The sequence below is a fragment of the Oncorhynchus keta genome, chromosome 12 (genome assembly GCF_023373465.1).
Source record: "Oncorhynchus keta strain PuntledgeMale-10-30-2019 chromosome 12, Oket_V2, whole genome shotgun sequence".
In the NCBI taxonomy this organism is placed as follows: Eukaryota; Metazoa; Chordata; class Actinopteri; order Salmoniformes; family Salmonidae; genus Oncorhynchus; species Oncorhynchus keta.
In genome coordinates, this window is record NC_068432.1 from 32,754,835 (window position 1) to 32,826,923 (window position 72,089).

At 42.9% G+C, this 72,089-nt stretch overlaps 3 protein-coding genes and 1 pseudogene across 7 annotated transcripts in view; 3 read left to right on the forward strand and 1 right to left on the reverse strand.

Annotated features, from left to right (window-relative positions):
- Positions 1-18,644: 18,644 nt before the first annotated feature.
- On the reverse strand, positions 18,645-19,933 carry LOC118391809 (avidin-related protein 3-like). Its single transcript, XM_052458028.1, has 4 exons — positions 19,790-19,933; positions 19,391-19,604; positions 19,085-19,205; positions 18,645-18,884 (listed from the first exon to the last, which is right to left on the reverse strand). Exons 1-4 carry the CDS (start codon positions 19,853-19,855, stop codon positions 18,851-18,853), a joined length of 435 nt encoding a protein of 144 aa, XP_052313988.1. The 5' UTR covers positions 19,856-19,933; the 3' UTR covers positions 18,645-18,850.
- An 8,905-nt stretch (positions 19,934-28,838) lies between these two features.
- Positions 28,839-36,393, forward strand: LOC118391371 (short transient receptor potential channel 7-like; annotated as a pseudogene).
- A 10,696-nt stretch (positions 36,394-47,089) lies between these two features.
- Positions 47,090-54,999, forward strand: LOC118391372 (eukaryotic peptide chain release factor subunit 1-like). 3 transcript variants are annotated; one of them, XM_035782723.2, is made up of 11 exons: positions 47,090-47,267; positions 47,600-47,708; positions 50,458-50,633; positions 50,844-50,983; positions 51,261-51,399; positions 51,484-51,674; positions 51,803-51,932; positions 52,030-52,212; positions 52,327-52,391; positions 52,624-52,771; positions 53,559-54,999. In XM_035782723.2, exons 2-11 carry the CDS (start codon positions 47,623-47,625, stop codon positions 53,639-53,641), a joined length of 1,341 nt encoding a protein of 446 aa, XP_035638616.1. In that variant the 5' UTR covers positions 47,090-47,267; positions 47,600-47,622; the 3' UTR covers positions 53,642-54,999. The 3 variants fall into 3 exon arrangements, with proteins under 3 accessions (XP_035638616.1, XP_035638618.1, XP_035638617.1); XM_035782725.2 differs by having other exon boundaries at positions 47,090-47,258; XM_035782724.2 differs by lacking the exon at positions 47,090-47,267 and adding an exon at positions 47,368-47,501.
- Positions 55,000-57,724: 2,725 nt separating this feature from the next.
- Positions 57,725-72,089, forward strand: part of LOC118391373 (F-box and WD repeat domain-containing 11-B) — a 33,854-nt gene continuing 19,489 nt past the window's right edge. For 2 of the 3 annotated variants that reach the window (XM_035782726.2, XM_052458025.1), the window contains exons 1-3: positions 57,725-57,878; positions 69,172-69,231; positions 69,734-69,956. In XM_035782726.2, the coding sequence (XP_035638619.1) occupies positions 57,840-57,878; positions 69,172-69,231; positions 69,734-69,956 (322 nt within the window). In that variant the 5' untranslated portion in view covers positions 57,725-57,839. Of the gene's footprint in view, positions 57,879-58,043; positions 58,067-69,171; positions 69,232-69,733; positions 69,957-72,089 lie in introns of those variants that run through there. The other variant, XM_052458026.1, reaches the window with a different exon arrangement.

The window sequence follows — 72,089 nt, forward strand, 5'->3', positions numbered from 1 at the left end:
CGGCAGTCCTACAATCTATGCTAGATGCCCTCACACAAATCATCAAGGAACCCACCAGGTACAACCCTAAATCTGTAAACAAGGGCACCCTCATAGACGTCATCCTGACCAACTGGCCCTCCAAATACACCTCCCCTGTCTTCAACCAGGATCTCAGCGATCACTGCCTCATTGCCTGTATCCGCTACGGATCCGCAGTCAAACGACCACCCCTCATCACTGTCAAACGCTCCCTAAAACACTTCTGCGAGCAGGCCTTTCTAATCGACCTGGCCCGGGTATCCTGGAAGGATATTGACATCATCCCGTCAGTTGAGGATGCCTGGTCATTCTTTAAAAGTAACTTCCTCACCATTTTAGATAAGCATGCTCCGTTCAAAAAATGCAGAACTAAGAACAGATATAGCCCTTGGTTCACTCCAGACCTGACTGCCCTCGACCAGCACAAAAACATCCTGTGGAGGACTACAAGAGCATAGAATAGTCCCCGCGATATGCAACTGTTCAGGGAAGTCAGGAACCAATACACGCAGTCAGTCCTGAAAGCCAAGGCCAGCTTCTTCAGGCAGAAATTTGCATCCTGTAGCTCTAACTCCAAAACGTTCTGGGACACTGTAAAGTCCATGGAGAACAAGAGCACCTCCTCCCAGCTGCCCACTGCACTGAGGCTAGGTAACACGGTCAACACAGATAAATCCATGATTATCGAAAACTTCAACAAGCATTTCTCAACGGCTGGCCATGCCTTCCTCCTGGCTACTCCAACCTCGGCCAACAGCTCCGTCCCCCCCGCAGCTACTCGCCCAAGCCTCTCCAGGTTCTCCTCTACCCAAATCCAGATAGCAGATGTTCTGAAAGAGCTGCAAAACCTGGACCCGTACAAATCAGCTGGGCTTGACAATCTGGACCCTCTATTTCTGAAACTATCCGACGCCATTGTCGCAACCCCTATTACCAGCCTGTTCAACCTCTCTTTCATATCGTCTGAGATCCCCAAGGATTGGAAAGCTGCCGCAGTCATCCCCCTCTTCAAAGGGGGAGACACCCTGGACCCAAACTGTTACAGACCTATATCCATCCTGCCCTGCCTATCTAAGGTCTTTGAAAGCCAAGTCAACAAACAGGTCACTGACCATCTCGAATCCCGCCGTACCTTCTCTGCTGTGCAATCTGGTTTCCGAGCCGGTCACGGGTGCACCACGGCCACGCTCAATGTACTAAACGATATCATAACCGCAATCGATAAAAGACAGTACTGTGCAGCCGTCTTCATCGACCTGGCCAAGGCTTTCGACTCTGTCAATCACCATATTCTTATTGGCAGACTCAGTAGCCTCGGTTTTCTAATGACTGCCTTGCCTGGGTCACCAACTACTTTGTAGACAGAGTTCAGTGTGTCAAATCGGAGGGAATGTTGTCCGGTCCTCTGGCAGTCTCTATGGGGGTGCCACAGGGTTCAATTCTCGGGCCAACTCTTTTCTCTGTTATATCAATGATGTTGCTCTTGCTGCGGGCGATTCCCTGATCCACCTCTACGCAGACGACACCATTCTGTATACTTCCGGCCCTTCCTTGGACACTGTGCTATCTAACCTTCAAACGAGCTTCAATGCCATACAACACTCCTTCCGTGGCCTCCAACTACTTTTAAACTCTAGTAAAACCAAATGCATATTCTTCAACCGTTCGCTGCCTGCACGCACACGCCCGACTTGCATCATCACCCTGGATGTAAAACTGACTATCCTACCGATCCTCGACTTCGGCGACGTCATCTACAAAATAGCTTCCAAATTATTCCAAGAACACAGGATGAGATGTTACTATCCTTTGTGTAAGCACTTCCAAGAGTTAATGAACAGTAGTGTAACTTTGGTTCCTAGGGTGTTTCGGCCTTTCACACTATACACCCTCCCCAAAGGCGGCCAGCGACAGGGTGATCAATCCTACGCTTGCGTCCCATTCCCAATTAGTCATAGGAGTTGCCTTGTTGTTGATAGCCAACATCCCATGGGACTATGCATGGCAGGGGCGTCCTCCTCCCTGAGTCAAGCATTGTTGACCGCATACCTCCTGGCCCTCTCACTTCGGGGCCCAGCTGGGGTCTTTCCTCTTCATCCAGAGCCACTGACTGCTGCCTTTTGCAGCATTTGATACAGCTTTGATTGCCGAACGCTGGCTCTGGCCCTTAATTCCCAGGTCTCTAAGCAGTCTGGTTGTAGATGTTGCCACAAAACCTCTGCAGCCCACCTCCACTGGTCGGACTTCTGTGTTCCAGCCATGATGCCGTGCTTCGGCAGCTAGATCAGCATAGCGCAGATGTTTTCGCTCATAAGCCTCATCTACTGAGTTTTCCCAGGGTACTGTGAGCTCAATGATGAAGACCTTATTGAGTGAACGGGACCAGAGCACCATGTCAGGTCTTAGGGTGGTTGCGATCTCCGGAGGAAACACAAGTTGCCGGCCAATGTCAGCTAGCATTTTCCAGTCGCGGGCCAAGCGCAGCTGGTCTCGCTCTAATGGTGTAGAGCCGCTCTTCGGTTGTTTAGCCCCTTCGCGGACAAAGTTTGTCCGTAAGGAGTGTGATGTTGCTGTGGGTGGTAGGGAGTTGGTGGCAGCTCGCTTGTCCTACAGGACGGACGCAAGGTTTTTAAGGACTTGGTTGTGACGCCAAGTGTAGCGTCCTTGGGTGAGGCTTGTTTTACACCCTGTGAGAATGTGCCTGAGGTTGGCTGGCATGGAACAGAGGGCACAGTCCGAATCTTCACCATACCATTGGTGAAGATTAACTGGTGTTGGAAGGACGTCATATGTTGCTCTGATGGAAAAGCTCAACCGCCTCGCTTCCATGGCCCACAGATCCTTCCAGCTGATCTTCCTCTTCTCCACACTGTCCCATCGGGTCCACTGTCCCTGTTTGGCAAGAGAGACTGGCTTGGCCCACCTTGCAGCCTCCTCCTTATGGCGTACTTCCTGCACTACCATCTTCCGCCGCTCTGGTGCAGTGGCCTTACTCCAAGCAGCACGGCTAGTTAGCCCAAGGCCTCCCCTCCCTTGCTGAACATGACCCACAATGTCAGCATGTCTGAGGGCTGCTGTTGCCTCCTGGACTGCTTTTCCTGGCCTCCATTTGCGCCCAGTTGCCAAGGTCGGCGCGTTGTTGCTCACCACTGGGTCTCGAGATTCATTCAGTGTCATCTGGAGCCTGGTTTTTGCACACTTGAATTCCTCTGTTAGACTGGTGAGGGGCAGCTTGAGGACACCATCTCCATAGAGGCCTATGGTGGTAAGGCATCATGGAACTCCGAGCCACTTCTTTAAGTAGCCTGTGACTCCTCTTTCCATCTTCTCCACTGTTGAGATTGGAACCTCATACAGTGCTAAGGGCCACAACACCCGGGGTAGGAGACCAAACTGCAGACACCAGGCCTTTAACTCTCCAAATCAAATCAAATCAAATCAAATTTGATTTGTCACATACACATGGTTAGCAGATGTTAATGCGAGTGTAGCGAAATGCTTGTCCTTCTAGTTCCGACAATGCAGTGATAACCAACAAGTAATCTAACTAACAATAAGGGGATAAAGAATATGTACATAAGTATATATGAATGAGTGATGGTACAGGGCAGCATACAGTAGATGGTATCGAGTACAGTATATACATATGAGATGAGTATGTAGACAAAGTAAACAAAGTGGCATAGTTAAAGTGGCTAGTGATAAATGTATTACATAAGGATGCAGTCGATGATATAGAGTACAGTATATACGTATGCATATGAGATGAATAATGTAGGGTAAGTAACATTATATAAGGTAGCATTGTTTAAAGTGGCTAGTGATATATTTACATCATTTCCCATTATTAAAGTGGCTGGAGTTGGGTCAGTGTCAATGACAGTGTGTTGGCAGCAGCCACTCAATGTTAGTGGTGGCTGTTTAACAGTCTGATGGCCTTGAGATAGAAGCTGTTTTTCAGTCTCTCGGTCCCAGCTTTGATGCATGCACCTGTACTGACCTCGCCTTCTGGATGATAGCGGGGTGAACAGGCAGTGGCTCGGGTGGTTGATGTCCTTGATGATCTTTATGGCCTTCCTGTAACATCGGGTGGTGTAGGTGTACTGGAGGGCAGGTAGTTTGCCCCCGGTGATGCGTTGTGCAGACCTCACTACCCTCTGGAGAGCCTTACGGTTGAGGGCGGAGCAGTTGCCGGACCAGGCGGTGATACAGCCCGCCAGGATGCTCTCGATTGTGCATCTGTAGAAGTTTGTGAGTGCTTTTGGTGACAAGCCAAATTTCTTCAGCCTCCTGAGGTTGAAGAGGCGCTGCTGCGCCTTCTTCACGACGCTGTCAGTGTGAGTGGACCAATTCAGTTTGTCTGTGATGTGTATGCCGAGGAACTTAAAACTTGCTACCCTCTCCACTACTGTTCCATTGATATGGATAGGGGGGTGTTCCCTCTGCTGTTTCCTGACGTCCACAATCATCTCCTTAGTTTTGTTGACGTTGAGTGTGAGGTTATTTTCCTGACACCACACTCCGAGGGCCCTCACCTCCTCCCTGTAGGCCGTCTCGTCGTTGTTGGTAATCAAGCCTACCACTGTTGTGTCGTCCGCAAACTTGATGATTGAGTTGGAGGCGTGCGTGGCCACGCAGTCGTGGGTGAACAGGGAGTACAGGAGAGGGCTCAGAACGCACCCTTGTGGGGCCCCGTGTTGAGGATCAGCGGGAGGAGATGTTGTTGCCTACCCTCACCACCTGGGGGCGGCCCGTCAGGAAGTCCAGTACCCAATTGCACAGGGCGGGGTCGAGACCCAGGGTCTCGAGCTTGATGACGAGCTTGGAGGGTACTATGGTGTTGAATGCCGAGCTGTAGTCGATGAACAGCATTCTCACATAGGTATTCCTCTTGTCCAGGTGGGTTAGGGCAGTGTGCAGTGTGGTTGAGATTGCATCGTCTGTGGACCTATTTGGGCGGTAAGCAAATTGAAGTGGGTCTAGGGTGTCAGGTAGGGTGGAGGTGATATGGTCCTTGACTAGTCTCTCAAAGCACTTCATGATGACGGAAGTGAGTGCTACGGGGGCGGTAGTCGTTTAGCTCAGTTACCGTAGCTTTCTTGGGAACAGGAACAATGGTGGCCCTCTTGAAGCATGTGGGAACAGCAGACTGGTATAGGGATTGATTGAATATGTCCGTAAACACACCGGCCAGCTGGTCTGCGCATGCTCTGAGGGCGCGGCTGGGGATGCCGTCTGGGCCTGCAGCCTTGCGAGGGTTAACACGTTTAAATGTCTTACTCACCTCGGCTGCAGTGAAGGAGAGACCGCATGTTTTCGTTGCAGGTCGTGTCAGTGGCACTGTATTGTCCTCAAAGCGGGCAAAAAAGTTATTTAGTCTGCCTGGGAGCAAGACATCCTGGTCCGTGACTGGGCTGGGTTTCTTCTTGTAGTCCGTGATTGACTGTAGACCCTGCCACATGCCTCTTGTGTCTGAGCCGTTGAATTGAGATTCTACTTTGTCACTGTACTGACGCTTAGCTTGTTTAATAGCCTTGCGGAGGGAATAGCTGCACTGTTTGTATTCGGTCATGTTACCAGACACCTTGCCCTGATTAAAAGCAATGGTTCGCGCTTTCAGTTTCACGCGAATGCTGCCATCAATCCACGGTTTCTGGTTAGGGAATGTTTTTATCGTTGCTATGGGAACGACATCTTCAACGCACGTTCTAATGAACTCGCACACCGAAGGTAGCTGGGTGTTGACGATGGACTGTAGGCTACTACTGATGTCTTTGCGCAGCTGTTGCACCTGGTCTTTGTCCTTCAGGCTTGCATCATACCACCTTCCAAGGCTTTTTACCGGCTGTTCAGACACTGTTTGGATTTGGTCATCTCCGATGAAGAATTTCAGGTCAGAGAGTACTCCCTTCACAATCGAGATGCTGCGTGACTTGGATGGTTTAATCTTCATACGGGCCCAGCTGATGTTCTCCATGAGTTTTCTGAGCAGTCTCCTGGTGCATGGGACAGTGGTGGTCAATGTTGTAATGTCGTCCATGTAGGCTCTGAGTGGAGGGAGGCGGAAACCAGAGTCGACTCGCTGTCCACCAGCAACCCATTTCGAGGATCTGATGATAACCTCCATTGCCATTGTGAATGCCAACGGAGAAATGGTACATCCCGCCATTATACCTACATTCAGGCACTGCCATGAGGTGGTGAACTCTGAGGTGGTGAAGCAGAACTGCAGATCCTGGAAGTACGACTTCACCAGGTTTGTGATGGTGTCCGGTATGTGGAAAAATCTGAAGGCAGAACACAGGAGTTCATGGGGCACAGAGCCAAATGCATTGGCGAGGTCGAGGAAGACTAGATGGAGGTCCCTTTTCTCCACCTTGGCCATTTGGATCTGGTGCCAGATCATGCTGGAATGTTCCAAGCAGCCAGAGAACCCTGATATTCCTGCCTTCTGTACAGATGTATCGACGTACGCATTCCTTTGCAGATACTCGGCCATCCTCTGGGCAATGACCCTAAAGAAGATTTTACCCTCGACATTCAGTAAGGAGATTGGGCGGAATTGGCTGATGTTCACTGCATCCTTCTCCTTAGGGATCAGGACCCCCGCCTGCCCTACGCCACACTTTGGGTATTATCTTCTTCTGCCAAGCTGTTCTCATAAGCCTCCAGAGGAACCTCAGGACGTCTGGTGCGTTCTTATACACTTTGTACGGGACTCCATTTGGCCCCGGGGCTGATGCTGTTCTTGCCCGACGAACTGTGTTTTCCACCTCTTTCCATGTCGGAGGGCTGGTCTCAATATGATGTTCCGGGGGTTCAATGGGTGGGATATCTGATGGGATGGCCAGATGTTCATGTCGCTTTGAGTCTAAGTTTGTTGTTCTCAGGTGCTCCTCTAGGTCTTTCTTTGTTGTTTTTTAGAGCTCCACTTTTTTCCTTTGTGAAGAGACTTTTAAGGAACTTGAAGGGATCTTTATAGAAGCGAGTTCGAGTTTGTTCTTTCTTCCTTCTGCGTTTCCGTAGGTTCTCTGCTCTACGGAGGGATGCCAACCGGGTTTTGATGTCAGCCTGAAGTGCCTCTATGCCCTCCTTTTTCACTTCCGAGGCCTTCTTCCACTGTTTCTTAAGCTGCCACCTTTCTTGAACGAAGCGCTTAATTTCTTGTTGCCTCCTGGTGGGGTTGGAACCTTTCTCCCGCCTTTTGCCTCTTCCACTCCAAATCTTTCTGTCCCGTACTCATAGATGATGTCCCCCATCCTCTCCAACTTCTTCTCCACTGTGCCTCGAAGTTTCTCGAGGGTCAAGGTAAGGTCAGTATTCACTGTTTCCCACAACTTCTTGTCACTGGCGCCAGGCCACTTCACATACGGTCTGTGCCCTGGTAGTCTCCTCTCGACTGCAGGTCTGGGAGGCTGGGTGAGTTCCACTCCTGTTGTTGGTTCCACCTCAGTTGCTACTTCGGTGCTTGAGTTTACGTCCTCCATGACAGTGGTACTGATGCACTGCAAACTATGGTTTGCGTCCAGTTGCTGTGCTTCATTCGACTGATTTGATCGCTTTCGCAGAAAGTAATCAATGCGAGTTCTCTGTCTCTCTTTACCCAAACACCCCTTCTTCCCCTGGTGGATCCTCAACCCATGGTGTGATGTAACTTTTCTCCAACCACAGACACATACCTGCATCTGTCTGTGGCCCACTGTTGCAGCAGAACTTGTGACAGTTGCTGTGGTGTTCTCTTGTGCTGTGCTCTCATTACTCGTAGTCGTTTCCAGTCCAGTCGTTACCATGTTGTCAGCCGATGAGTCATCTTCCGCCCCCGCTCTCGCAGACTCTAGGGGTATTCTCGTATGTTGACTTTCTGTAGCTAAAGCGGGTGTTTCCAACATACTGCGAAGCATGGGAAACTACAGAAATGGGAAGCTACCCCATGACTGTCCCAGTGGGGTCTATTCCCTCCTGTCAGCCGTCTCTCCGTGCCGCCACAAGGACTTTCCCCTGTTGTCAGCTGATCTTTCTCAGCAGTCACTGGACAAGTCCAGATATTCAGATTCCAAGAACACCGGATGAGATGTTACTATCCTTTGTGCAAGCACTTCCAAGAGTTAATGAACAGTGAGCGTGGTGAAATTTGGGGAGCGCATCGTCAGTAGTGTACCTTTGGTTCCTAGGGTGTTTCGGCCTTTCACACTATACACCCTCCCCAAAGGCGGCCAGCGACAGGGTGATCAATCCTATGCTTGCGTCCCATTCCCGATTAGTCATAGGAGTTGCCTTGTTGTTGATAGCCAACATCCCATGGGACTATGCAGGGCAGGGGCGTCCTCCTCCGTGAGTCAAGCATTGTTGACCGCATACCTCCTGGCCCTCTCACTTCGGGGCCCAGCTGGGGTCAATACTCTACTCAGCAAACTGGATGCAGTTTATCACAGTGCCATCCGTTTTGTTACTAAAGCACCTTATACCACCCACCACTGCGACCTGTATGCTCTAGTCGGCTGGCCCTCGCTACATATTCGTCGCCAGACCCACTGGCTCCAGGTCATCGACAAGTCCATGCTAGGTAAAGCTCCGCCTTATCTCAGTTCACTGGTCACAATGGCAACACCCACCCGTAGCACGCGCTCCAGCAGGTGTATCTCACTGATCATCCCTAAAGCCAACACCTCATTTGGCCGCCTTTCGTTCCAGTTCTCTGCTGCCTGTGACTGGAACGAATTGCAAAAATCACTGAAGCTGGAGACTTCCTTACTGCATCCTTTGACTCTCTATGTCCCCTATCCTCCAGGCCGGCTCGGTCCTCCCCTCCCGCTCCGTGGCTCGACGACTCATTGCGAGCTCACAGAACAGGGCTCCGGGCAGCCGAGCGGAAATGGAGGAAAACTCGCCTCCCTGCGGACCTGGCATCCTTTCACTCCCTCCTCTCTACATTTTCCTCCTCTGTCTCTGCTGCTAAAGCCACTTTCTACCATTCTAAATTCCAAGCATCTGCCTCTAACCCTAGGAAGCTCTTTGCCACCTTCTCCTCCCTCCTGAATCCTCCCCCCACCTCCTCCCTCTCTGCAGATGACTTCGTCAACCATTTTGAAAAGAAGGTCGACGACATCCGATCCTCGTTTGCTAAGTCAAACGACACCGCTGGTTCTGCTCACACTGCCCTACCCTATGCTCTGACCTCTTTCTCCCTCTCTCTCCAGATGAAATCTCGCGTCTTGTGACGGCCGGCCGCCCAACAACCTGCCCGCTTGACCCTATCCCCTCCTCTCTTCTCCAGACCATTTCCGGAGACCTTCTCCCTTACCTCACCTCGCTCATCAACTCATCCCTGACCGCTGGCTACGTCCCTCCCGTCTTCAAGAGAGCGAGAGTTGCACCCCTTCTGAAAAAACCTACACTCGATCCCTCCGATGTCAACAACTACAGACCAGTATCCCTTCTCTCTTTTCTCTCCAAAACTCTTGAGCGTGCCGTCCTTGGCCAGCTCTACCGCTATCTCTCTCAGAATGACCTTCTTGATCCAAATCAGTCAGGTTTCAAGACTAGTCATTCAACTGAGACTGCTCTTCTCTGTATCACGGAGGCGCTCCGCACTGCTAAAGCTAACTCTCTCTCCTCTGCTCTCATCCTTCTAGACCTATCGGCTGCCTTCGATACTGTGAACCATCAGATCCTCCTCTCCACCCTCTCCGAGTTGGGCATCTCCGGCGCGGCCCACGCTTGGATTGCGTCCTACCTGACAGGTCGCTCCTACCAGGTGGCGTGGCGAGAATCTGTCTCCTCACCACGCGCTCTCACCACTGGTGTCCCCAGGGCTCTGTTCTAGGCCCTCTCTTATTCTCGCTATACACCAAGTCACTTGGCTCTGTCATAACCTCACATGGTCTCTCCTATCATTGCTATGCAGACGACACACAATTAATCTTCTCCTTTCCCCCTTCTGATGACCAGGTGGCGAATCGCATCTCTGCATGTCTGGCAGACATATCAGTGTGGATGACGGATCACCACCTCAAGCTGAACCTCAGCAAGACGGAGCTCCTCTTCCTCCCGGGGAAGGACTGCCCGTTCCATGATCTCGCCATCACGGTTGACAACTCCATTGTGTCCTCCTCCCAGAGCGCTAAGAACCTTGGCGTGATCCTGGACAACACCCTGTCGTTCTCAACTAACATCAAGGCGGTGTCCCGTTCCTGTAGGTTCACGCTCTACAACATCCGCAGAGTACGACCCTGCCTCACACAGGAAGCGGCGCAGGTCCTAATCCAGGCACTTGTCATCTCCCGTCTTGATTACTGCAACTCGCTGTTGGCTGGGCTCCCTGCCTGTGCCATTAAACCCCTACAACTCATCCAGAACGCCGCAGCCCGTCTGGTGTTCAACCTTCCCAAGTTCTCTCACGTCACCCCGCTCCTCCGCTCTCTCCACTGGCTTCCAGTTGAAGCTCGCATCCGCTACAAGACCATGGTGCTTGCCTACGGAGCTGTGAGGGGAACGGCACCTCAGTACCTCCAGGCTCTGATCAGGCCCTACACCCAAACAAGGGCACTGCGTTCATCCACCTCTGGCCTGCTCGCCTCCCTACCACTGAGGAAGTACAGTTCCCGCTCAGCCCAGTCAAAACTGTTCGCTGCTCTGGCCCCCAATGGTGGAACAAACTCCCTCACGACGCCAGGACAGCGGAGTCAATCACCACCTTCCGGAGACACCTGAAACCCCACCTCTTCAAGGAATACCTAGGATAGGGTAAGTAAGGGTAAGTAATCCTTCTCACCCCCCTTCTCCCCCAAAAAAAAAAAATTTAGATGCAAGTGGCTGTTCCACTGGATGTCATAAGGTGTATGCACCAATTTGTAAGTCGCTCTGGATAAGAGCGTCTACTAAATGACTTAAATGTCAAATGTAAATGTTTTATCTCCCTCACCAACTTCAAACATCTGCTATCTGAGCAGCTAACCGATCGCTGCAGCTGTACATAGTCTAGCGGTAAATTGCCCACCCAATTTACCTACGTCATCCCCATACTGTTTATGTTTATTTACTTTTCTGCTCTTTTGCACACCAGTATCTCTACATATACATGACCATCCGATCATTTATCACTCCAGTTGTAATTATTTGCCTACCTCCTCATGCCTTTTGTACACAATGTATATAGGCTCTCTTTTTTTCTTCTTTTTTCTACTGTGTTACTGAATTGTTAATTGTTTACTCCATGTGTAACTCTGTGTTGTCTGTTCACACTGCTATGCTTTATCTTGGCCAGGTCGCAGTTGTAAATGAGAACTTGTTCTCAACTAGCCTACCTGGTTAAATAAAGGTGAAATAAATAAAAATAAAAAATTTAAAAAAATAATTTTTAATTACTGGCTTTAAAAAAAACATAGCTAATATGGCTGACTTGCTTAAACAAATGGGGTTTCTACTGACAATTGAGATATACAAACTATGGCATAAGGGGACGGTGAGCGGATAATAGGCAATCCGTAATTTCAATGACAACATTAATTAGCGGGCTAGGATGGACGTAGTCAGTATAACTATTTGTTCAGCAATTTTGAAATCTACAGCGACAGAATTCAGAGCATTGGCCGTTCTTACAGCATTCTTCTGTACACCAAGTCAGAAACATGGGATAAACAAAGGGGGCATATGAACAGACAATGAAAGCTCTGACAATTTTCAATGATTACATTTCTCTAAAACAGGCTATAGGCTACATGTGCACCACCAAATGACTATGGTGAGGCACATGGGCTACTAACAGCTTACTACACAACATATACTTAGTATTACTTTCTTAGCTACACTATACATATCTCCCTGGCATATTATATAATTTATGCAACAGCATACAAGACATTTTTGGACTCACCTTGTTGTGCTGTGCTCTCTTGAACAGGAAAGTGGTGCTGAGGTCTTTGGGGGCAAATTTTGTCATCAAAGTGTGGCATTCTCTGGATTCATGGTGCGTTCAAAACAACTGGGAACTCTGGAAAGAAAACAAGGTCAAATCATGACGTCAGTGATCTTCAGGTTGGAGCTCTAGAGTTCACAACTTGGAATTCTGAGTCAAAACATATTTTCCAAGTCAGAGCTAGTTGTATCAGAGTTCCCAGTTGTCTTGGACTCACTGAAGTCTGAGATTTCCCAGTTCCGAGTTTCCAGTTGTTTTGAACGCTGCAGAAGTCATGCTGGATTGACAGCATGGCCAATGTATTCAACTTTTTCTGGCCCATGGTGTTGAATGTTTATCCTTTTTTAAACCTGGAAAAGAGACCCTTAAAACCCAGACTTGGACTGCACACACACTCCACTGAAATGGCAAGCTAGTGATTGCTTTGCAATGCTTGCAGTTAGACACTGATTCACTTTCAACCCACTCATTGTTGAATTTGCGATTTCCAACTTGTTGTGTAATATTTACGTCAAATGGCCGATTAGCACCGATACGTTTTATCTATCATTTCTCTTCATATGACAAGGATTGAAAAGGATTTGCCAGTAGATTGTCAACTTGATGCATGACGATGACTGCTTGACTAGCTTGCTAGCTCAGATATTGAAAGTATAATGTTGACATGATCAGCACAATCAAAGATACCCGTAGATATAACCATCATTTTATCTGTGGCCAATGACCTTGAGCCTTCTTGGATGGGCACTTCTAATGTAAATCTATGGCAGCACCCAAGGGGCTTGAATTTTCGAGCTCTCCCATAGATTTTGTGGTGACATAGTGTCCCCATGAGTGACAGAACACTGAGCCAATCACGGCGGAACTAAAGAACATTACCAACTTCTATGCTCCGTATTTTATGTTGGCTGCACCACCACCACAGAAAGCTAGGTTGAAACACCTGTATTGTGGAGCTGCCTTAATCAAGAAATCAAAAAAATCGTTTGTATGCGGCTTTATTAACTCAATTATCTTTTTTTTTACATTGTTTGCAAACTGGTATGTGACACGTATCAATTCCAAAATAACATTCAAAACAGAAAAAAAAAAATATATATATATATACAGTGCCTTCGGAAAGTATTCAGACCCCTTAACTTTTTCCACATTGTGTTACGTTACAGCCTTATTCTAAAATGCATTAAATAAATAAAAAATCCTCAGCAATCAGCACACAATACCCCATAATGACAAAGTGAAAACTGTTTTTTTTTATTCAAAATAAAAACTGATGACATTTACATAAGTATTCAGACACTTTGCTATGAGACTCAATTGAGCTCAGGTGCATCTTGTTTCCATCGATCATCCTTGAGATGTTTCGACAACTTGATTGGAGTCCACCTGTGGTAGATTCAAATGATTGGACATGATTTGGAAAGGCACAAACCTGTCTATATCAGGTCCCACAGTTGATAGTGCATGTCAGAGCAAAAAAACAAGCCACGAGGTCAAAGGAATTGTTCGTAAAGCTCCGAAACAGGATTATGTCTGGGGAAGGATACCAAAAAATGTCTGCAGCATTGAAAGTACCAATGAACACGGTAGTCTCTTGCATTTTTTGGTAATGCTGTAATTAGTTGGTTGTAATTTTGGGTAGAGCAGACATTTGTCGTGACACCTTTTCCGGTCACAACTTGCAGACTTTTTTACATGTCGCTGTGCGTTTTGTTCCCAACCTTACTTTGCTACCTGACAACTTTACGGTTTTTACTTTTTAATTACCGTTTCTATTTTTGTTTTTTCCCTCACTCAACTTTTTTTTCATTAAACTTTTTCACTCCGGGCGCTTTTTCTGGACGTGGATCTTCAGGACCTCCAACAGCCGAAGCTAAGTAGTAACATGATGCCTTCTAATTGCAGTCTCTGTACTCATAACTTTCAGGAGAACTATCGACTTACGGCAAGGATAGCTGTGCTACAAGCCCAGCTTCAGACGCAATCGTTAGGCAAGGGTAATTTCAGTGTAGGAAAGGATGAAACAGCGTCTGTGCCACCAGCAAGTACAGATAGTAACGTTATTATAAATCCCCTCGCACGGTCCCCGCAGCCGGACATCTTTCTCACGGTTTCTGGAGGGAAATGCTGCAGGAATGCTCAAACAGTGTTGCTCATTGAGCCGACAGAAACTTTCAACCGGTTTTCCTCAACGAGTCGAGTCGGAGTCAGAGGCCGAACCTCTTGTCACTACTCCTCCCATTACGGGGTCTGAGACGCCGAAGCTTCCCACCATTAGCTCTGACAAATTGAAAACCCTAGTCATTGGCGACTCCATTACCCGCAGTATTAGACTGAAAACAAATCCTCCCCAGATATCCTTCTAGTGGTGTGGGGGCTGTGCTTTGACAAAGTGGGTGGGATTATATCCTTCCTGTTTGGCCCTGTCCGGGGGTATCATCAGATGGGGCCACAGTGTCTCTTGACCCCTACTGTCTCAGCCTCCAGTATTTATGCTGCAGTAGTTTGTGTCAGGGGGCTAGGGTCAGTTTGTTATATCTGGAGAACGTCTCCTGTCTTATCCGGTGTCCTGTGTGAATTTAAGTATGCTCTCTCTAATTCTCTCTTTCTCTCTTTCTTTCTCTCTCTCGTAGGACCTGAGCCCTAGGAACATGCCTCAGAACTACCTGGCATGATGACTCCTTGCTGTCCCCAGTCCACCTGGCCGTGCTGCTGCTCCAGTTTCAACTGTTCTGCCTGTGACTATTATTAATTGACCATGCTGGTCATTTATGAACATTTTAAGATATTGGCCATGTTCTGTTATAATCTCCACCTGGCACAGCCAGAAGAGGACTGGCCACCCCTCATAGCCTAGTTCCTCTCTAGGTTACTTCCTAGGTTTTGGCCTTTCTAGAGAGTTTTTCCTAGGCACCGAGGTTCTACACTTGCATTGCTTGCTGTTTGGGGTTTTAGGCTGGGTTTCTATACAGCACTTTGAGATATCAGCTGATGTACGAAGGGCTATATAAATACATGTGATTTGATTTTTTATTTGAAGTCGCCATCATTCTTAAATGGAAGAGGTTTTGAAGAAGACTCCTCCTAGAGCTCCTCGCCCAGCTAAACTGAGCAATCAGGGGAGAAGTTCCTTGGGCTGGGAGGTGACCAAGAACCCGATGGTCACTCTGGCATTGCTCTAGAGTTCCTCTGTAGAGATAGGAGAACCTTCCAGAAGAACAACCATCTCTGCAGCACTCTACCAATCAGATTTTTATGGTAGAGTGGCCAGACAGAAGCCACTCCTCAGTAAAAGGCACATGACAGCCCCCTTGGAGTTTGCCATAAGGCATCTAAAGGACTCTCAGACCATGAGAAACAATTCTCTAGTCTGATGAAACCAAGATTGAACTCTTTGTCCTGAATGCCAAGTGTCAAATCTATAGGAAACCTGGCACCATGCCTACAGTGACGCATGGTGGTGGCAGCATCATGCTGTTTTTTTAAAGTCAGGATTGAGACGAAGATGCACAGAGCAAGGTACAGATAGATCCTTGATGAAAACCTGCTCCAGAGCGCTCAGGACCTCAGACTGGGGCGGTGGTTCAACTTCCAACAGGTCAACGACGATAAACACACAGACAAGACAACGCAAGAGTGGCTTCAAAACAAGTCTCTGAATGTCCTTGAGTGGCCCAGCCAGGGCCCGGACATGAACCCGATAGAACATCTCTGGAGTGACTTGAAAATAGCTGTGCAGCAATGCTCCCCATCCAACCTGACAGAGCTTGAGGATCTGCAGAGAAGAATGGAAGAAACTGACCAAATACAGGTGTGCGAAGCTTGCAGCGTCATACCCAAGACGACTCAAGGCTGTAATTGCTGCCAAAGGTTCTTCAACAAAGTACTGAGTTGTGTCTAAATAATTATGTAAATGTGAAATGAGTTTTTATAAATTTGTAAATATTTCTAAAAAATATTTGTTTTTGCTTTGTCATTATGGGGTATTGTGTGTAGATTTATAAGGGTGAATTCTTTTATAAATCAATTTTAGAATAAGGCTGTAATGTAACAAAATGTGGAAAAAGTCAAGGGGTCTGAATACTTTCCAAAAGCGCTGTACAGTTGAAGTCGAAAGTTTACATACACTTAGGTTGGAGTCATTAAAACTCGTTTTTCAACCACTCCACAAGATTCTTGTTAACAAACTATAGTTTTGGCAAGTCCGTTAGGATATCTACTTTGTGCATGACACAAGTAAATTTTCCAACAATTGTTTACAGACAGATTATTTAAGTTATAATTCACTGTATCGCAATTCCAGTGGGTCAGAAGTTGACGTTCACTAAGTTGACTGTGCCTTTAAACAGCTTGGAAAATTCCAGAAAATGATGTCATGACTTTAGAAGCTTCTGATAGGCTAATTGACATCATTTGAGTCAATTAGAGGTGTACGTGTGGATGTATTTCAAGGCCTACCTTCAAACTCAGTGCCTCTTTGCTTGACATCATGGGAAAATCAAAATAAATCAGTCAATTTTATTTTTAGACCTCTACAAGTCTGGTTCATCCATGGGAGCAATTTCCAAATGCCTGAAGGTACCAAGTTCAGCTTGTGGAAGTCTGACCCAAGTCAAACAATTTAAAGGCAATGCTACCAAATACTAATTGAGTGTATGTAAACTTCTGACCCACTGGGAATGTGATGAAAGAAATGTAATCTCAAATAAATAATTTTCTCTACTATTATTCTGACATTTCACATTGTAAAAATGAAGTGGTGATCCTAACTGGTCTAAAACAGGGGATTTTTACTAGGATTAAATGTCAGGAATTGTGAAATCCTGAGTTTAAATGTATTTGGCTAAGGTGTATGTAAACTTCCAACTTCAACTGTGTATATATTTCTTGGAGCCCCACCTACCGTGAATGACGTGTCGGCACTGCTCATGAGTCCAGTACAACTATCTTCCTACACCTGTTTTACCTTTATATAATCCAAATTATGAGTAGGCCTGTTTATGATATATTATTTATAACGCTCCCATTTCGAGCATTTGCAAACAAACATAATATAGCCAAATATGTGTAAAACTATTGCATCCTGTTAATCACATGGACTGTCAGGCCTTGCATTCATAGCCATTTATGAATTGGGGCTATGAATGGTGGTAACATATCCCCGGGCCCATCCTGCCGCTTCATTTTACAAGTAGCTGGGCCGCTGTCATTGGACTGAACAGATTGTACAGCTTTCTGAGTGTAGGTTACTTAAACACCATGAGGCTGCATTTATTTAACTGGGCATATGAACTCTATATAGAGAGGACTGGATTGAGACAGAAGTCCCCACCATTTGCTTAGCTAGTACTGTACAGCAAACATTTGGCTTTCAATCAAAGTCATCAGAATTCAACAGATGGCAATCACACCTCTCTCCATAGAGACTAACACCTGTCATCCAGTTGCTCAATAAAAAAAAACTCAGACCAAGGATATTGTGTATTATAAACAGGATGGTTCAAGCAATGAATGCTGATTGGCTGACAGCCGTGGTAAATCAGACCGTTTTCCACAGGCACGACAAAACATTTATTTTTACTACTAATTACGTTGGTAACCGGTGTATAATAGTAATAAGGCACATCAGGGATGGTAGTATGTGTCAAGGCACGTTGTGTAGTGCATAAGAACAGCTCTTAGCCGGGGTTTATTGGCCATATACCACATCTTCGAGTCTCATTGCTTAATCATCCTTTATATATTGGGAACTAATGCTGCGATCAATACTTAATGTTATTTTGGTTTTGGAGCGGTGGTTCTATACAACCAACCATTACTCTGAAACACGCATGCTTTTTTCCTGTTGTCAACCTGTCTGCAATTGCATTAAAGGTTTTTGATTTACTTAAATATGCTCAGGTCACAAATGACAAGGAATGCAAATGAAAATACAAATGCATGTGTAATGTGTTGACACTTATGCAGACAGTATCTCAACCACAAAATACCCACCCAAGTCACGTTAATTCACTTAACCAGTCAGATGATTTGGACATTTTGCACAAGACATAATTCCACTGTTTGGGTTGTGTTCTTCCCGGTGCCGAAAGGAAACTTCACTGGTGATTAATGTATTATCAATGAAATGGTGAGTTGTCATTCCATCTACTGGGGCAACAAGTTGACAAGCTAAATGTAGGCCTAATTAAAAATTGACAAATGTACAAAATATGGCCTACCTAAAATGTCAATAAGTAGAAAGTTCTCTAAATTAGGGGTTAAGGTAGCCACTAAGCTACAGTCCAATACAGAGTATCAACAAAAGTGGATTGATCTGCACAGGGAGCCTACTTTTTGAAGTGATTTGTTTGACCATCACATGAAATCATACAGCACCTATGATATGCAGTACTGGGCCTGCACACTCTGCAAAAAAACTGCAAACTGGATAAGATGCCACAGTAGCCCATCAAAAAAAAAAAAAAAAAAAAACACCAGGATACAAGCTTTTTCCGGTCATTGTAAACAGGATGTTTACATGCAACAACTCAAGTAGACTACCCAACTACCCTGACCAGTACAAGAAGTTGGTGCACATGTAGTGGTCAATAGGTGTATTACCTTGGCATAGAAACCTAAAGCTCTGTAATGTCTGATACAGTAGTTTATCCCACCCATGTTCATTTCACAGACAGTGTTGGAGAATAAACCCAAACATATCCCCATCTGAGTTTAAACTTTTATTTATGTCAGGCAAGACAAGGTAAATAACACATTTGTATTCATGAATTGAACAAGTTTCATAATTTATTGCATGGATGAGAAAGCAGCCCAGGGAGTTTAAAACAGATGATTTCTACAGAGAGAATTCAAAGAAAATTCAGTAGAGGGCAGCAAACCAAATGCAGCAGTCATGATCAGTACATTCTGCTTTCAGGAAATGAAGACGAACGCATCCTCTCCCATCCTAATGATAAAAATAATGTCTAAAACACAAGTGGAATACAAATATGCTCAATATCCATATAGGAATATATAGGAATTAGCACTAAAAACATCTGTAGCTCTCATGTCAGTAGGCTTTTAGTGAAGGGCAATATTGTGTTCTACAGTAATATCCATGCAACGCCACCCCCCCATGCTAAGTAGTGAGGAGCTGTAGGCGACCTGGTACTCTTCCAATTGTCTGCAGGGCATGAAGCCACAGAGCGCAGCATCCACAGGGTCTTCAGCACTCGCTTCCCATCAGGCAGTTGGAAACATTGACCAACCCAAGAGCTACAGGAACCTGGGGGGGGTTCATCATAACATTGGCATTTGACCAGTCACATCTATTGTTACAGTCAAGGTAATTCAGATTGAAACAAGGGCCACATTGTGGAAGGTTGGAGAGAAGTGGTGCAAGAAGTAACAAATAATTCTAAATATTACACAACATTAGACCTTGCTGAACACATCCCAGGGTTTACACACCTGCCTCCCATAACACAGAGAAAGCCACAGAGGTTTGCAGACCCCGATTACTAGTCACACCCAGTAGCTTGGCCTGTTGTTCTGGACCCGTGACTCCTGGAGCAGTCTCCACTGCACTCTGATAACGGCCTCGGAGCTCAGAACCGACCGCCTCAATATCAAGCACAGAGCCCAGCTCATTTCGCCACACTCCCGTCACATTGCATGGGATTGCCTGGAAGAACACATGCAAAATAAGGTCACCACTACTGTGTCAATAACAGCAGATATACTATGTAATGAAATGTATCTAAAACAGGAAGTAAAAGCAAGTCTCTGATTTCTACCTACTACTTGATCTGTATTTGTTACAGTGCTCAAATTGTAATAGTGGAACCCACTGACTAATTATATTTTTACCTGAGGTAGCAGCAGTCCCAAAATCACAGCATGGACACTGATATACTTTGCAATGAAACTCATCATGTTTGATTATTTCAAGTTGCTTTACTGAACAGCTCATTCCCTTCTTATACTGATTTATCAAGTTACTATACACTCCCCCAAACCAATCAGCACCTGCCCTTTCTAACAAGAATTAATTGATGAACACGGTGTAGATCTCAATAGTCTAGCTGTCACTTCTTACCAGCAATTACAAGTAAATGCAGATTGAGGAAAAGAGGACTATTGAAATGCACCCCTAATTTGAACATTTGCAGCAGGTGTTTCTTCTTTATCAACACAAGTCCTTTCACAAGAGTTTCTGGTTTATTGGCTGTACGTTAACCGATTGGCCAATGAAATGTACACCCGTCTCGACAATTCTCAAATATGAACCAGGTTTCCATCCAAACTTTTTATGTGAGTTAAGTCAGAAATATCAAAGAGTTATCCAATATCAAAATTATGATAAATGGATTTTCACTTTTTCATTAATATACCCCATACCAGACACTCTCCTATGGTTATATTCTACTGAAGGCTTGATGGGTAAATGTGTCAGTCAGAGTAGAGCATTGAGCACATTGTGAAAGCAATAAAGTTTTGCCAGTCACCTTATGCAATCAACACCATGAGAGAATCTCAATTGCATTCTCCTAGCGTCCTCTCGCCTCGCCTCATTCTCAAAACCCATTGGATGAGAAAGCCAGAGGTCCCGCCCCTCTGACCTTATCCTTCAATTGGCTTTGAGCAGTAGCAGTGGCTATGCCGGATTAAAATGATATGACATTCTATTCTATAAAATCATTTCCCGGTAATGAATATTACCTGATTGAGCTAATCATGTAAATGTAATTAACTAGAGAGTCGGGGTACCACATAAGAATATTTATAGAGCTGTTATCTTCCGAATAAACTCTTAAAGACCTAGTAATATTTTACATCAATAGCAGTCAATATTAATCCTCACCTTAATTCAGTCTCATCTGAAAGTTGTACATTCTTGGTTATCTGCACGATCCCTGGCGAGCAAGTTGAATCAGCAATACAAAATTGGGTTTAATTAATTTTTTGCTAAATACCTAACTAATCACACAGAATTACACATACACATAATTAATCATACCTTGATTACAAATTACGTCATAAAGGAAAACGTCCCTGGCTGGCGGAACAGATATGACAGCTGGTTACACCAACGAAAAGGGGCTGGGTTTGTGTGAAAGAGCGGGAAGACGGAGGGACACAAATACAGTATCTTATGCATTCTAAATTACCGCCCATTTGGAAAAGGAAAATGCAATAAATATTTACTCTGAGCTGCGCTTCAGTAGGTAGGTGGTAGATGGAAGGCCGTGTTGCCCAACCGAGTCCTTTGAAGATTATCTCTGCTGGTAAATTGGATACGTTGTAGTAACGTTGTTGTGTAGTACACGGAATACTCTGTCTGTTCCTTCCGAACCTGCGTTTGCAGCTGCTGTTGCTAAATCAACGGCTAGGAGGAATCACTTCTGTAGTGAATAAGAGTTCAAAGTTCATACCATTCCCAACCAAAGCTCACGCTGATGTTGGCTTCGTTCTGTAGTTATTATCTGAACCATTCTGACATCGGACCGTCGTCCTCATATCCTCGGAACAGGAGGTTATATTGTCGTCAAGGCTTTATATAGGAAGGGAGAGGAGGGAGTATTTGAAAAGTTTTATAGCCCATGTCCCTTCACCAGGGGTGGGCCACTGATTGAGCATAGCCATAACCTTATGAAAACCCAAATCTCACAGTTTAGAAGCTAAAATCACATTTCATCCCATCAAGAATAATTTCATACTCAAACATTTAAATTGAACAACAATTCCATGTGAATCCGATAACTCTGATGTGTAGACTTTACACTTTAGAGTTTATGTCATCGTATCATTGATGAGAATGTCTCAGATGACATCCGAACTGACATCATATTCATTAAGTACCACCGCATATGTTCAATTGGTCGGTGATAGAGGAAAATATGTTTGAAATGACTAATTATGTATACATTCCAATCAGAAACTGACTAGTCCAAATGCTATAATGTACTGTCCCTCTTGCTCCCTTTCACATTAGATTTAATGTAGTCAGGAAGTTTAGTAACAATGAAGGTCTGTTCTTTAAGTTCATTCAGTTGTACAAATCTCCAGGTGGTGGGAACGGGCCATCTCCAAAATGGTCGGGAATGTTGATTTATGCTGACTGGCCTTGACTTCGTGCTGATAACGCGGAGGCTTGAGAATTAGAGGGGCCCTCTGTTTGTGAAACGGAACGTTTGGAAAACGCTGACGTCATTTTCAGTTTATAACCTGTGGTAATGTGTGTGAGCATTTAGTACTCTCTGGAATTAAACGCTCTTTACCTGACTTTTAAGACTGGTCTCGATCTACTTCATGCATAATTAATGAACTTACACCTCATTAATGAATAGAAACGAGTGTGAAATTGGTTTTGGCAATTAAAGCATAGAGTAATTTAGAATTTCCCTATCAGAAGGATTACCAGAATATAGTTAATTTCCCCCCACCTTCTGATGTTCCCAGAATCTCTATGTTAACCAAAGGGGTTTGCAAATATATCAGTAGGGTAGAGAGAGGGAAAAGGGGGGAAAAGGTATTTATGACTGTCATAAACTTACCCCCAGGCCAACTTCATGACAAATGAGTATGATATTTAGATTTTCCCATGACTTGGCATATTCTACCCCACCAAGAACTGTGACTTTTGAAATAGATGGTGGTTCTTTTGGGATTGATGGGTTGTAATTGGATATTTACACTAACATTCAATATCCTGTAATTTAACTGGCAGAAATTACACACTATGGTTTTATGGTCTTGCGTAAAAAAATCTATATTTTAATGAGTGAAACACACTAGACTGGCCTCACATGGGGTAAATAATTTAATTAGGATGATCAAACTGTATTGCTTTAGGTGTGTGTGTGTGTGTGTGTGTGTCCGCCCGTCCGAGCGAGTACCAGACAGGTTCCTCTCAGAAACAAATTACTATCAGTGATGGAGTTACAGAATCGTGTGAAGCTGGAATAAGGAGAATTTTGTTTATTTTTATGTGGTAGTTTAGTTACATTGTCTTTCGATACTCAAAGACGATCTTCAACAGATTCATTATGCAGATTAGTTTATTTGAACTATCAGGCATTCTGTGTCTATCCATGTTTACAGCAGGTAGGCCTATACCTGTCACGTTCTTTCAAAAATCGAACCCAGAAGCAGACCAGGACAAGGAGAGTAGGAAGAAGGTGAGTATTTATTTACAAGTGAATGTGAATGGGTAGATATATCCAAGTGGCGTAGCGGGCAGCGGTGGTGAGTTGATGGGAGTAAATAGGTGGATCCAATGGGGTAGCGGAATCCTCCGACGACCAGGCGGGAATAGGGTAACTGATCCAGGTGAGTGACTGAAGACAGAACAAACGGAGGTAAGTTTAAGGCAAGCAATACGTAAAAAACAACAAAACAAATTCTAACCAACTTGAGGCTGATACTATGGCACAACATACTGTTCATGGCTAACGATCCGGCAGGGAATGGATGTCAGGTCCGGGCTTATGAAGAGGAGAGATGATGATCAGGACCAGGTGTGCAGATAGCTGATGGGATACAGGTGCGGGTAATCAGAACTCCCAACTGGCTACATTGCCCGGCAACCAGACAGGGTGCGTTCCAGGACGCCGGAAAAAACACTCCAGGACAGAACACAGGCAAAAAACAGACTCAGGAAACGGGATTCGTGACAATACCACCATTACTCATGATACATTTTCGCATACCTCAGTGATATAACATATTTATATTATGATTCTTGTTTCATAAACTTCAAATTTTAACTCTAATTGAGCAGTGTGGGCGTTCGAAACACATTACAGAGGTGTTCCTCCAATAATCAAAGCCATTGATCCTGGCATCTAAGGGTCATACAAGGCCATTGAGGGATCCCATAATAACCTGGACTCTGAACTCTTGTTGTTTGTCACTGATTTGCCAAGCACACTATTCTGTACTTTTCCTATTTTCTTTGTCAACTTCAATGATTTTTATTTGTTAATAAAGCTGCATATACGACCCATAAAGGCACATATGTGTTATTGTAATCTAATCCACTGGAAATAATGACATGAATGGGTGCCACTGACGTACCACTAATACTATAAATATATATATTAGTTGTTTTTTTGTTAGGGTCTGAACGTCGGGCCCCCTCCCCAATATGAACACGTCATAAACCATGGCAAAATGTTTAGATTTACAGGAAATTAGCTTTACAACAGCAACATTTTCTCTCAGCCTCATGGCAAAATGTATAGATTAGCAGGAAATTAGCTTTACAACAGCAACATTTTCTCTCAGCCTCATGGCAAAATGTATAGATTAGCAGGAAATTAGCTATACATCTCAATATTTTCTCTCTGCCCCATGGCAAAATGTGTATAATTGTAGGCAGTTAGCTGTTTTCCACAAAAACAACAAATTACAAAAACCTTGCGGGGGCCTTGCGAAACTGTTTGATATGCCACCGATGGGTGTAAGCAGGATTGCATACATATTATGATTTGTTATCAATTCTCACACAAGACAAGATCAGTGCCCAAGCACATAACATTCAAGAAATAAATTGAAATACAACCTTCGGTAATGAAATATCTCTCATTGCTCAATGCTGAAATGAGAAAGCTGTCGGGCCAAATGAGTTACGTTCTCTGGCATAGACAAAATTGTGTTTGCGTGCATAGTGTGTCACATTAGATTAGCATAATGCGATACCTGCTGCACTACAGAACACACCAGTCTTGATAGCCCTGTTTGCTTTTGAAGTGGACCAAAGCCCCAAAGTAGGATGTTGGGATTCAACAGACAGCCCCAATTCATCATGAAAGATTTGGCAGTTCACAGACGCCAATTATTGCACCTGACATGTTATAAATGGGTCCCTGCTCCACTAGATCACACAACAGGGATTGAGTCTGACATGTTAAAAGAGCCTCCTCCATTATACATCACACAGTAGTTGAGTTTATGTCAACCTTTTTGGAGATGAGTTGATGAAAAATGACCACTTGCTGACAGACAAAAGTATCTCAATTGATGTGGATTTCAGTTTACATCAGTTTACATCTGATTTGCTCCCCATAATTTATTGTGACTGCTCAAGAGTGATGTATTGGTAGCTATTTGTTGCATCTTTTTGTTTCAGAACCAGGACTAGACTAGGGAAAGACTGTTGGAACCACCCTGAAGCCACACACGCATGATGAGAGCAGCCGCGGATTCCTCTCCACCCAATAGAGACGAAGGTCATGAGAGCGCACCTCAGCAGTGGGAGGTTGATCCCCAACCGTTGCCATCAACTGTTGTCGATGATACTCCGCTTTTAAATCCCCCATCTTTATCCCGATGTATGACTCTTCTTCCAGATGCTTTGTACAGACGACGAAAGAATCCGAGAGGAGTGTGGTATGATAACACGGTGTACAGCAAGGCCGACCATCACGACCAACAAATCGTTTCGATGAGGACCACAACGGTGTATATCAGACTCAAGTAGAAGAAATCCCTAGGAATTCAGATTTCAAGGCGCACGATTTCGAAAGTCAGTGGGATCATTCTGAGTTCGATCACAGAAACTTCACTCAGAAAACGTAAGTGCGAAACTTGGGAGATAAATCACCATCATCATAGTACCAGGACATTATGTCCTATTAGCAAGAGTGTCCCTTATACTTCAGGTTGAGTTAGTGGAGAAGTCACTTTGATTTTTGTTCGACATTTGATATCAAATCAAAGGAACAAGCTTGCCTTTTATAATGTGCAAAATGTCAATATTTACAGCTGCAAGATGTATTTTTTTTGGACGACCCAACGAAATTCACATAGACATTTTTGTTATAGATCTGTCATTCTCATTGAAAGTCTAAGAAGGGGTATATGTGTTCCATGTGATGTGCGCTTTTTCAATGCTTCCGGTTGTTAAATTTAGTTTTTGTGTCTTTTGCTTTCAGTTTTGTATGCCAGCTCCAAACAGCTGAAAATATATTTTTAGTTATGGAAAGACATTTCACAGCGGTTTAGATGGTACAATGATTCTCTGCACTATACTTGCTTATTTTGTCACATAATCTGAAATTAAGCAAAACATTCAAATTTTAGTAACCAGGAAATGGTGAAGCGATTTCTACACCGTGCATCTTTAATTGAAAACGTTTTCTTGGTTGTTTTACATGGCAGGCGACACAGCCTTCTTGAAATTATGAATATTAATAAATGGCACAATCTGGGATATGTCATGCTGTTCAATTGTCTTATAATGTAATATAGTATAGACATATATTCCTGAATAATAACATATACATTTATGAAGAGAAGTGACCATTTTAGTATGTAAATTCTGGTGGGGCAAACCAAAAAATATATTTTAAATGCATGCCAGCAAAGCCACGACACAACACAACACTGAACAATACATTAATTGCACTATAACGTGACTAACGGTGCCCACAAACTGTTAGGGCTTACATAAAGCTGTCCCAACAGCAGAGCGTTCTTTTCAGCACCATGGAGTGAATCTTTATCATTGCTACACCTGGCTATCAGCGGAGCCTTGTCTGTCAGGAGGAGTGGGCCACAATTCACCCAACTTATTGTGGGAAGCTTGTGAAGTCTTCCCTGAAACGTTTGACCCAAGTCAAACAATTTCAAGGCAATGCTACCAAATATTAATTGAGTGTATGTAAACTTCTGACCCACTGGGAATGTGATGAAAGAAATATAAGCTCAAATAAATCATTCTCTCTACAATTATTCTGACATTTCACATTCTAAATAATATATATATATGCCATTTAGCTGACGCTTTTATCCAAAGCGACTTACAGTCATGTGTGCATACATTCTACGTATGGGTGATCCCGGGAATCGAACCCACTACCCTGGCGTTACAAGCGCCATGCTCTACCAACTGAGCCACAGAAGGACCAGTGTTGATCCTAACTGGCCTCACGCAGGGAATTATTTACGCGGATTAAATGTCAGGAATTGTGAAATCCTGAGTTTAAATGTAGTTGGCTAAGGTGTATGTAAACTTCCGACTTCAACTGTGTTTATATTTCTTGGAGCCCCACCTACCGTGAATGACGTGTCGGCACTGCTCATGAGTCCAGTACAACTATCTTCCTACACCTGTTTTACCTTTATATAATCCAAATTATGAGTAGGCCTGTTTATGATATATTATTTGTAACGCTCCCATTTCGAGCATTTGCAAACAAACATAATATAGCCAAATATGTGTAAAACTATTGCATCCTGTTAATCACATGGACTGTCAGGCCTTGCATTCATAGTCCACCTGGCCATGCTGCTGCTCCAGTTTCAACTGGCCTGGGCCCTAGGACCATGTCCCAGGACTACCTGACATGAGGACTCCTTGCTGTCCCCAGTCCACCTGGCCATGCTCCTGCTCCAGTTTCAACTGTTCTGCCTTACTATTATTCAACCATGCTGGTCATTTATGAACATTTGAACATCTTGGCCACGTTCTGTTATAATCTCCACCCGGCACAGCCAGAAGAGGACTGGCCACCCCACATATGCTCTCTCTAATTCTCTCTTTCTTTCTCTCTCTCGGAGGATCTGAGCCCTAGGACCGTGCCCCAGGACTACCTGACATGATGGCTCCTTGCTGTCCCCAGTCCACCTGACTGTGCTGCTGCTCCAGTTTCAACTGTTCTGCCTTATTATTATTCGACCATGCTGGTCATTTATGAACATTTGAACATCTTGGTCATGTTCTGTTATAATCTCTACCCGGCACAGCCAGAAGAGGACTGGCCACCCCACATAGCCCGGTTCCTCTCTAGGTTTCTTCCTAGGTTTTGGCCTTTCTAGGGAGTTTTTCCTAGCCACCGTGCTTTTACACCTGCATTGTTTGCTGTTTGGGGTTTTAGGCTGGGTTTCTGTACAGCACTTTGAGATATCAGCTGATGTACGAAGGGCTATATAAATAAATGATTTGATTTGATTTGATTTGATAGCCATTTATGAATTGGGGCTATGAATGGTGGTAACATATCCCGGGCCCATCCTGCCGCTTCATTTTACAAGTAGCTGGGCCGCTGTCTTTGGACTGAACAGATTGTACAGCTTTCTGAGTGTAGGTTACTTAAACACCATGAGGCTGCATTTATTTAACTGGGCATATGAACTCTATATAGAGAGGACTGGATTGAGACAGAAGTCCCCACCATTTGCTTAGCTAGTACTGTACAGCAAACGTTTGGCTTTCAATCAAAGTCATCAGAATTCAACAGATGGCGATCACACCTCTCTCCATAGAGACTAACACCTGTCATCCAGTTGCTCAATAAAAAAACTCAGCAGACCAAGGATGTTGTGTATTATAAACTGAGTGGTTCAAGCACTGAATGCTGATTGGCTGACAGCAGTGGTATATCAGACCGTATACCGCAGGTACGACAAAACATTTATTTTTACTAATAATTACGTTGGTAACCGGTGTATAATAGTAATAAGGCACATCAGGGATGGTAGTATGTGTCCAGGCACGTTGTGTAGTGCATAAGAACAGCTCTTAGCCGGGGTTTATTGGCCATGTACCACATCTCCTCGAGTCTCATTTCTTAATTAAGGGGTGGCAGGGTAGCCTAGTGGTTAGAGTGTTGGACTAGTAACCGGAAGGCAGTTAACCCACTGTTCCTAGGCCGTCATTAAAAATAAGAATTTGTTCTTAACTGACTTGCCTAGTAAAATAAAGGTTAAAAAATATACATGCTGAAATTCCATAATCATGCCATTGTAGAAAACAAAAAGTATCCAAGCACTCCTTGACTATCATTTTGGAAACAACATTCTGCTCTGAATGTTGTGTTTTTTTCTACTCACTTTTCTCTTCAAATCCTGTGATCTTCCTTCTGGTCTGAATAGTTTTTTTTGTCACCGTCTTTCTCCATTCAGATTTGAGACCATGCACCATTGAAAAACTACTGTGCGAGAGAAGGGTCGTCGGCAGGCTATCCGTGGACCAGCCTACATGTTCAGTGAGTGGGGCACCAGTCTCACTTCAGAGGAGGAGCGCTTCCTAGACTGCTGAGTATGGGAAAGTCCCAGTGGTGCGTAAGATGCTGGAAGAGTCCAAGACCCTTAACGTCAACTGTGTGGCCTACATGGGCCAGAATGCACTGCAGTTGGCCGTGGGTAATGAGCACTTGGAAGTGACAGAACTACTGCTGAAGAAGGAGGGTCTAGCTCGTGTGGTTGATGGCCTCCTCTTGGCCATCAGTAAGGGCTATGTGCGTATCGTAGAGGCTATCTTGGCCCACCCTGCATTCGGAGGTGGGCTTCGCCTCACTTTAAGCCCCCTGGAGCAGGAGCTACGAGATGATGACTTGTATGCCTACGACGAAGACGGCACTCGTTTCTCCCATGACGTGTCCCCGGTCATCCTGGCTGCACACTGCCAGGAGTACGAGATAGTGCACACTCTGTTGATGAAGGGAGCCCGTATCGAGAAGCCCCATGACTACTTCTGTAAGTGTAGCGAGTGTCATGACAAGCAGTGCCGTGACTCGTTCAGCCACTCCCGCTCCAGGATGAATGCTTATAAAGGGCTAGCCAGCGCTGCCTACCTGTCCCTGTCTAGTGAGGACCCTGTATTCACCGCTCTGGAGCTCAGCAACGAGCTGGCTCGCCTCGCCTAATCGAGACTGAGTGCAAGGTGAGAAACACAAAGACCAAGCTTGCGGATTAGAAGAAGGGGGTTCACAGTTAAATAATATTTTAATCTGTGTAATGTATTGGCTTGCTTTCTCTCTCATATGCTCTCCACCCTCTCACTAATTTAACAATATGGGCTCAAAGCTTTGTGCAGATATTTCTGAAAGAGCTGATTTCAGTCTTTTGATCACACAGACATGATTAATTGGGTAGATATCAAATCAGGTAATACACGTCCGTGCACTACACTCAAATATTATTGGAGTGATGACACACTTATATTATTGGAACCGCTTTGAGAAAATTAAGATTGGGAACACACTCAAATGAGTCATTGACCTTGTGACATGTTTAGAAATTATTGCAATATCTGAGTGTACTGTATGTCAGGCTTTGCAACATATTACCCACCCTCAACATACAACGTATTCATGTAGCTTTTTCAAGATAAGTCTAATCAGGGATTTTCATATCCAGCCTGTTGACTCCTGGTATTGCTGGAGCTGTTCATAAAAAAATACTCCACAGGTCTGTCTAATCTATTTTATCCTGATTACTGACCTCTCCAAATATTGTGTTGAGGTTTAAAATTGATGGGAATGAATATAGACACACACAAATACAGTATCTCCTCATACATTTTAATAATTTATCAGACACTTTTATCCAGAGTGACTTAGAGCTGTGAGTGCGTATGTTTGAATACATTTTTTATTTTTGTACTGGTCCCCTGTGGGATTTGAACCCACAACCCTGGTGTTGCATGCTCCAAGCTCTACCAACTGAGCCACACAGAACACGTAGACGCACGCCAACACACACACAGTTCATGCTCATTATAAAGCACATTGGCATGTAAACTCGTACTGGAGAAATGGTTGATCTTTGGTGTTCCAGGTTTCTATTCGAATATTTTACATGCAGACCAAAAAGTGAGACACTGACACTAGCAATCCATCAAAAGTTGTGACCCCTGGAGTTTGCATCATTTTCAATCATTCTTACATACAGTAATTCTCTCTCTCTCTCTTCTCTCTGTGTAGAATGACTACAGGAAGCTATCCATGCAGTGTAAGGAATTTGTGGTGGGAGTGCTTGACTTATAAAGAGACACGGAGAAGGTGGAGGCCATTTTGAATGGGGATGGGGACCAAGCTCTGCCCGGCGATCACAGTTGACCCTGCCTCAGTCGGGTCAAACTGGCCATTAAGTACGAGGTCAAGAAGGTTAGCTGATTCACTCAAGCTGAATCAAACACATTTTTTTCAAACGGCCATTTTAAATGTTAATCTCTCTCTGGTGTTTGTGCGTGTCTGTAATTGTCTTTAACAACACTCAGTAGTCTTAATTTGAAAAGCAATCAATCTCAAGGGCACAATGAGAAACACACTTTTGAGTACATTTTCCCATTCTACCCATCCCCTATAAAGGGTTTATTATTATTTTTTTATTAAATGGGGCCTAAATGAAATAGGTGTTTTACAGCTGTTTAACAACCATCAATGTAGGAATTCTACAACGCAATAATATGCAAGGTATGACAAAACAGACTACCTCTGCCTCTGGTTATCAATGTTGTAGTATGTCAAAGTTATTTTTCATTATGTCTCTAGTTTGTGGCCCATCCTAACTGCCAGCAGCAGCTCCTGACCCTGTGGTATGAGAACCTAGCTGGACTTAGGCAGCAGTCTGCTGGGGTGAAATGCTGGATAGTCCTGGGAGTGGCTATTGGCCTTCCTTTCCTGTCAATCGCATACTGGATAGTGCCCTGCAGTAAGGTACATACACAATCCCCTTTCTATTATCTTCTCAGAATCACTCATTAACACATGATCCAGGCTGCATCACATCCATCCGTGATTGGGAGTCCCACAGGGCGACGCACAATTGTCCCAGCGTCGTCCGGGTTTGGCCGTCATTGTAAAATAAGAATTTGTTCTTAACTGACTTGCCTAGTTAAATAAAGGTTAAATAAAAACAAAACAAAATATAATACTATTAAAAATATATATGTTTTACCTCTACCTCTACCTACATATTACCTCAATTACCTATACTAACCTGTGCCCCCGCACATTGACTCTGTACCCGTACCCCCTGTATATCCACTCTCTACAGTTATTTTACTGCTGCTCTTTAATTATATAATTTTTCTATTTTTTTCTTAACACTTATTTTTCTTAACTGCATTGTTGGTTAGGGGCTTGTAAATTAAGCATTTCACTGTAAGGTCTACAGCTTTTGTATTCGGTGCATCTGACAATTAAAATTTGATTTGATTTTGGTATATATCATGAGTTTGAGGGTTGCTGTTTATGTGGTTGATTTCCTCTGTATCAGTTTGGTCAGATTCTCCCGGTCAGATAGCCCCGTCATGAAGTTTGTGGCCCATGCTGTTTCATTCACCATCTTTTTTGGACTGCTGGTAATCAATGCCTCGGACCGCTTCGAGGGAGTAAAGAACCTTCCCAATGAGACTATAGCAGACCACCCTCTTCAGGTGTTCAGGGTCAAAACCAGTCAATTCTCCTGGACTGAGATGCTCATCATGAATTGGGTGATTGGTTAAATTACTCAGATTTACAAACAGCTGCTTTTTGGGGGAGAGACATTATTATCCAGTCTATTCATATCTCCTTGTTCATATCTCTTTACCATGGTATAATCTGAACGAAATCTGAATGTACTGAAATAATTTAACTCGTATGCTCCAAACAGATGGCTTTTGCACTGAAAAGCACTCTTCTCTTTGTTAGGGATGATCTGGTCGGAGTGTAAGGAGATCTGGGATGATGTGCCATGGGAGTACATCATGCACCTGTGGAACGTGCTAGACTTTGGCATGCTGTCCATCTTCATGGCATCCTTCACAGCTCGGCTCATGGCCTTCCTGAGGGCCTCTGAGGCCCAGTTATATGTGGACATGTATGTTCCCAACATAGACCTGAGCAACGCCTCACTGCCTCCAAATGTAGCATATGACACTCATGGTCAGTGCAAGTGATACGTTATTATTAAAAGATGATTATAATAATAGCATAGGTCCAACTCTGTCTACAGGCTAACAGGGTGTGTATGTAGCATTACAGTAACCTTTGTGTCATAAAACGAACAAGTGCTGCCTCCGTTTCTCTCTCGCTCTCTCAGCAAGGAACAGGTGGTTACCCTCCGGCCCTCAGCTCATCTCCGAAGGTTTGTACTACATTGCAGTGGTGCTCAGTTTCTCCCGCTTTGCCTACATCTTGCCGGCCAAAGAGAGCTTTGGCCCACTTCAAATCTCCCTCGGCTGGACAGTCAAGGACATCGTCAAGTTCATGGTCATTTTCATAATGGTCTTCTTGGCTTTCATGATTGGCATGTTCAATCTATATTCTTATTTCCTTGGTGCCAAGTACAACCCTGCCTTCACGTAAGTACCCTCCTGCCTATTCTTGTAAATTAAATGCTTTAAGTAGAGATGTATTCATTTATTATTATTATTAATTTGTGTTATTTGTTCATGTCTGTGTCCACACGTATACCGCTCGTGTGTGTGCGTGAGTGTGTGCGTTGTTTGATTATTTATGTGTATGTGTTCACAGAGTGGAGGAGAGCTTTAAGACTCTATTTTGGTCCATCTTCGGCTTGTCTGAAGTTCTCTGTGGTCTTGAAGTTCATAGAGAACATTGGTTATGTTCTCTTTGGCTTCTACAATGTAACCATGGTAACCGTACTGCTCAACATGCTGATTGCAATGATCAATCACTCCTATCAGGAGATTGCTTCCAAGTCTCACCTCAATAGGCCTAAACACCACTAGGGAATTCACAGGAAATCAAATGTCAATAATCACTGTTTTGAGTTCAAAGGGGAATAATGTCCATTTAGAGTATGTGTGAGTATTATACTGTTATGTTCATGTTGTATTCATGTACCATTTTATGAGTGTAATGTTGCGAGCAATTTTGGTAAAATTATCAGACCATACTAGATTACTTAAAATAAATTAGTCATTGCCTCTTTCCTATCACTCTCCAATTATGCTCTCACTGGTGGTCTGTCTCAATCTCAATAGGAGGATGCTGATGTGGAGTGGAAGTTTGCCCGTGCTAAACTCTGGCTGTCCTACTTTGACGAGGAGCATACTCTTCCCCCACCATTTAACCTGGTTCCCAGCCCCAAGTCCTTCTATTACCTAGTCCTGCGCACAAGGGCTTGTCTAGTGAGGCTGTGCAAAGGCCACAGCCTGTCTCCAAGACAACCAGCGGGAGACGGCCATGACCAATTTGCGATTTAAGGTCAGAAGTCGGATTTGAGGGAGTGGCTAGAGCCAGTTTGGAAATCTGCCTCGTTAGATGTTGTCAGTCTTTAATGGATTTTTTAAATAGGTGTGTGGTTTCTGTTCTGTTTCAGAACAATCAGTACAGACCTCAAACAAAGACACCAGGGCAGGATGACTTCACCATTAAACATCCTACTCAATACCAGGTACTACCTCCATACCAGTCAATTTGATTAATTAGCAAGATCAGACAATACTCAGAAGTGCTACATTTTGAACCGTTGTCTCTTAAGATTCTCTCTTTTCTTGACAGAAACTGATGAAGAGGCTCATTAAGCGATATGTGTTAAAGGCTCAGGTTGACAGTGAAAATGACGAAATCAACAAAGGTGATTTATGATTCATATCCATACGTAAGATCAGAAAGCTGTTACGCCCTCTTAACGGAAGACTGATCATTCTTACAACTGCAAGACCGTGACATGGAGCTGTAGTGGATTGAGTGATTAATAACCTGCCGTGCATCCCTTACAGGGGAGCTGAAGGAGATCAAGCAAGACATCTCCAGCCTGAGATATGAGCTTCTGGAAGAGAAGTCTCAGGCCACAGAGGAACTAGCTGACTTGATCCAACAGCTTGGTGACAAGCTTAGCAAGAACGGCAAGAAACCTTGCTGGAAGTTGAGGGGTGTCCTCTGTATAAGAGCTTTGTATAAAACTTTCAAACGTACGTTTGTCAAAAGAGAGTTCAGGGTCCAGAGTAACGCGGAGGTTCTTCACAGTTTTAATTGAGATGACTGTAAAACCATCAAGATTAATGGTCAGATTTAACAGAAGATCTCTGTGTTTCTTGGGACCTAAAACAAGCATCTCTGTTTTGTCCGAGTTTAAAAGTAGAAAATATGCTGCCATCCACTTCCTTATGTCGGAAACACAGGCTTCCAGGGAGGGCAATTTTGGGGCTTCACATATTTCATTGAAATGTACAGCTGGGTGTCATCTGCATAGCTGTAAAAGTTAACATTATGTTTCCGAATGACATCATCAAGAGGTAAAATAAAACAGAGCCCTGATGAACACTGAAATTTACAGTTGATTTGTCAGAGGACAAACCATTCAGAGACAAACTGATATCTCTCCGACAGACAAGATCTAAACGAGGCCAGAACTTGTCCGTGTAGACCAATTTGGGTTTCCAATCTCTCCAAAAGAATGTGGTGATTGATGGTATCAAAAGCACCGCTAAGGTCTAGGAGCACGAGGACAGATGCAGAGTGTCACGTTCTGACCTTAGTTCCTTTGTTTTGTCTTTGTTTTAGTATGGTCAGGGCGTGAGTTGGGTGGGCAGTCTGTTTGTTTTTCTATGTTGGTTTTTGTGTTCGGCCTAGTATGGTTCTCAGAGGCAGGTGTCGTTAGTTGTCTCTGATTGAGAATCATACTTAGGTAGCCTTTTTCCACCTGGGTTTCATGGGTGTTTATTTCCTGTTTAGTGTTTTGTCATTCACCTTATGGGACTGTTCATTTGTTGTTTATTGTTTTTGTTCAGTGTTCATTTGTCTCATTAAATTATGGACACTTACCATGCTGCGTTTTGGTTCTCCAATCCTTCTCGCTACTCCTCCTCAGAAGAGGAGGACGAGATCCCTTACAGAAACACCCACCACAAAAGGACCAAGCAGCGTGGTAACGGGCAGCAGCGGCAGCGATACTTGGAGACTGGACTTGGGAGGAGATTCCGGACGGCAAGGGACCATGGGCACAGGCTGGAGAATATCGCCGCCCCAAGGCTGAGCTGGAGGCAGCGAAAGCGGAGAGGCGGCGCAATGAGGAGGCAGTACGGCAGCGCGGCTGGAAGCCCAAGAGGCAGCCCCACAAATTGCTTGGGCGGCGGCACACGGGGAGTGTGGCGAAGTTAGGTAGGAGACCTGCACCAAACTTCCCATGCTTACCGGAGAGAGAGAGAGAGAGAGGGACTGGGCAGGCACAGTGTTTATGCCGTGAGGCGCACGGTGTCCCCGATGTATGTGCATAGCCCGGTGCGGTACATCCCAGTGCCTCGTATCGGCCGGGCTAGAGTGGGCATCGAGCCAGGTGCCATGAAGCCGACTCTACGCATCTGGTCTCCAGTGCGTCTCCTTGGGCTGGTGTACATGGCACCAGCCTTACGCATGGTGTCCCTGGTTCGCCAGCACAGCCCAGTGTGGGCTATTCCACCTCGCGGCACTGGCCTGACTACGGGGAGCATTCAACCAGGTAAGGTTGGGCAGGCTCGGTGCTCACGAGCTCCAGTGCGCCTTCACGGTCCGGTCTATCCGGTGTCTCCCGTCTGTCCCGAGCCGCCGGTGTCTCCCGTCTGTCCCGAGCCGCCAGAGTCTCCCGTCTGTCCCGAGCCGCCAGAGTCTCCCGTCTGTCCCGAGCCGCCAGAGTCTCCCGTCTGTCCCGAGCCGCCAGAGTCTCCCGTCTGTCCCGAGCCGCCAGAGTCTCCCGTCTGTCCCGAGCCGCCAGAGTCTCCCGTCTGTCCCGAGCCGCCAGAGTCTCCCGTCTGTCCCGAGCCGCCAGAGTCTCCCCGTCTGTCCCGAGCGCCAGAGTCTCCCGTCTGTCCCGAGACGCCAGAGTCTCCCGTCTGTCCCGAGACGCCAGAGTCTCCCGTCTGTCCCGAGCCGCCAGAGTCTCCCGTCTGTCCCGAGCCGCCAGAGTCTCCCGTCTGTCCCGAGCCGCCAGAGTCTCCCGTCTGTCCCGAGCAGCCAGAGTCTCCCGTCTGTCCCGAGCCGCCAGAGTCTCCCGTCTGTCCCGAGCCGCCAGAGTCTCCCGTCTGTCCCGAGCCGCCAGTCAGCCAGGAGCTGCCAGAGCCGTCAGTCAGCCAGGAGCTGCCAGAGCCGTCAGTCAGCCAGGAGCTGCCTGAGCCGCCTGTCACGCCGGCAATGCCGGAATCGCCCTTCACTCCGGAGCTGCCGGAGTCTCTCGCCTGTCCGGCGCTGCAGGAGGCTCCCGTCCATTCGGGACCCATGGCGAGGGTCCTCAGTCCGAGGTCAGCGGCAAGGTTTTGTCCGAGTTCAAAAGTAGAAAATATGCCGCCATCCACTTCCTTATGTCAGAAACACAGGCTTCCAGGGAGGGCAATTTTGGGGCTTCACCATATTTCATCGAAATGTACAGCTGGGTGTCATCTGTATTGCAGTAAAAGTTAACATTATGTTTCCGAATGACATCACCAAGAGGTAAAATAAAACAGTCCTGATGAACACCGAAATTTACAGTTGATTTGTCAGAGGACAAACCATTCAGAGACAAACTGATATCTCTCCGACAGACAAGATCTAAACCAGGCCAGAACTTGTCCATGTAGACCAATTTGGGTTACCAATCTCTCCAAAAGAATGTGGTGATTGATGGTATCAAAAGCACCGCTAAGGTCTAGGAGCACGAGGACCGATGCAGAGTGTCACGTTCTGACCTTAGTTCCTTTGTTTTGTCCTTGTTTTAGTATGGTCAGGGCGTGAGTTGGGGTGGGCAGTCTGTTTGTTTTTCTATGTTGGTTTTTGTGTTCGGCCTAGTATGGTTCTCAATCAGAGGCAGGTGTCGTTAGTTGTCTCTGATTGAGAATCATACTTAGGTGATTGAGAATCATACTTAGGTAGCCTTTTACCACCTGGGTTTCGTGGGTGTTTATTTCCTGTTTAGTGTTTTGTCATTCACCTTACGGGACTGTTTGTTTGTTGTTTTTGTTCAGTGTTCATTTTGCCTCATTAAATTATGGACACTTACCGCGCTGCGTTTTGGTCCTCCGATCCTTCTCGCTACTCCTCCTCAGAAGAGGAGGACGAGATCCCTTACACAGAGCCTTAGTCTGACGCTATTAAAAGGTAATTTACCACCTTCACAAGTGTAGTCTCAGTGCTATGATGGGGTCTAAAACCAGACTGAAGCATTTGGTATACATTATTTGTCTTCAGGAAGGCAGTGAGTTGTTGCGCAACAGCTTTTTCAAAAATGTTTAATTTTAAGAGGAATGGGAGATTCGATATAGGCTGATCGTTTTTTTAAAGTTTTCTGGGTCAAAGTTTGGCTTTTTCAAGAGAGGCTTTATTACTGCCACTTTTAGTGAGTTTGGTACACATCCGGTGGATAGAGAGCCGTTTATTATGTTCAACACAGGAGGGCCAAGCACAGGAAGCAGCTCTTTCAGTAGTTTAGTTGGAATAGGGTCCAGTATGCAGCTTAAAGGTTCAGAGGCCCCGATTATGTTCATCAATGTGTCAAGAGATATAGTATTAAAAAACGTGAGTGTCTCCCTGCTCATAGGTCCTGGCAGGGTTGTGCAGACTCAGGACAACTGAGCTTTGGAGGAATATGCAGATTTAAAGAGGAGTCTGTAATTTGCTTTCTAATGATCATTATCTTTTCCTCAAAGAAGTTCATGAATTTATCACTGCTGAAGTGAAAGCCATCCTCTCTTGGGGAATGCTGCTTTTTAGTTAGCTTTGCGACAGTATCAAAAATACATTTTGGATTGTTCTTATTTTCCTCAATTGAGTTGGAAAAATAGGATGATCGAGCAGCAGTGAGGGCTCTTCGATAATGCACGGTACGGTCTTTCCAAGCTAGTCGGAATAATTCCAGTTTGGTGTACCGCCATTTCCGTTCAAATTTTCTGGAAGCTTGCTTCAGAGCTTTGGTATTTTCTGTATACCATGGAGCTAGTTTCTTAAGACAAATATGTTTTGTTTTTAGGGGTTGAGAGATTGGACTGCATCGAATGCATTGCGCAAGAATAAATTGAGTTCCTCAGTTAGGTGGTTCACTGATTTTTGTACTCTGACATACTTGGGTAGGCAGAGGGAGTCTGGAAGGGCGTCTAGGAATCTTTGGGTTGTCAGATAATTTATAGCCGGGACCACCCATACGTAGAATGTATGCACACATGACTGTAAGTCGCTTTGGATAAAAGCGTCAGCTAAATGGCATATATTATATATTATTATTATTATTATTATTATTATATTATAGCACAGCTTTTGATGATCCTTGGTTGGGTTCTGAGCAGATTATTTGTTGCGATTGCAAATGTAATACAATGGTGGTCCGATAGTCCAGGATTATGAGGAAAAACATTAAGATCCACAATATTTATTCCACGGGACAAAACTAGGTCCAGAGTATGACTGTGGCAGTCAGTAGGTCCGGAGACATGTTGGACAAAACCCACTGAGTCGATGATGGCTCCGTAAGCCACTTGGAGTGGGTCTGTGGACTTTTCCATGTGAATATTAAAGTCACCGAAAATTAGAATATGTGTGGGGGATATGGTCACTAGTGTAACCAGGAGGAGAGGCCTCATTTAACGCAGTAAATTCATCAGGCTTAAGCCATGTTTCAGTCAGGCCAATCTCATCAAGATTATGATCAGTGATTAGTTCATTGACTATAACTGCCTTGGAAGTGAGGGATCTAACATTAAGTAGCCCTATTTTGAGATGTGAGGTATCACAATCTCTTTCAATAATGGCAGGAATGGAGGTCTTTATTCCAGTGATATTGCTAAGGCGAACTCCACCATTGCTTGCTGTTTGGGGTTTTAGGCTGGGTTTCTGTACAGCACTTTGAGATATCAGCTGATGTACGAAGGGCTATATAAATACATTTGATTTGATTTTCCAACCAAAGAGAGGTGTCACTCAAAGCAAAAATATAGATCAAATTAATCACTAACCTTTGACTATCTTCATCAGATGACACTCCAAGGACTCAATGTTACACAATACATGTATGTTTTGTTCAATCAAGTTCATATTTATATACAAAAACCGTTACATTGGCACCATGTTCAGAAATGCCTCCAAAACATCCGGAGAAATTGCAGAGAGCCACATCAAATAACAAATACTCATCATAAACTTTGATGAAAGATACATGTTTTACATAGAATTAAAGATAAACTTGTTCTTAATGCAACCGCTGTGTCAGATTTCGAAAAAGCTTTACGGCAAAAACACAATATTCAATAATCTGAGAACAGCGTTCAGCCACAAAAGCAAGCCATACAGTTACCCGCCAAATTGTGGAGTCAACAAAAGTCATAAATAGCATTATAAATCTTCACTTACCTTTGCTGATGTTCATCGGAATGCACTCCCAGGACTCCCACAATAAATTTTTGTTTTGTTCAATTACGTCCATATTTATGTCCAAATACCTCCGTTCTGTTAGCGCGTGACCACATGACCGCGCAGTAAACAACTGATTGGCCTCAGCCTAGTCCACTTGTTGAAACAGCTCTTATTCGACACCCTTCCATAATAGAAGACTCAAACAACTTTCTAAAGACTGTTGACATCTACTGGAAGCCTTGGGAAGTGCAATCTGGCCCCCTAGACACAGCATATTGGATAGGCAATCACTTAAATTAAACTACAAACCTCAGATTTCCCACTTCCTGGTTAGATTTGTCTCAGGTTTTTGCCTGCCAAATGAGTTCTGTTATACTCACAGACACCATTCAAACAGTTTCAGAAACTTCAGAGTGTTTTCTATCCACTACGACTATTAATATGCATATATTAGCATCTGGGACAGAGCAGTGCGGCTTGGTTGGGTTGTGTATCGGAGGACGCATGACTTTCAGCCTTCGTCTCTCCCGAGCCCGTACGGGAGTTGTAGCGATGAGACAAGATAGTAGCTACTAAACAATTGGATACCATGAAATTGGGAAGAAAAAGGGGTAAAAATTGAAAAAAATATATAAAAAAATAAGCAGGGTTGGGTAGGTTACTTTATAAATGTAATCCGTTACTAGTTACCTGTCCAAAATTAAAATCAGTAACATTTTTGGATTACCCAAACTCAGTAACGTAATCTAATCTACATTCCATTACTTTTAGATTACTTTCCCCTTAAGAGACATTAGAAGAAGACAAACATGTATGTTACCAATTGAACGACATCTATTGCAGGATAAATCAATGTTAAAGTTTACATAGCGGGCCATATGGATGTTACATTTTACTTTATGGGTTGGTTATGTAGGCTTCTTCTAACCCATCGCTTTCTACTACATATCATATGATTAAATTATATCTGTACATTAAATTCAGAATTCCAGTCATTCCAATAAATGTGATACCCTTTGATTTTCAAGAATTGAACTTGGAAGTATAAATATGGAAGTATAGATTAGCCAAATTGTTTTACCTGAGCATAACCCAAAAACTAAGGACATATTAATCAGCCCTACTCTGTTGTTTATGAGTTTGTTGTCATGGAGGACTGATTGGGCTCATTGATACGAGTTGAAAAATAAATAAGCTTGTTTTTTTTCAGAGTTCCCAGTTGTCTTGAACTCACTGAAGTCTTGAGCTTTCACAGTTCCGAGTTTCCAGATATTTGAATGTGACAGAAGTCATGCTGGATTGACAGCATGGCCAATGTTGAATGTTTATCCTTTCAGCTTGGAAAAGAGAGCGTTAAACGCAGATTTAAATCACACACCTACTCCACTGAATAGCAGGCTAGTGATTGATTTGCAATGAATGCTTACAGTTAGCCACTGATTCCTTACAAACCACTCATTGTTGAATTTGATTTCCAACTTGTTGTGTAATGTTTATTTCCAATGGCCGATGAGCACCTTTTGGTTTTATCTATAATTTCTCTTCATATGACAAGGGTTGAAAAGGATTTGCCAGTAGAATGTCAACTTGATTCATGATGACTGCTTGACTAGCTAAGTTTTGAAAGTATGATTATGTTGACATGATCAGTCCAATCAAAGCTACAGTAGATATAACGTGATTCAACAATTTTATCTGTGGCCAATGACCTTGAGCCTTCTTGGATGGGCACTTCTAATGTAACACTATGGCAGCACCCAAGGGGCTTGAATTTTCAAGCACTGCCCATAGGTTTTGCGTTGACATAGTGTCCCCATGAGTGACAGAACACTGAGCCAATCACGGCGCAACTAGAGAACATTACCAACCCCTACGCTCTGTATTTTCCACTGGCTACCCCACCACCACAGAAAGAACTGAGATAGGCTGAAACACCTGTATTTTGCAGCTGCCTTAGTCAAGAAAGCAAAATAGAGACCATGTTTGTATGCAGCTTTAGTAAGTCAGTGATTTTATTTGTATGAAAACTGATACACTGGGGCAAAAAGGTATTTAGTCAGCCACCAATTGTGCAAGTTCTCCCACTTAAAGATGAGAGCCCTGTAATTTATCATAGGTATACTTCAACTATGACAGACAAAATTAGAAAAAAATCCAGAAAATCACATTCTAGGATTTTTAATTAATTTATTTGCAAATTATGGTGGAAAATAAATATTTGGTCAATAACAAAAAAGTTTCTCAATACTTTGTTATATACCCTTTGTTGGCAATGACCGAGGTCAAACGTTTTCTGTAAGTCTTCACAAGGTTTTCACACACTGTTGCTGGTATTTTGGCCCATTCCTCCATGCAGATCTCTAGAGCAGTGATGTTTGGGGGCTGTTGCTGGGCAACACAGACATTCAACTCTCTCCAAAGATTTTCTATGGGGTTGAGATCTGGAGACTGGCTAGGCCACTCCAGGACCTTGAAATGCTTCTTATGAAGCCGCTCCTTTGTTGCCCGGGCGGTGTGTTTGGGATCATTGTCATGCTGAAAGACCCAGCCACGTTTCATCTTCAATGCCCTTGCTGAAGTAAGGAGGTTTTCACTCAAAATCTCACAATACATGGCCCCATTCATTCTTTCCTTTACACAGATCAGTCGTGCTGGTCCCTTTGCAGAAAAACAGCCCCAAAGCATGATGTTTCCACCCCCATGCTTCACAGTAGGTGTGGTGCTCTTTGGATGCAACTCAGCATTCTTTGTCCTCCAAACACGACGAGTTGAGTTTTTACCAAAAAGTTATATTTTGGTTTCATCTGACCATATGACATTCTCCCAATCTTCTTCTGGATCATCCAAATGCTCTCTAGCAAACTTCAGACGGGCCTAGACATGTACTGGCTTAAGCAGGGGGACACGTCTGGCACTGTAGGATTTGAGTCCCTGGCGGCGTAGTGTGTTACTGATGGTAGGCTTTGTTACTTTGGTCCCAGCTCTCTGCAGGTCGTTCACTAGGTCCCCCTGTGTGGTTCTGAGATTTTTGCTCACCGTTCTTGTGATAATTTTGACCCCACGGGGTGAGATCTTGCGTGGAGCCCCAGATCGAGGGAGATTATCAGTTGTCTTGTATGTCTTCCATTTCCTAATAATTGCTCCCACAGTTGATTTCTTCAAACCAAGCTGCTTACCTATTGCAGATTCAGTCTTCCCAGCCTGGTGCAGATCTACAATTTTGTTTCTGGTGTCCAGCTCTTTGGTCTTGTCCATAGTGGAGTTTGGAGTGTGACTGTTTGAGGTTGTGGACAGGTGTCTTTTATACTGATAACACGTTCAAACAGGTGCCATTAATACAGGTAACGAGGAGGACAGAGGAGCCTCTTAAAGAAGAAGTTACAGGTCTGTGAGAGCCAGAAATCTTGCTTGTTTGTAGGTGACCAAATACTTATTTTCCACCATAATTTGCAAATTATTTCATTAAAAATCCTACAATGTGATTTTCTGGATTTTTTCTTCTCATTTTGTCTGTCATAGTTGAAGTGTACCTATGATGAAAATTACAGGCCTCTCATCACAATTGGTGGCTGACTAAATATTTTTTTGCCCCACTGCATGTGACTGTATTAGTGCAGAAATAACACGCAAAACAGGCAACAACAAAAAAATATAATAACATACAGTATGAGTCAAAAGTTTGGACACACCTACCCATTCCAGGGTTTTTCTTAATTTGTACTATTTTCTACATTTTAGAATAATAGTGAAGATATCAAAACTGTCAAATAACATACATGGAATCAAGTAGTAACCAAAAATGTGTTAAACAAGTCAAAATATATTTTATATTCTTCAAAGTAGCCACCCTTTGCCTTGATGTCAGCTTTGCACACTCTTAGCATTCTCTCAACCAGCTTCATGAGGTAGTCACCTGGAATGCATTTCAAATAACAGGTGTGCCTTGTTAAAAGTTCATTTGTGGAATTTCTTTCCATCTTTATGTGTTTGAGCCAATCAGTTGTGTTGTGACAATGTAGGGGTGGCATACAGACGATAGCCCTATTTGGTAAAATACCAAGTCCATATTATGGCAAGAACAGCTCAAATTAGCAAAGAGAAATAGCAGTCATTACTTTAAGACAAGAAGGTCAGTCAATGCGGAAAATGTATTTGACAGTTTCTTCAAGTGCAGTCCCAAAAACCATCAAGCGCTATGATGAAACTGGCTGTCATGAGGACCGCCACAGGAAAGGAAGACCCAGAGTTACCTCTGCTGCAGAGGATAAGTTCATTAGAGTTACCAGACTCAGAAATTGCAGGCCAAATAAATGCTTCACATAGTTAGTAACAGACACATCTCAACATCAACTGTTCAGAGGAGGCTGTTTAAATCAGGACATCATGGTCAAATTGCTGCAAAGAAACCACTATTAAAGGACACCAATAAGAAGAAGATACTTGTTTGGGCCAAGAAACACGAGCAATGGACATTAGACCGGTGGAAATCTGTCCTTTGGTCTGATGAGTTCAAATGTGTGGTTCCCACCGTGAAGCATAGAGGAGGAGGTGTGATGGTGTGGGGGTACTTTTCTGGTGACACTGTCAGTGATTTATTTAGAATTCAAGGCACACTTAACCAGCATGGCAACCACAGCATTCTGCAGCAATACGCCATCCCATCTGGTTTGCGCTTAGTGGGACTAACATTTGTTTTTCAACAGGACAATGACCCAACACACCTCCAGGCTGTGTAAGGGCTATTTGACCAAGAAGGAGAGTGATGGAGTGCTGCATCAGATGACCTGGCCTCCACAATTGTAACACTCGAAGAGTGATGGGTGTGGAGTCAGGCGCAGAAAGCAGAGGATTCGGGAAAACGCTTTATTCTCCGTACAGTAACAGCGCACAAACAGGTGACGCCCGAAACACAGGCGTAAAACACTCCAACAATGTACTAACTGGTACATACACTGTACAGCGGCAATCCCAACAAAAACCAGGAACACTCCTTGACAAAACAGCAAATAAGCCTGCACAAACACAGGCAGGCTAATTGAACTTAAATAATCCCAACCCCAAAAAAAACAACAAGGAACAGGTGAAACCAATTAGACTAAACAAAACGAAAAGGGGAAAAAGGGATCGGTAGCAGTTAGTAGACCGGCAACGACGACCGCCACCCGAACGGGAAGGGGAGCCAACTGCGGTGATATTCGTGACAAAAATCCCCTGACCTCAATCCAATTGAGATGGTTTGGGATGAGTTGGACCGCAGAGTGAAGGAAAAGCAGCCAACAAGTGCTCAGCATATATGGGAACTCCTTCATGACTGTTGGAAAAGCATTCCAGGTGAAGCTGGTTGAGAGAATACCAAGAGTGTGCAAAGCTGTCATCACGGCAAAGGGTGGCTACTTGGAAGAATCTCAAATATAAAATATATTTAGATTTGTTTAATACTTTTTTGGTTATTACATGATTCCATGTGTTATTTCATAGTTTTCATGTCTTCACTATTATTCTAGAATGTAGAAAATAGTACAAATAAAGAAAAACCCTTGAATGATTAGGTGTGCCAAAACTTTTGACTGGAGCTGTATATATAAATTGTTTTATTAAATGTTTTGCTAAATAGGTGGGGCTCAAAACAGGTGGGGCTCTGCCGCACCTGCCCTGAATGACTGGTCGCCACTGACTGTCGACAGTCTGGAAAAAAAGCTAATATGAAATACACATTAACCTTGACTAGCCAATCTACTGTAAGGTCGTAAGTATCTAATGGAAACCTGTACTTCCTCTAGATAGTCACGTTTGATCGTCTTCTCCGCGATGGATCGCAATTGTCTTATTAAAGGGGAAGCGTCCTATTATTCTCAAAATGACATTCTTCGGAAACAAAACTGAACGCAACTAATATAATTTCTCAAAACATAGATGAATGGCTAAATTACATTAAACAGCTAATACATATCATAATAACCAAATATAGCCTATTAATAACTGCATATAGAGAGAAAGCATGCCAAAGTAGAGCTAAAAAACGGAAATGAGTTACCTCTGGTTCGTTCAGCCATTCCTATAGGGAAAATGTATGAGGAAATAATAGGTTTTGGCATTAACGCCGAAAGACAAGCTTAGGAGATCTTATCCGTTTTATTCTATGAGATAATATCAGTCAGCAAATATTACCTTTAAGAATTGCAAATCTCAGTGGTAGCTGTTGAAAGGAGGATGGCTCATAATAATGGCTGGAAAGGTGCAAATCGAATGGCATCAAACAAATAGAAACCATTTGTTTGATACCATTCCACTAATTCAACTCCCTTTCCAGCCATGACCACCTCCTGTGGTAAAGCCTTTAGTGTTTTATTTGATTACATAAATGCTTCAAAGTTCACATAAGTGAAATTAGCTGATGAAGATGATCTCATAGATCAAAACATATCAGATCTCATAAGGTTGTGTTTACCACAGACCTTATTTTTTGGCTATTATCCAAAAACCATACAAAAACTCCATTCATTTCCACATAGGCCTAGGCCAACAAGCATTGGTGGATTTCGTGTCTACAAAAAAACACCATTACTATTGCTCTCTATAGGCCCTTCATGATCCCAATGTATTTAAACACTACACCATGTCAAGTCCAGTAGAAATTGTGTTTGGGACATTAAGAAAAACAGTTAACATTGGACCCTTTCATAGCCTATGAATAGAATCCAGAGTTTTACCTGACCAGGTCAAGAGAACAGGAAAAACTCCAGCCCCCTGAAAAGACGTATGAATTTTGCCACATCACTTTTGAACCTGTGGTGCCAGCTCTGAGTCGGTTGCTTCAGCCTTACCTCACAAACGAGCCTATTGATTACTCTTCTTAACATCTGGTTTTAAACCTAAACCTTACCTCAACCCTAACTTTAACCACACTGCGAACCTTATGCCTAACCCTAAACCTAAAAGAAGACCAAAAAGCACATTGTTGTTTTCATAAATCTTTAAGATTTAGCCAATTTGACTTTGTGGTTGTGGTAACTAGTGGAAACCATTGGTATTGGTACTTATTTTTTCTCTGCTCCACCCACCCACTGTTTAGCCCAATGAAAAATCTCTAAATCAACTGTAACTATGGCGTTTCCAGGAAGTGATCCCCAACCGGAATTATTCCAGCCACCTCCCCAACATGACATGAGGGCCCATCGCACCATGCGTACTAGCAAGAACAAACCGGCTTGAGTGGAGCTACTACTCGACAACGTCAGGGCTGACGACAACTACTAAATAGCTGTCATTTGAGAGATAAAGTGCAGACAGAACGGCGCTTTGGGGCAAGTACAGTTGCGTGTTTTTGAGTGGTCATTTTGGGGATTTGGTGTTTGGTTCATATGCATATTATCGTTCTAATAACTTTGACATTATTCAGCAATACTTGAGCAGGTGGACTCTAGGGCCTTAGTAGGATTTAAAAGCCAGAAGATTTTCCAACCGTGACAGACACATCACCCGGTTGCTGACTAGATCAATTGGACCAATATTATCGTCCTTGCTGTTGTGGAAATAGTTTAAAAAATGTAACGTTGCTATATTTGCCATGAGCCTTAGCACAAGTCGCCCGTGTTAACTAGTTATCGCAGTCCGTATTTTAATGCTGCCACTACTACCCTTCCAGGTCCTGAATAGACAACGGAAGAAATGGCGGACGACCCCAACGCAGCGGATAGGAACGTGGAGATATGGAAGATAAAGAAGTTGATCAAAAGTCTGGAAGCTGCTCGGGGGTACGTGTGGACATGACAAGTGCATGGGGTTGTCAGTGACTTTCTTCTTCTCATTGAACCAGTAAACAAGGGGCTAACTTAGTAGCTAACTAGCTACTACCTATGTGGAAGCTAGTACAAGGCCCATACAAATTAACATTATCTAGCTAGCAAATGACGTTAATAGTTTTAGTATTTATTTCAACGCGTAACTAGCTAGTTAGCTAACCAGCTAGATTACTTGGCATTGATCTACGTAACGTTAGCTAGCTTGCTATTAGTTGTGTAACTAGAATGACTTCTTTACCTTCAGCTACCAAGCTGGCAATGCGTGTACTAGTGGTGTCTGACATTCACAGTTAGCTAGCTGATAATACAATCTGAATCTACACTTTGTTTTGGTTTTAACAATCTCTTAGCTGATGCCCAAAGCTATCTAGTTAGTCTACATTTAAAAGAGTGACAGTGGGCAATTTTGCTGCTTTAAAGTAAAATGTGATATAATTTCAGGCAGGTTTTTGCTGATCAAGTCTTTACCAGTCAGTGTCACATAAATAGGCCTTTAATAGCTGGCAATAGACCTGTCACTCAGCCAGAGTAGCTGACAATGGAGTTTAATTTAGAGCAAAGGGTCAAGCAATTCCTAAGCATTACTTTTGACCTGGATCCAACTTGGGAACTTCGCTTAGCTAAATTCCACACCTGACTTGTGCATGAGCACTCTTTTGCCCTGGGTGGTTATCTATATAGTCCAGTGGGTCAAATTGTTTAATGAATTCAGTCAGTGTACAGAATACTGTGACCTTCACCCCCTTGACTAGGAACAGCAACAAGTTTGTATTGTCAACATTGTGGCCAAAACAAAAATGTGGAAATATGAAGACTGGGAAGGTCACGCTCCCATTAGGCCTGTAGTAATGTCCTCATCTGAACCTGCCATAAGAGCTCGCCTTAGAGCGGTCAGGTTTGATGCTATAGTTGAATAAAAAGGACATGCCTGGCTTGCTTGGGAAAACAGGATACATCTAGGGCAGGTTAAGCAAGTCGTGACCTGTGGTTTCTGTGTAGGTCAAGTTGTTTAATAATGAGTTTACCTAGTACACAAACTACTGTGACCTTCACCCTCTTGACTAGGTACAGCAACAAGTTTGTAATGTCAACATGGTGGTCAAAACCAATAAAAACGGGGAAATACTACTTGGGCAAGCTCACACTCTCACTATAAAACCGTCTATCTTTTTACAATCAGGGCCAAGTCTTAATGATATGTATGTTTTTGTAGGTATGTGGTAGTGCTTTAATACAGTACTAACAAGTAAATGTTAAAATATTGTTCATGCAAAAAAACTCTGGTTGGTAATTAAGTCAGTCTGGATGCCCCACACGCGTGCATGTCTGGATGCCCCACACGCGTGCATGTCTGGATGCCCCACACGCGTGCATGTCTGGATGCCCCACACGCGTGCATGTCTGGATGCCCCACACGCGTGCATGTCTGGATGCCCCACACGCGTGCATGTCTGGATGCCCCACACGCGTGCATGTCTGGATGCCCCACACGCGTGCATGTCTGCCCCACACGTGCATGTCTGGATGCCCCACACGCGTGCATGTCTGGATGCCCCACACGCGTGCATGTCTGGATGCCCCACACGCGTGCATGTCTGGATGCCCCACACGCGTGCATGTCTGGATGCCCCACACGCGTGCATGTCTGGATGCCCCACACGCGTGCATGTCTGGATGCCCCACACGCGTGCATGTCAGGACATGCGCGTGGGAGATAGGACGAGGAGGAAAATTGCTGCTGGGCTTAGTTATGTTCCCTGCAAACTTGATCTGATTGATTGTTAATTATCGTGTGTTGAGTTCACCTTGTGTAGAACTTCCTGATTTAAAAGCATTTGCAGAAACCTAAAATATTAAAACTGCTCACATTATTGTGTTGAGAACATTTGTAACGCTGTAAAAATGTTTTTATTTTTATGTAGATGTTAGCCATGGCGTGACCTTCGCCTACTTTAGTAATTTCCTCATCTGAAAACCGGTCGTAAGAACTTGCTTTAGAGCAGTCTGGTTTGATGCTATACTTGTATGAAAAGGACATGATTTGCTAAATAGGACTCCTTTACATGAAAGCAGGTTAAGCAAGACAACCTGTTGGTCCTTTTTGAAAATATATTTATGCATTTTTGTGTGTACTTTTTAGTGAATTCCAATTGCTAGTTAGTATTTTCCCATCGCTGCAGCTCCCGTACTGACTCGAGAGGCGACGGTAGAGAGCCATGCGTCCCCCGAAACACGACTCTGCCAAGCCGCACTGATTCTTGACACAGTGCTCACTTAACCCAGAAGCCAGCCACACCATGTGTCCAAGGAAACACAGTACAACAGGCGACCGTGTCAGCGTGCATGCTAGAGCTCGATGGGACAAGGACATCCCGGCCAGCCAAACCCTCCCCTAACCCGGACAGCGCTGGGCCAATTGTGCGCCGCCTCATGGGTCTACTGGTCGCGGCTGGCTGTGACCTATTTCGGGATCGAACTCGAATCTGTAGTGACGTCTCGAGCACTGCGAACCAGTGCGTTAGACCGCTGCGCTACTCGGGAGACCCATGTTCCCTTTTTTTACAGTTGTAAAAGTTTAAATGAATAGCTTGCAGACATCATTTTGCCTGAGTTACTTTGCAGCTTATATTACAACTCAAAGGAAGTGTTAGAATATGCCTTGTTTTTAAAAGTGGGTTTAATGCAATTGATCTCCTCTCAGGAATGGCACGAGTATGATATCCCTGATCATCCCACCTAAGGACCAGATCTCCAGAGTGGCCAAGATGTTGGCTGATGAGTTTGGCACTGCATCCAACATTAAAAGCAGAGTCAACAGGCTCTCTGTGCTTGGAGCCATCACCTCTGTACAGCAGAGACTCAAACTCTACCATAAAGGTGTGTGAAGTCAGGTTGTAACTACTATCTCTCCTGTATGAAGTAAGTTGGGGTGGTCCTGGCTGGGTTATGGCCATTTCTCCATTCATTCTAGTGGTCTAGAATACAAGAATTTCGCTACACCCGCAATAACATCTGCTCAACACATGTATGTGACCAATACATTTTGATTTGATCTCTGAGCTCCAACTTATTTTTTTTACCCTGCAGTGCCTCCCAACGGCTTGGTTGTGTACTGTGGCACCATTGTGACTGATGAGGGCAAAGAGAAAAAAGTCAATATCGACTTTGAGCCTTTTAAACCCATCAACACTTCTCTGTATCTCTGTGACAACAAGTTCCATACAGAGGTAAGGTTGTTCAACACCCCTCTGTCCATTGTTTTCTCACCTCACTCTATATTTCCCATTGGGCTATTTGCTTGGGAAATATGGAGTTTTGGATTGCATTGCACTATCGAAACAACACTCCTAATGGTTTCATGATTGTGTTGCTTGTTTTGGTGAAGAAACATGGCTTTGTGTGTGTAGCGTGACGTTAGGTATAGCCAAAACAGTCAAAATATTGACCACCTTTCTAATTAGATTTTAAAAATTATATTACATGCATTTTCTGTCTCTCTCCCAGGCTCTTACAGCATTGCTCTCAGATGACAGCAAGTTTGGTTTCATTGTGATTGATGGAAGTGGCGCCCTCTTCGGAACCCTACAGGGCAACACCAGGGAGGTGCTGCATAAGTTCACAGTGGACCTACCCAAGAAGCACGGTAAAAGCCCTACATTCACATGCACTCATGAACACAATTACAGCCTGTCCCCACAACCATGTATAACAAACAGCTCTCTTTCAGGCAGAGGAGGACAGTCTGCCTTGCGATTTGCTCGTTTGAGGATGGAGAAGAGACATAACTACGTGCGGAAGGTGGCAGAGACGGCAGCCACACTTTTTTTGTGCAACGACAAGGTCAACGTAGCAGGCATGGTCTTAGCTGGTTCAGCTGACTTCAAGACGGAGCTCAGCCAGTCAGACATGTTTGACCCGGTCAGTAACTCCAGACCCACCATTCCAGGTCTTTCTGGTGCCATTGTCAGCATTGCTATTGTAGCATTTATATGGCTGCTATGTGGTCTGTTTTTTCACTGATGACTGTTTGACTCGTGTCCATTCAGAGGCTTCAAGCTAAGATCCTGAAGCTGGTTGACATATCATATGGTGGGGAGAATGGCTTCAACCAGGCCATTGAACTGTCCGCAGAAGTGCTTACCAATGTCAAATTCATCCAGGAGAAGAAACTAATAGGTACTTGTATTCAGTACATCTGATCTGTTGTTAATTTGCATGAATGTCTACTCCATCCTGTTGTCATATTGATAATATAGAGGACCTTTTCTCCCAGGACGATACTTTGATGAGATCAGCCAGGATACGGGGAAGTACTGCTTTGGGGTGGAAGACACACTGAAAGCCATGGAAATGGGTGCTGTTGAGATCCTGATTGTTTATGAGAACCTGGATACCATGAGATACATCCTACGTTGCCATGGAGCAGAGGGACTTGCTATGGCGGAGAAGGGTACCGGTATGTAAATGTGCTCGACACACACTACAAAGTGCATCCAGTTGAGGGATTCTTGTCTTAACATGTTTTTATTTCTTGCCCCTCTGTTCTGTTCAACCTCTTCTACTGATTCAGATGAGAAGACGTTGTATTTGACGCCAGAGCAAGAGAAAGACAAGTCTCACTTCACAGACAAAGAGGTCAGTGAGGAGTCATTATCTTTCCATAACCAACACAAGTGTATGAAGGAATTTCTGTTGTGGTCCCAGATTTTCTAGAGGACCTTAAAATGTGATGTAAGCAAAATTGAAGAGAAATTTAATCTACTTCCTGTATTCGCATCCACCACTTTTACATGGAGAATTCTCATCACAAAAGGATCTCCTCCAATTTTTCATGTTCAACTTTTTGGTTGTGGGTTTATTTCTACAGACTGGTCAGGACCATGAGCTGATCGAGAGCTTGCCATTACTTGAATGGTTCGCCAATAGCTATAAGAAGTTTGGAGCCTGTCTGGAGATTGTCACTGACAAGAGCCAAGAAGGATCCCAGTTTGTAAAAGGCTTTGGTGGAATTGGGGGTAAGGGTTTAAGTATACATTCATAACTAAATGCTTTTACTATTTTGGGTGGGTTTATTCTGGGTTCATGCAACTGAATAAAAATGTCAGTGTAGATTGGCAGTGTAATGCACCTCTGCAGAGTAATTATACTGAACAAAAATATAAATGCAACAATTTCAAAGATTTTACTGAGTTACAGTTCATATAAGGAAATCAGTCAATTTAAATGAATACATTAGGCCCTAATCATGGATTTCACATGGGGCACTCTGTTTACAATGTTGACATCAGCAAATCACTCGCCCACATGATACCATACACGTGGACTGCGGTTGTGAGGCCGGTTGGACGTACTGCCAAATTCTCTAAAACTATGGAGGTGGATTATAGTAAAGAAATTAACATTAAATTCTCTGGCAACCGTTCCGGTGGACATTCCTGCATTCCGCATGCCAATTGTACTCTCCCTCAACTTGAGGCATCTGGCATTGTGTTGTGGAACAAAACTGCACATTTTAGTGGCTTTTTGTTGTCCCTAGCACAAGGTGCACCTGTGTAATGATCATGCTGTTTAATCAGTTTCTTGATATGCCACACCTGTCAGGTGGCTGGATTATCTTGGCAAATAAGAAATTATCACTAACAGGGATGTAAACAAATTTGTGCAACATTAGGGAGAAATTAGCTTTTTGTGTGTATGGATTTCTGGGATCTCTTATTTTAGCTCCATAAACAAGGGACCAACACTTTACATGTAATGTTATTTATTTTTTTATTGTAAGACTATTTATTTAATTTTTTACAGGGATCTTGCGGTACAGGGTGGATTTCCAGGCCATAGAGTACCAAGGAGAAGACGATGAGTTATTTGATTTGGATGACTACTAGGTAGTTGAGACTGACGTGAGGAAAAAAAAAAAATATTCATCAATTGGAAGGCTTTCCCTGATTTGACCAAGACTGGTGAAGGGAAAGCAAGTCGTCAGGAGAGAGACCTAGACCTTCAAACAAAAGAGATAGATGTGATACCGTATATCAATGGATCCCTGACTTGAAGCAGTGACTCAATCTCCTGTTTGGAGGGAGCTTGTCTTGGTTTGTTTCTCTCCACTTAATGATGGATTCAAAGTGACTGACAGCAAGGCCATGCTCCTCCTGCCTGCTTGGCCTGCTCTAGGCCACAGTGATAGAAACCTGTTTTTCTCATCACTCCCTACTTTCTTCTTATCAATGCAATTCCCCTCTATCTTTTTTTACTGGTACTTGCTGCTGTTGTGTTTTATGAGATTCTGATGATTTTGTTTTCCTTTTTTAAATAAAATGTAGTGGGCAGGTAAAAAATAATTCAATTGGAACTGCTTGACTTCCATATCCTGCCTCCTATCTTTAATTCAGTACCTGCTTTTTGTCCCATTCTCCCCTCTGGTAATTTATCCACTGTTGCAGGTGCTGTACTCTGAGCCTATACTGTTCTCTTGTACCGGTTTTCATTTCGAGGACCTGTGTCCTTTATTACTCATACAGACTTCCCAGAGCTGAGATTTAGAATTGTACAGCTACATTGTCTGTTTTTATATTGCCTTGTACACTACACACCCTCACCAATCTGTCTCATTCAGTATAATGAACCATGCCCTCAGTGCTGTGCACCATGCATACTTTCATGTTCCCCATAGGCATCTGTGTCCAAAGTTAACTGTGATTGATTGTCTGAATTGCACAGTGACAGGAAACTGACCAATCTGAGAGCTAGTGTGGTGGTTGTTAGGCAGTTGTGTGTGTGGCTTGACTTCCAGGCATATTACTGGTATGAGTAATCCTCTAGTTCTATCGACATCAATTGAAACTAGAATGTGGATACTGCCAATACAAAAGTTGAGTGCAGCCCCCCCCCCCCTCCCCTACTGTTACATACTGTTGGATTGAAAGACTCCTGCCAAGCTCTGTTTCTCCTTACCAACAAGTCACAGAACATTTTGGTCAGAGGCACTGGATGTTTATTTGGGGGTAATTGTGGCTTGCATGGTCTAAAAAAAGAAATTGTCAGCCTGAATGAGATATATATATAAAAAAAAAGAAGCTTTAAGGGCCTTCACTATTGTCTGAATCTGGCACAGTGAGCAGTTTTATCTAGTTATGAATGTGATAAGTCTACTTTGCAACATCAAGCCCATATTGTGACATTTTCTAGATTTCATCTGTCACCATTTTGTATGAGACGTATTAAATGTCCTGATTGTTTGCAAGTCTGGTGTCAAGACTTTTGGTTGTCCCAGTGGATGTCCTATATTTACAGAAAATTAGGATTATGGGAGCTATTTCTGCATATTACCTTTTTTTTAACCTTTTATTTTAGACAAGTCAGTTAAGAACAAATTCTTACTTACAATGACTGCTTACCCTGGCAAAACCCTAACCCAGATGACGCTGGGCCAATTGTCCACCGCGTTATGCGACTGCAAATCATGGCCAGTTGTGATACAACCTGGAATCGAACTAGGGTCTTTTTTTCACCTTTATTTAACCAGGTCGGCCAGTTGTAAATGATAATTGTTTTCAACTGTGACTTGGCCAAGATAAAGCAAAGCAGTGCGACACAACACAGTTACACGTGGAATAAACAAACATACAGTACATAACACAATAGAACATCTATATACAGTGTGTGCAAATAAGGTACGGCAATAAATAGGCCATAGTGGAGAAATAATTACAATGTAGCAATTAAACACTGGCGTGATAGATGTGCAGAATATGAATGTGCAAGTAGAGATAATGGGGTGCAAAGGAGCAAAAAAAATAACAGTATTGGGATGAGGTATTTGGATGGGCTATTTACAGATGGGTTATGTACCAGGTGCAGTGATCTGTGAGCTGCTCTGACAGCTGGTGCTAAAAGTTAGTGACGGAGATATGAGAGTCCAACTTCAGTGATTTTTGTAATTCGTTCCAGTCATTGGCAGCAGAGAATTGGAAGGAAAGGTGGCCAAAGTAGGATTTGGCTTTGGAGGTGACCAGTGATACCTGCTAGAGCGCGTGCTACGGGTGGGTGCTGCTATGGTGACCAGTGAGCTGAGATAAGGTGGTGCTTTACATTTACACATTTACATTTAAGTCATTTAGCAGACGCTCTTATCCAGAGCGACTTACAAATTGTCACATACACATGGTACCTAGCAAAGACTTAGATGACCTGGAGCCAGTGGGTTTGGCGATGAATATGAAGCGAGGGCCATCCAACAAGAGCGTAAGGTCGCAGTGGTGGGTAGTATATGGGGCTTTTTTTTACAAAACGGATGGCACTGTGATGGAGTAGCGTGTTGGATGTTATTTTGTAAATTACATCGCCGAAGTCAAGGATCAGTAGGATAGTCAGTTTTACGAGGGTATGTTTGGCAGCATGAGTGAAGGATGCTTTGTTGCGAAATGGGAAGCTGATTCCAGATTTAATTTTGGATTGGAGATGCTTAATGTGAGTCTGGAAGGAGAGTTTACAATCTAACCAGACACCTAGGTATTTGTATTTGTCCACATTCTAAGTCAGAACCGTCCAGAGTAGTGATGCTGGTTGGGCAGGCAGTGATCGGTGAAAGAGCATGTTTTACTAGCATTTAATAACAGTTGACGGCCACGGAAGGAGTGTTGTATGGCATTGAAGATCGTTTGGAGATTAGTTAACACAGTGTCCAAAGAAGGGCCAGAAGTATACAGAATGGTGTCGTCTGCGTAGAGATAGATCAGAGAATCACCAGCAGCAAGAGTGACATCATTGATGTATACAGAGAAAAGAGTCGGCTTGAGAATTGAACCCTGTGGCACCCCCATAGAGACTTCCAGAGGTCCGGACAACAGGCCCTCCGATTTGACACACTGAACTCAATTTGAGAAGAAGTTGGTGAAGCAGGCGAGGCAGTCATTTGAGAAACCAAGGCTGTTGAGTCTGTCGATAAGAATGTGGTGATTGACAGATTCGAAAGCCTTGGCCAGGTCGATGAATACAGCTGTACAGTATTGTCTCTTATCGATGGCGGTTATGATAGCGTTTAGGACATTGAGTGTGGCTGACGTGCACCCATGACCAGCTCGGAAACCACATTGCATAGCGGAGAAGGTACGGTGGGATTTGAAATGGTCTGTGATCTGTTTGTTAACTTGGCTTTCAAAGTCCTTAGAAAGGCAGGGTAGGATGGATATAGGTCTGTAACAGTTTGGGTCTAGATTGTCTCCCCCTTTGAAGAGGGGGATGACTGCGGCAGTTTTCCAATCTTTGGGGATCTCAGATGACACGAGAGGTTGAACAGGCTAGGAATAGGGGTTGCAACAATTGTGGTGGATAATTTTAGAAAGAGAGGGTCCAGATTGTCTAGACCGGCTGAATTGTAGGGGTTCAGATTTTGCAGCTCTTTCAGAACATTGGCCGTCTGGAGTAGTGACACCTCTAGCCCTTTCTTGTGTTTTCTTCAGGGGTGTGCAGTTTGATTCAGGGCTTATTCAGTACACGCCAAGTAAATATTGTCTTTTGCATTGTTTTCAAAAGGAATTGTTCAGTGTATTGGTACATCACTGATCTGTGAATAATACACTATTCTCTTCACTGCTTAAAGGGAAATGTGTTACATTAATCAATGTCCAACCCTTGCCAACATAATAATTGCTAAGTAGAATGCATCATTATACTACTATACTATACAATAAAGAGTTAAGCCAATTTGTATTTATTTAACTATCAATCATCTCCCCAATCCCAGGCACAGTATAGATTCGCTACTATTTACATCATGAAGGATTGTTGTAACTAGTCTTTTCGAAGTGGAAGTCATTTATATATCACACAATCTGCGCAGCACTATGCTCAGGTAGACCCTCTAACAAGCACACAACATCTATGTCTTAGCAGCAGAAAAGAGCCAACCACGAAATAGCACATGACAACAACACCTTCATTATAATGTTTGACCAACCAAGTGCATCTATGCTTGAGTGAACCCCTCCCCAATCCTGTCTTCTGTGACGTCATATCAGCTGCAGGCCGACGCAGGGCTGGGTTTCCATTTTTCGCAGCGAGTGAGTTTCGGGGAACAAGAATATGGAGCCGGAGATGGAGGACAAAACGTTGGAGCAGATGGTGAGTTTTGAAACGGATTACTCGCTGCCTCATATTGATGTGAACGTGTGTCGGTGGACGTAATATGGTAGTATCTCCCGAGAGCGGTTTCGATCGAAAGGATTTGGAACTGACCGGAGGGTCGAGATGACAGACAAAATAGATGCTAACTAGCGTTAGCTAGTAGTTACCTGGGCTAGCGAGCAGAGGTAGGGCCCAATGTCCGTGATCTAACATTAACCAGTGGCTTATGATTCATTATTCTAGTTAACAGCATAATGTTTTGGGGAATGACTGGGAAACGAGTGATTATCATCCGAACGGTAATTTAAAGGTCGACATGACGAAGATTGATTCGGCAAGTAATAGTAGAGGGCCGTGAAGTGGCCCCGTCAGATGCTAACTAGTTACAGTTAAACTGGTTAACTCGTTATGTAGGAAAGTAAACTAGGCGATTGGATCTCACTGAGTCTCCGCTGCACCGTTTGTCTGGCTCAAACAAGTTACGTTAACCACTGCACAAGTTATCAGATCAAACCTAAATTTAGGGTTCAGATTAATGTACCTTTTATTGAGCACATAACTAACGATTTGTCTTAGGTATGGTAAGATAGCTACCCAGATATAAACTTATTCCTTGCTAGCGTTAGCTAAAACAGACACTCCCCACCCGAGCACTGGAGTTCAGTATCAATAAGTGGCATTTTAATAAAGCTGCGCAGAAGGAAGTAACGTTGGTTAACTACCAGTAAAGCGAATGTCAGTTAACTAAGTCACTACTACGTTATGTTGAAGCAGACGGACTGCGTTAAAGCTATTTTACGAGTAGGTAGGTAGCAAGTCCGTATGACAATCTCATCAGGCAAAAATTAGCAAGGTGAACTGGATTCGTTATTCAGAATGATACAAAGGGTTGTTTGCATCGTGGATGTTGCTTGTGGGACAACTTCCGCCGCCATACCAGCCGACGACGTGGTGTGTCCCGCAACCCAGGCAGGAAATTCATAACCTTCATCTTCCTCGGGGAAAAAAGCGTATACACTATTTTTTCCATACTACTAATTGGTTTGCAACAGTTGGGTTTGTCTCAACCTACCTGTTTTACCTCTGCGACCTGTACAACAATGTATCATTTTACAAACACTGCAGTAGGCAAGCTAGCCCAAGAATGAAGGTGAAACTAATAATTCGAAGGGCCTGGACACCAGTATCTAGATACTATTTAGTATAGCGATACTATTTCAGAATTTCTGAAATAAATCATTTTATCAAAACCATTAACTTGTACAACCAGTCCTATATTTTTTTTAAATTAAATTATATGTCAATCCGAAGAAATCTACAATAAATACAGACAAAAACAAATTCAATATGGTCTCCTTCTCCACTCCACAGAAATTACATTTACAGCCAATATTCAGCTTGAATCTTTATAAAACATGTTTCACAGGATAAATTCTATGTATCATTTTAAATTAAACTTCCTTTACCTTGTTACTGATACATATTTGTTAGCAATTTGCCATGCTTTCCCTAATTGTATATCACCATAGATATTTAACCAAAATAACCTTGCTGAGGGATTTGTAGTGTCACAACAAAACAATATTCCTAATCTGTTTATTACTACATTTATCTTTGATGTACATAAAAATAAATGAATTGGCAATATTAACATCTGTTACATCAACCACAGGAATTTAAAAAAATATATATACAACCCCCCCATTGGAATCGCATCACACAAAATTGCATATTCTTTCAGGGTTTTTGGGAATTTTAAACTTATCAAGAAATTCCCCATATGAGAGTGGATTTCCATCCTCATTCAGTAACTGACCAACCAAAATAATTTTATTCTCAAAGCAGTTATGAAAAAAAAATACTTACTTTTAAATCATATATCTCTGTTGTTTCATAGAAAGTATCTGTGAGGGGAAAATTGTGTTTATATACTAACATCCAAGCTAAAATTGCCTGCTTATGAAATTTGGCCAATTTTACTGTGATTTTATCAACATCAAAATGACATTGAAGCAAAATGTCTAAACCACCAACAGAGTCAAATAAATACTTAGGGAAGACATTCTAAATACTGTTCTGGTTCTTAATATACTTCAGAATCCAGTTTATTTTAAAATTATTATTTAGAGTATTGAAATCTAAAACCTCAAGACCTTGTTCTTTGGTATTAGTGAGAATATCTTTCTAGATAGTGAGGCTTGTTCCTCCAAATAAAATTATACAGAATCTTATCTAAGTTCTTTATAATTTTAGGGGATAATTCAAGCGATAACGAGACAACCCGATCTGGATAACCCTTCAGCTTTGGACAATAAAACCCAACCGTATAATGAAATATCTCTCAGCAACCAGAGGTTCAATTTCTTTTGTTTTTTCAATGGGATTAAAGTTTATTTCACTCCTTTGTTTTTCATCCTTGCATTTAACAATTCCAAGATAAGTAACCTTATCTTTAAATGAGATACCATATACTTCTGGAAAAAAAACAATCCTTGAGTGGAAATAAGACCGACTTATTGATATACATTTTCAAACCCGAAACTAAGGAAAGGTCTTCAATACAGGAAACTGCTTCAGAAACCTCATTTCTGTCTCTCAAAAAATATGGTGGTATCATCAGCCAGTTTATATAGTTTAAATTCATTGCCAAGTGCTGGAACACCTTGAAAATTCACTTTCCTGATATGAAGAGCCATAATTTGAGTAACCAATATAAATTGACTAATTGGGCAGCCCTGCCTAATGCCACGCCCAATATTAAATATTTTGGATGTCCCGTGAGCTAATTTTACAGAGCTAGTACAACCATGAGATAAAGTTTGGACTGCTTTAAAAAAAAGTCACCAAACCCCCAAAAAACGTATTGCTTTGAACATAAACTCATGTTCTACAGTGTAAAAAGCTTTATAAAAATCAACAAACATAAGAAAACTATCATCAAGGATGAGGTCATTATAGTCAATCATATCTAAGATCAACCTGATGTTATTACTAATGTGTCGACCATGTATAAAACCTGATTGTTCTTCATCAATTATGATGCAAGTCTTGTTTCAACCTCTTAGCAAATACAAGGGCAAATAATTTCCCATTATTTCAACTGGCTAATGGGTCTCCAGTTGTCGATATAAAGACTATCCTTATTAGTTTTGGGAATCAAAGTAATTACACCTTGCTTTAAGGAAGCCGGTAACTCCCATTTTCCTATTGATTCTTGGAACATAGCAAGAATGAAAGGGATCAATTTATCATTGAAAGCTTTATAAAACTTGCTAATTAAACCATTTCCAGGGGACCTATTTTCATTAAGGCTTTTAATGCAGTCTCAACTCAATTTCAGCTAACTTGTCACGAAAATCCCTGAATTCTTTAGTATATCTTAGCATATCTGTATTGGAAGTTGACTGGGCTGATGTATCCAGATTCTGATAAAACTGGGCAACATGCTGAGAGATTTATTTTGGATTTTCATTGGGAGTATTATTGATCATTAATTTACATATGGAAGTGTTTTTGCCTGTCCTTTTTTCTAAATTAATTAAATATTTTGGATTTTTCTTTCCCTCTTCCATCCAATTTTGTCTGTTTTACAAATGCTCCCCGGGCCTTTTCCTCGTAGATACAGTCTAACTGCATTTGCAATGATGATAGCTCCAGTAATTCCTGATGAGTGAGTTCAGTTTTTTTTTATAATCCATTATTTCCTTTTGTCATATTCTCTCTCTCTTGGCACAATCAATTTCTTTCCCCATTAAAATAGCCGAAAGCCTTATCAAATTTCATTAGCCCACAGTAACTTCTAAACCTATTCATAACACAGGCACAATTCCAGTATTTATCAGGAAATCCTGCTACATCCTTCTTAAATACTTAATTCTCTAGTAACGTCTTATTAATTTTCCAGTAACCGTTACTAACTTTTTTTTGTTTACAAACCATGCATATTTATCTTTATTGAGATCCCTTTGTGGTCTGTTAAAATTGATGGTTCAATTGAGTCTGCATCAACTTTGTCAGCCATATCTTCAGATATCAGCCAGAAATCAATACAGAATTGTATAGATACATCTTTGGTACTCCATGTAAACATCATCTTATCTGGTTTCTTATATCTAGAACACCTAACCGTAGACATATATTCCTTATCTCACAAACAGAATTGCTATCCTTATAATCATCTATCTAAATAATCATGTTATACTGTATTAATCTCCACCCCTTTTACTTTGGCCAATGAAAATGTATACATAATTGTACTTATTTTCCTCTCAATGTCTATAAATAAAAGTTACTTGACCTGTTATTGGTAGCATAAATATTTACAACAATTAATTCAATGTGGTTGACATCGACCAAAAATATAATCCAGCTCGCTGTATTATCTGCTTCATGACTCAATATATGACCCTTAAAGTTGCCTTTTAAAATGGCGACACCTGCAGACTGTTTAGTACCAAATATCATTCCCCCATTGACACTTCCAAAACACAGTATCTGTGGAACAGACATGAGTTTCTTGAATGAAACAAGTTGGCACTTTTACCCTTACAATACAAAAATAAAGATTTCCTTTTCAAAATATTACGGATTCCCCTGGCATTAATAGAAAAATCAAATTAACATTTACTATTACAGTGACTATATGAAGAATATTAAACTTGTGTCGGTTCTAATGAAGTGGGTTCTCACAAAGACAAGTTCTTACTAGTTGCAAATAAAAACAGTCCTTTGCACCACGCAAGTGGTTGACCTACATTTTATATATATACACATACATACAGTTGAAGTTGGAAGTTTACATACACCTTAGCCAAATACATTTAAACTCAGTTTTTCACAATTCCTGACATTTATCCTAGTAAAATGTTCCTGTCTTAGGTCAGTTAGGATCACCACTTTATTTTAAGAATGTGAAATGTCAGAATAATAGTGATTTATTTCAGCTTTTATTTCTTTCGTCACATTCCCAGTGGGTCAGAAGTGTGCGTACGCTCAATTAGTATTTGATATAATTGCCTTTTAAATTGTTTAACTTTGCTCAAATATTTCAGGTAGCCTTCCACAAGCTTCCCACACTATGTTGGGTGAATTTTGGCCGCCTTGCTCGCACTCTCGCCTTTTCAATTCTGCCCACAAATTTTATGGGATAGAGGTCAGGGCTTTGTGATGGCCACTCCAAAACATTGACTGTGTTGTCCTTAAGCCATTTTGCCACGACTTTGGAAGTATGCTTGGGTTCATTGTCCTTTTCCAAGGCCCATTTGCGACCAAGCTTTAACTCCCTGACTGATGTTTTGAGATCTTGCTTCAATATATCCATATAATTTTCCTACCTCACGATGCCATCTATTCTGTGAAGTGCACCAGTCCGTCCTGCAGCAAAGCACCCCCACAACAAGATGCCGCCACCCCCGTGCTTCACAGTTGGGATGATGTTCTTTGGCTTGCAAGCCTCCCTTTTTCCTCCAAAAATAACGATGGTCATAATGGCCAAACAGTTCTATTTTTGTTTCATCAGAAGAAAAGTACAATCTTTGTCTCCATGTGCAGTTGCAAACCGTAGTCTGTCTTTTTTATTGCGGTTTTGGAGCAGTGGCTTCTTCCTTGCTGAGCTGCCTCAGGTTACATCGATATAGGACTCGTTTTACTGTGGATATAGATGCTTTTGTACCTGTTTCCTCCAGCATCTTCACAAGGTCCTCTGCTGCTGTTCTGAGATTGATTTGCACTTGATTTGCACACAAGTACGTTCATCTTTTGGAGACAGAACGCATCTCCTTCCTGAACGATATGACGACTGCGTTGTCTCATGGTGTTTATACTTGCATACTATTGTTTGTACAGATGAACCTTGAGGTGTTTGGAAATTGCTCCCACGGATGAACCTGATTTGTGGAGGTCTACAATTTTTTTTCTAAGGTCTTGGCTGATATCTCTTGATTTTCCCATGATGTTAAGGAAAGAAGTACTGAGTCTCCTAAACGACTTGCCAAAACTACAGTTTGTTAACAAGTAATTTGTGGAGTGGTTGAAAAACGAGTTATATTGACTCCAACCTGAGTGTATGTAAACTTCCGATTTCAACTGTATATGTACATATTTCCATACAATTGCAAATAACATTGTGCCATTGATTGGTAAAATGAATAGCCATCAAGCTAACATTAAGTGTGTGTGAATTTCCCTGCCATTTAAAAACACTTGGCTCACACGAACAATGCTCTTCCTCAAGAAATATCAAGTTTTATGAGATGCAAATAATACTCAGTCCTGCACAACTCAAAGTAAGAACTTTTCCCCTCCTTCCTTGTTTTCTCAATCATCGGCCACAGACGATTCTGAGCTTCTTTGTCAAATGCTGTCAGATCCTCCTTGAACCTCACCTTGTTGTTCTTTAAATAGTCATTTTTCTTTGCACATTTCCATGTCGGATCCCTCTCTGTCCTGGAGATGAATCTCATGATCACTGATCGTGGTGGCTGGTTGTTTCCCCATCTCTCAGCCTATCCAGGCGGTGCACTACACCCAGAGAACCTGCAACAATGTTTTGCCCCCTCCTCCAGGACTATTGCCCAGCAAATGTCCTTCACTCTTGCTTTGATATTCTTGTCAGAGGTTTCTGCTATTCCATAATTCTGAGATTCCATCTCCGACCCTACCGGTCCTCCCCGTTTACCTTTGACTCCATTTCAGTGAGTTTCTTCTCCAGGTTTGCAACCTGAATTTTCAATGTTGCGTTTTGCTGCTTCAGAGTTTTTACTTCCACAGCATTGAAATCAATCGCTTTCTTCAGGTTAACGATGCTGATAGTCTTATTTTTCACCAAATCCATGATGTCATCTGCACTCTCTTTGATTTTTGCCCTGAGGATGTGGATGATGTTTCCTGTAGCTGGCTCAGTGATGGTTCACTTCTCAGCTTCTTTGGAAGTTGCTCCTTGGTTGGGGTATTTGGGTATGAATCACATTCACCCCCTTTTTTATACTGCAAGCATATGAGGGAGTTTTAGCAATGCCTCTTTTCTCCTTGAAGTTTCAACATCCATTATCCCAGCAACAGTTTGGTCATGTCCTGATCTAATTCAATGGTTTGATTAATTACAAAATTATTCATGGCTAGACAAAAAATTGCAACTGAGAGAAGCCTAAAATTGTTCCTCAGATAGAAATGTTACACCCTCTCATGCTACACCCTCCCATCTTGAGCCCCCTCAAGGGATGATTTTTAAATGGACCGCCCTTGCCCAGAAATTCATCACTCGTTCACCCCGCGATAATTGTGTTTTCAACCACTGGTAGCTTCTGGGTGCTTTCTATGTGCTGCAGTCAATTATGATTGCATGTCTACTTATTTACTATGTAATTATTAATATACTCCTACTGTGTGATGGCTAACTAACGTTTGTCTGCCTAGCTGGAACTTCTGAAGAAGGAAAATGTTTTATTTCTACAATTTCCGAAAGCTAACCAAACATTACTTTTACGAGACGTATTTGTGCATTAGTAGTACAATTTCTAACCTTTTTTACATTAGCTTTTACTTACACTTGTATGTTGACTTCTCCGTTGATGTTGTTTTATATTTTTTAGCAAACGTTGTTGTGAATTGAATTATGGGCAGTTTCAGGCCCCGGAGTGAACATAATTGTAAACTCTCAAACTCTACTAAAAATGAGGGCTAAGGGGCTTACGTTGCAAACCTCCCTTGCTTGGCTAATCATTTGGACCGCCCTACAAGATGGTGATGGGGATTCCCCCAAGGGCATAAGGCAAGGGTAAGTGGACGAGGTTGGGTCTTGTATGAGTTTGAACCACTGCCCCAGTCATGTGTTTTTTTTCTCTCCGAACTATAGCACAAGATATATGACATAAAGCAGGAGTTTGGTTGCTTCGTGTTTACATTCTAGCCATGGAATATATTGCATTACTGCCATCCCCACCTACCACTAATAAACCATAAACACTCAGAATTCCATTTGATTAACCTCTTGCGCCGAGCCATCCCGGATCCGGTATCGTGACTACAGCCTCAAGCTCATTACCATAACGCAACGTTAACGATTTCTAAAAATCGCAAATGAAATAAATATGCCTGCTCTCAAGCTTAGCCTTTTCTTAACAACACTGTCATCTCAGATTTTCAAAATATGCTTTTGAACCATAGAAAATCAATCATTTGTGTAAGAGTGTTGATGGCTAGCTTAGCATTTAGTGTAGCATATAGCTCGCAACATATTCACAAAAACCAGCAATGGAATCAAATAAAATAATTTACCTTTGAAGAACTTCAGATGTTTCAATGAGGAGACTCTCAGTTACATAGCAGATGTCCAGTTTTTCCTGAAAGATTCTTGTGTAGGACACAACGTTCCGTTTTGTTACTATGCATTTGGCTACCGAAACGAACCGAAAATTCAGTCACCTAAACGTCAAACTTTTTTCCGAATTAACTCCATAATATCGACCGAAACATGGCAAACGTTGTTTGAATCAATCCTCAAGGTGTTTTGTCAAATATCTCTTCATTGATATGCCGTTCGTGGAAGCATGTTTTTTTCTCAGAATCCCATGGAAAAATACCAGCAGCTGAGTTTTGCGCACCAATTTCCACGCAGGACACCGTGCGGACACTTGGCAAATGTATTCTCTTATGGTCAATCTTCCAATGATATGCCTGCAAATACGTCACAATGCTCCAGACCCCTTGGGGAAACGATAGAAAGGTAGGCTCATTCCTGTCGCATTCACAGCCATATAAGGAGATAATGCAAAACGTAGCCTCAGAAATCCTGTTCATTTCCTGGTTGCAGAAACATCTTGGTTTTGCCTGAAGCTTTTGTTCTCGGGCACTCACAGTGAAAATCTTTGCAGTTCTGGAAACGTCAGTGTTTTCTTTCCAAAGCTATCAATTCCATGCATAGTCGAGCATCTTTTCGTGACAAAATATTGCGCTTAAAACGGGCACGTCTTTTTATCCAAAAATGAAATACTGCCCCTAGAGTCTTAAGAGGTTAATTAACCAGGACAGTGCATCCTGTGTTGGCCTATTCGATATGATTAGAATGACTTAGAATTAATGACCTGGTGAAAATATGAGAAAATAACTAAGGACCAGCCAGCTTGGGTCGCAACTTCAGAATCCAAAATGGAGCCGATACGGGCCTGGAGGCAAGGGAAATAATGTCAGAGTTGGTGTTAGAGCTCACTTAATAGCTATTGGCAGCCCCTAACATGGAGATCGGAAAGTGATGGAGTACCATTTTAGCTGGCAACGGTATTCTCCGCCAAAGAAGAGGCAAGTGCTGGCTGTCATAAACCTGGCTCTACCATGGATAGTTCTTCCAGTTTTGTGCCATCAATGGAAATGTCACTAACCTCATCAACTAGCTTGGTTAGTTCTGACTCTCTAACAGTAGTTGTTGCCTATGTTGGCCTATTGGAAATGTATTCAATCATTATATATTTAAGTTCTTGTCTCATCATTGAATCTCTGCTAGCTTGCGACATGTCAATGATTTGTTTAGCATAGCAATGTTGAATGAATACAATTTAGAATTGGATCAAAACATGAGGAAATAACTAACAAGCAGCCTGCTTGGTTAGCAGCTTCAGAATGCAAAAACAAATTTTACCTTACCTTCTCTCTTGGTGGGCAAGAAATATGCCGCCAACTGGAGAAGACAGATTTTGTGCCCAGTTCTCTCACTTCACCTCTTCCTCTCTGTAACAGCTAGCTAGTTTATTTTAGGCATGCTATGTTAGGTTAGCTAGGCATTAATATTAGCTAGCTACCTAATCAAATCAAATGTATTTATATAGCCCTTCGTACATCAGCTGATATCTCAAAGTGCTGTACAGAAACCCAGCCTAAAACCCCAAACAGCAAGCAATGCAGGTGTAGAAGCACAGTGGCTAGGAAAAACTCCCTAGAAAGGCCAAAACCTAGGAAGAAACCTGTACCTGTAGATTATATTTTTGATTTAGACATCCATAGATTGCTGTCATCCACATATCTTATAATATAGCTAGCTACTGACAGTGGTTATGCACCTCCATCGGTGCATTTGTTCCAGCCAGTGTTCTCTGTTTTGTCACCTTAAATCTTTGTCCATGTCGATCATCCCTGTTTCCACACAATATGTCACTGGCACTATCTTACAAAGTGACATTAGCTGCCTAGCCCTGTGCTTTTCTATTGGACAGAGCATGCCAGTCTAAGCTTGTGACATATGTTAGGCTAATGTCATATGACACTCAAAGTTGCAATATGTAACTTTTTGGGGCGACCTGACCAAATTCACATAGAAATGTGTTATAGAGCTGTCACTCTCATTGAAAGCAAATCTAAGAAGTGGTATATCTGTTCTATGTACACTATTTCTATGCTCTGCGTTTTAAGTTTCATTTTTCCATCTTAGTTTTGGTTTTGTACAAAGCTTCAAACAGCTGAAAATACATTTTCTGTAACCAAAAATACTGTATTTCACAATGGTTTCGATGGTACATTGATACTTTACGCTATACTTGCTTGTTTTGTCACAAACTGAAATTAGGCTAACTATTTGAATTTTAGCAACCAGGAAATGGTGGCGCAAATTATTATGATTTCTATTTTTTGTGGATACAGGCAGGAGTAATGTATGCAACATCAACTGCATGTGTTTTGGCAACACGCACATACTGGGAGGTTCAGTTGTAAGTCATTTGTCGCTCCAGACAAACACCCTCACGCATCCAGGAGGACAGTAAGGCTGATAACATTTAGACACAGCCAGGACACACACACTCATAAAAATGGGGTGGCAATGAAACCCCTCAGGATACAAATGTTGCCATCCCTAGCATTTCCCTGTTCTCCATATATTTTAAATGCTGTTAGTATCAGTCCATCTGGTGTTATTAGGCTAAATCATAAATTACCTTGCACTGCCATGAAATCAGACCTTGTCAGGTTGGCTATCTTTTGAACACAGGTTTCAGATTGACATGGCTCTACAGGTCTGGAAACGGCGCAGCTGTTAGATCAGCCATGGATTCTTCCCTCCCCTCATATTCAAAAAGCATCCGCTAACATAAATTAAATCCAGCTCCCGACGCTCAAGGAGTTAGTTTACTTTGACTGACAGCTTCTTCAGATGAGAAATTATGGCAAGCCTCTTAGCCTGGCATTGTAATTTGGTCCCCATAGTAAATTGGATTTTGTACAGTTTGGACCAGAAGGTTTGGGCTGGCTGTTAATGAATAGTATGTGTCTCTTGATGTACTAATGGCCTGTGTCGCCCCCCCCTCAGAACTCCACTTTCATGGACTCCCAGACGGATGAACGATCAAAGAAAACTACAGTGTTCAAGGTTAGCAAACTGTCCACGGCCAGACAGTCATTCACTGAAGTGTAATGGTAGCTTATTATCCTAGTCCACCTCTGAGCACATACACTAATGGTTTATCTACACTTTTTTGTCTTCATACTTCTCTTAAAAGTGTGCTATCAATCTTGACAATCTAGCCATTGTTTACAGTGCTCAGTGAAACAGTGAGTATACTAATGCTAGACTATAGTGTAGCCTTTAAGTCAGAAAAACACTTCTCATAGCACAATGTCTTCTTAGCCACCGATTTGAAAAGGAAATCCACATGTACCAAAACCATACTCAGCATATAAAGCCAGTTTCCTAGACACAGATTAAGGCAAGATTTGGACTTAAGAATGCACAATAAGATTGTCAAGGAATCCGGCCCATAGAGTTCTGTACACTGTTTAGCAGGATTAAGGCCCAAAGCCCATCCCTCATTTGACAAGAGAGCCATGTAGACTGAAGCTCTGGTTTTTAACCTATTCTCCTCTGTGTTCAGACGATCACGAACGGTCTGATGACTGGCTCAAGGAAGCGACCGTCGGAAGGGAACTATGAGAAGGAGAAGGAAGTGTGCATCCAGCTGTTTGACCAGTGGTCTGAGGCTGACCAGGTGGAGTTTGTGGAACACCTGATCTCACGCATGTGCCACTACCAACACGGCCACATCAACTCCTACCTCAAACCCATGCTCCAAAGGGACTTCATCACTGCACTGCCAGGTATGGTACACACTTGCTCTTGAGAACCCATGATGCCTTATGGGACCATGTGAACTACAATCCCGACGCTCTGTTTTAACGTTTAGAAATGTCAGTCATTGCTTTCCATACGTTTTTCAAAACCTATGGAACTTATCTTTCATATCAGTGAGACATAATCTTTCAAATAAAAAATATACATTTACTGTAGCAGGTTTGCACAGATCCATATGGCTGTGTGTACCTCCAGCTGACGAACTACACTTCTCCAGTTATGCTTACACATAGGTGTTCATGCACGCTAGATAGCTAATTAGCACAGGTGGTGCTAATTAGCCTCTTGGCCTCTGTCTTCCTTAAACAAGCGATACAACATGGCGATATGGCCGTGTTGGAACCCTATAAAGGTGTTTGTAGTAATTAGGGCTGACCCATAGTTAGTTGACTGGTCGATTGTTTGGTCGTTAGGCTGTTAGTCGACCAAGATTTGTTTTAGTCGGAGTAATATATTTAAGCAATAATGCACGAGGAGGTGTGGTATATGGCCAATATACCACGGCTAAGGGCAGTTCTTTTGCACGATGCAACGCGGAGTGCCTGCATACAGCCTTTAGCCGTGGTATATTGGCCATATACCACACGCCCCCGAGGTGCCTTATTGCTATTATAAACTGGTTAATTAGAGCAGTAAAAATGTTTTGTCATACCCTTGGTATACGGTCTGATATACCACGGCTGTCAGCCAATCAGCATTCAGGGCTCAAACCCAGTTTATAAATAAATATAAATCACACACACTACCGGTCAAACGTTTTAGAACACCTATTCAGTCAAGGTTTTTTCTTTATTTGTGCTATTTTCTACATTGTAGACAAATAGTGAAGATATCTCAACTTTGAAATAACACATATGGAGTCATGTAGTAACCAAAAAAGTTTTAAACAAATCTAAATATATTTGAGATTCTTCAAAGTAGCACCCTTTGCCTTGACAGTTTTTCACACTCTTGGCATTCTCTCAACCAACTTCAGCTGGAATGCTTTTCCAACAGTCTTTAAAAAAAAAAAAAAAATGTTTCACCTTTATTTAACCAGGTAGGCTAGTTGAGAACAAGTTCTCATTTGCAACTGCGACCTGGCCAAGATAAAGCATAGCAGTGTGAACAGACAACACAGAGTTACACATGGAGTAAACAATTAACAAGTCAATAACACAGTAGAAAAAAAGGGGAGTCTATATACAATGTGTGCAAAAGGCATGAGGTAGGCGAATAATTACAATTTTGCAGATTAGCACTGGAGTGATAAATGATCAGATGGTCATGTACAGGTAGAGATATTGGTGTGCAAAAGAGCAGAAAAGTAAATAAATAAAAACAGTATAAAAACAGTATGGGAATGAGGTAGGTGAAAATGGGTGGGCTATTTACCAATAGACTATGTACAGCTGCAGCGATCGGTTAGCTGCTCAGATAGCTGATGTTTGAAGTTGGTGAGGGAGATAAAAGATTTTTGCAGTTCGTTCGAGTCACAGGCAGCAGAGTACTGGAACGAAAGGCGGCCAAATTAGGTGTTGGCTTTAGGGATGATCAGTGAGCTGCACCTGCTGGAGTGCGTGCTACGGATGGGTGTTGCCATCGTGACCAGTGAACTGAGATAAGGCGGAGCTTTACCTAGCATGGACTTGTAGATGACATGGAGCCAGTGAGTCTGGCGACGAATATGTAGCGAGGGCCAGCCGACTAGAGCATACAAGTCGCAGTGGTGGGTGGTATAAGGTGCTTTAGTGACAAAACGGATGGCACTGTGATAGACTGCATCCAGTTTGCTGAGTAGAGTGTTGGAAGCCATTTTGTAGATGACATCGCCGAAGTCGAGGATCGGTAGGATAGTCAGTTTTACTAGGGTAAGCTTGGCGGCGTGAGTGAAGGAGGCTTTGTTGCGGAATAGAAAGCCGACTCTTGATTTGATTTTCGATTGGAGATGTTTGATATGAGTCTGGAAGGAGAGTTTGCAGTCTAGCCAGACACCTAGGTACTTATAGATGTCCACATATTCAAGGTCGGAACCATCCAGGGTGGTGATGCTAGTCGGGCATGCGGGTGCAGGCAGCGATCGGTTGAAAAGCATGCATTTGGTTTTACTAGCGTTTAAG

Coding starts and splice junctions, on each gene's coding strand:
- LOC118391809 (XM_052458028.1), bottom strand. CDS start 19,855: ATGATGAGTTTCATTGCAAAGTATATCAGTGTCCATGCTGTGATTTTG. Junction 19,605..19,789: donor TGGGACTGCTGCTACCTCAG/GTAAAAATATAA, acceptor GTGTTCTTCCAG/GCAATCCCATGCAATGTGAC. Junction 19,206..19,390: donor CTCTGTGTTATGGGAGGCAG/GTGTGTAAACCC, acceptor AACCCCCCCCAG/GTTCCTGTAGCTCTTGGGTT.
- LOC118391372 (XM_035782723.2), top strand. CDS start 47,623: ATGGCGGACGACCCCAACGCAGCGGATAGGAACGTGGAGATATGGAAG. Junction 52,213..52,326: donor TATGGCGGAGAAGGGTACCG/GTATGTAAATGT, acceptor CTACTGATTCAG/ATGAGAAGACGTTGTATTTG. Junction 52,772..53,558: donor AGGCTTTGGTGGAATTGGGG/GTAAGGGTTTAA, acceptor AATTTTTTACAG/GGATCTTGCGGTACAGGGTG.